Source organism: Salmo trutta, chromosome 18 (genome assembly GCF_901001165.1).
Source record: "Salmo trutta chromosome 18, fSalTru1.1, whole genome shotgun sequence".
NCBI lineage: Eukaryota > Metazoa > Chordata > Actinopteri > Salmoniformes > Salmonidae > Salmo > Salmo trutta.
In genome coordinates this window covers 4,059,466-4,130,467 of record NC_042974.1, presented here as the reverse complement: position 1 = coordinate 4,130,467, position 71,002 = coordinate 4,059,466, and the positions used below count along the sequence as shown (strand labels likewise).

General features: G+C 46.5%; 3 protein-coding genes and 1 long non-coding RNA gene across 7 annotated transcripts in view; all 4 read left to right on the top strand.

Moving 5' to 3' along the window:
* LOC115153624 (ABC transporter G family member 23-like) overlaps nt 1–6,172 on the top strand; it is a 45,210-nt gene extending 39,038 nt beyond the window's left edge. The window contains exons 17-19 of the mRNA XM_029699262.1: nt 3,124–3,283; nt 4,951–5,055; nt 5,796–6,172. Of these exons, the coding sequence (XP_029555122.1) occupies nt 3,124–3,283; nt 4,951–5,055; nt 5,796–5,902 (372 nt within the window). The 3' untranslated portion in view covers nt 5,903–6,172. The remainder of the gene's footprint in view (nt 1–3,123; nt 3,284–4,950; nt 5,056–5,795) is intronic.
* Nucleotides 6,173–19,739: 13,567 nt separating this feature from the next.
* Nucleotides 19,740–61,630, top strand: LOC115152774 (E3 ubiquitin-protein ligase pellino homolog 1). Of its 4 annotated transcripts, none has more exons than XM_029697562.1 (8): nt 19,740–19,817; nt 42,799–43,008; nt 45,539–45,668; nt 46,655–46,756; nt 48,211–48,408; nt 49,915–50,103; nt 58,012–58,446; nt 59,864–61,630. In XM_029697562.1, exons 2-8 carry the CDS (start codon nt 42,920–42,922, stop codon nt 60,260–60,262), a joined length of 1,542 nt encoding a protein of 513 aa, XP_029553422.1. In that variant the 5' UTR covers nt 19,740–19,817; nt 42,799–42,919; the 3' UTR covers nt 60,263–61,630. The 4 variants fall into 4 exon arrangements, with proteins under 4 accessions (XP_029553422.1, XP_029553421.1, XP_029553420.1 ...); XM_029697561.1 differs by lacking the exon at nt 19,740–19,817 and adding an exon at nt 20,032–20,169; XM_029697560.1 differs by lacking the exon at nt 19,740–19,817 and adding an exon at nt 21,173–21,805.
* Nucleotides 43,889–45,073, top strand: LOC115152778 (uncharacterized). Its single transcript, XR_003867573.1, has 2 exons — nt 43,889–44,247; nt 44,336–45,073. It is a non-coding gene; the product is annotated as an uncharacterized LOC115152778 (long non-coding RNA).
* Nucleotides 61,631–68,825: 7,195 nt separating the features above from the next.
* LOC115152777 (E3 ubiquitin/ISG15 ligase TRIM25-like) lies at nt 68,826–70,195 on the top strand. The gene has a single exon (XM_029697565.1). The coding sequence runs from the start codon at nt 68,877–68,879 to the stop codon at nt 70,125–70,127; it is 1,251 nt and encodes a 416-aa protein (XP_029553425.1). The 5' UTR covers nt 68,826–68,876; the 3' UTR covers nt 70,128–70,195.
* The last annotated feature ends 807 nt before the right edge of the window (nt 70,196–71,002 follow it).

Sequence of the window (71,002 nt, the reverse complement as noted above, 5' to 3'; positions counted from 1 at the left end):
CTCTCTTGTTACCATCCCTCCTCTTTCACCTTCCTCTCTCTTGTTACCATCCCTCCTCTTTCACCTTCCTCTCTCTTGTTACCATCCCTCCTCTTTCACCTTCCTCTCTCTTGTTACCATCCCTCCTCTTTCACCTTCCTCTCTCTTGTTACCATCCCTCCTCTTTCACCTTCCTCTCTCTTGTTACCATCCATCCCTCCTCTTTCACCTTCCTCTCTCTTGTTACCATCCCTCCTCTTTCACCTTCCTCTCTCTTGTTACCATCCATCCCTCCTCTTTCACCTTCCTCTCTCTTGTTACCATCCCTCCTCTTTCACCTTCCTCTCTCTTGTTACCATCCCTCCTCTTTCACCTTCCTCTCTCTTGTTACCATCCCTCCTCTTTCACCTTCCTCTCTCTTGTTACCATCCCTCCTCTTTCACCTTCCTCTCTCTTGTTACCATCCATCCTCTTTCACCTTCCTCTCTCTTATTACCATCCTCCTCTTTCACCTTCCTCTCTCTTATTACCATCCCTCCTCTTTCACCTTCCTCTCTCTTGTTACCATCCCTCCTCTTTCACCTTCCTCTCTCTTATTACCATCCCTCCTCTTTCACCTTCCTCTCTCTTGTTACCATCCCTCCTCTTTCACCTTCCTCTCTCTTGTTACCATCCCTCCTCTTTCACCTTCCTCTCTCTTGTTACCATCCATCCCTCCTCTTTCACCTTCCTCTCTCTTGTTACCATCCCTCCTCTTTCACCTTCCTCTCTCTTGTTACCATCCCTCCTCTTTCACCTTCCTCTCTCTTGTTACCATCCTCCTCTTTCACCTTCCTCTCTCTTGTTACCATCCCTCCTCTTTCACCTTCCTCTCTCTTGTTACCATCCCTCCTCTTTCACCTTCCTCTCTCTTATTACCATCCCTCCTCTTTCACCTTCCTCTCTCTTGTTACCATCCCTCCTCTTTCACCTTCCTCTCTCTTATTACCATCCCTCCTCTTTCACCTTCCTCTCTCTTGTTACCATCCATCCCTCATCTTTCACCTTCCTCTCTCTTGTTACCATCCCTCCTCTTTCACCTTCCTCTCTCTTGTTACCATCCCTCCTCTTTCACCTTCCTCTCTCTTATTACCATCATCCTCTTTCACCTTCCTCTCTCTTGTTACCATCATCCTCTTTCACCTTCCTCTCTCTTGTTACCATCCCTCCTCTTTCACCTTCCTCTCTCTTGTTACCATCCCTCCTCTTTCACCTTCCTCTCTCTTGTTACCATCCCTCCTCTTTCACCTTCCTCTCTCTTGTTACCATCCCTCCTCTTTCACCTTCCTCTCTCTTGTTACCATCCCTCCTCTTTCACCTTCCTCTCTCTTGTTACCATCCATCCCTCCTCTTTCACCTTCCTCTCTCTTGTTACCATCCCTCCTCTTTCACCTTCCTCTCTCTTGTTACCATCCCTCCTCTTTCACCTTCCTCTCTCTTGTTACCATCCATCCCTCCTCTTTCACCTTCCTCTCTCTTGTTACCATCCATCCCTCCTCTTTCACCTTCCTCTCTCTTGTTACCATCCATCCCTCCTCTTTCACCTTCCTCTCTCTTGTTACCATCCCTCCTCTTTCACCTTCCTCTCTCTTATTACCATCCCTCCTCTTTCACCTTCCTCTCTCTTGTTACCATCCCTCCTCTTTCACCTTCCTCTCTCTTGTTACCATCCCTCCTCTTTCACCTTCCTCTCTCTTGTTACCATCCCTCCTCTTTCACCTTCCTCTCTCTTGTTACCATCCCTCCTCTTTCACCTTCCTCTCTCTTGTTACCATCCCTCCTCTTTCACCTTCCTCTCTCTTATTACCATCCCTCCTCTTTCACCTTCCTCTCTCTTATTACCATCCTCCTCTTTCACCTTCCTCTCTCTTATTACCATCCTCCTCTTTCACCTTCCTCTCTCTTATTACCATCCCTCCTCTTTCACCTTCCTCTCTCTTATTACCATCCCTCCTCTTTCACCTTCCTCTCTCTTGTTACCATCCCTCCTCTTTCACCTTCCTCTCTCTTGTTACCATCCCTCCTCTTTCACCTTCCTCTCTCTTATTACCATCCCTCCTCTTTCACCTTCCTCTCTCTTATTACCATCCTCCTCTTTCACCTTCCTCTCTCTTATTACCATCCCTCCTCTTTCACCTTCCTCTCTCTTGTTACCATCCCTCCTCTTTCACCTTCCTCTCTCTTATTACCATCATCCTCTTTCACCTTCCTCTCTCTTGTTACCATCATCCTCTTTCACCTTCCTCTCTCTTGTTACCATCCCTCCTCTTTCACCTTCCTCTCTCTTGTTACCATCCCTCCTCTTTCACCTTCCTCTCTCTTGTTACCATCCCTCCTCTTTCACCTTCCTCTCTCTTGTTACCATCCCTCCTCTTTCACCTTCCTCTCTCTTGTTACCATCCCTCCTCTTTCACCTTCCTCTCTCTTGTTACCATCCATCCCTCCTCTTTCACCTTCCTCTCTCTTGTTACCATCCATCCCTCCTCTTTCACCTTCCTCTCTCTTGTTACCATCCCTCCTCTTTCACCTTCCTCTCTCTTGTTACCATCCATCCCTCCTCTTTCACCTTCCTCTCTCTTGTTACCATCCATCCCTCCTCTTTCACCTTCCTCTCTCTTGTTACCATCCATCCCTCCTCTTTCACCTTCCTCTCTCTTGTTACCATCCCTCCTCTTTCACCTTCCTCTCTCTTGTTACCATCCCTCCTCTTTCACCTTCCTCTCTCTTGTTACCATCCCTCCTCTTTCACCTTCCTCTCTCTTGTTACCATCACTCCTCTTTCACCTTCCTCTCTCTTGTTATCATCCCTCCTCTTTCACCTTCCTCTCTCTTGTTACCATCCCTCCTCTTTTTCGCTTTCTCTCACTTTTTGCTGTCTCCTCCCCTCCAACATATTCTCTCTCACTCTAATTTTCTCTCTCTCTCTCCCCTTCCACCCATCTTTTCCCCTACACCTCCGCCTCTCCCCCTCCCTCCCCCCTCCTCTCCCCCTCCCTCCCTCCCCCCTCCTCTGCCTCTCCCTCCCCTCTCCTCCGCCTCTCCCTCCCCTCCCTCCCTCCCTCCCTCCCTCCCTCCCCCCTCCTCTCCCCCTCCACCTCCCTCCAGATTCCTAATGAGGGGAGCCTGGTATTGGTTATAGCTCTGATCGTGCTGCAGGGTCTGACTGGCATCTCCTTTGGTCTGGTCATCTCATCCGCCATCGATGATGAACAGAACGCCAACCAGGCTGCCCTGGGTATCTTCTACCCCAACCTCATCGTCAGTGGTACGTCACACACCAAACCTGGGTTCAAATACATGTGTATTTGTTATTTAAATACTTATTTTCTGTGTATTTAATAATGTTGCCTGAATCAATTTCTGTTGAAAGTATTTGAAAGTATTTTCAAATGATTTCCTATAAATACTATTTGCAAGTTTTTTCAAATACTATGTTCAAATGCCTCAGTTAAATGCACCAAAGTGTTTGAGTATTTTCAGCTAATTGTCTTATCAAATCAAAAATATCTAAATGCTTCTAAATGTTTTTGAATGTAATTCAAATACCCTATATAGTATTTGAACTCAGGTCTTACACACACACAAGGACGCACGCTAGCATACACACACACACACACACACACACACACACACACACACACACCTCAGTGGTATTTTATGGAGGGGTCACTTTGTAAATCTACAATATTAGCTGACATGTTCTCACAATGAAGTTTAATAAAATGTTATTCAGTTCAATTCCAGTTCAGTTCTTACAACTCTTTCTCTGACAGACTCTCTCTTTCTCTGACAGACTCTCTTTCTCTGACAGACTCTCTCTTTCTCTGACAGACTCTCTCTTTCTCTGACAGACTCTCTCTTTCTCTGACAGACTCTCTATCTCTGACAGACTCTCTCTTTCTCTGACAGACTCTCTCTTTCTCTGACAGACTCTCTCTTTCTCTGACAGACTCTCTCTTTCTCTGACTGACTCTCTTTTTCCCTAACTCTCTTTTTCCCTAACTCTCTCTTTCCCTAACTCTCTCTCTTTCTCTAAGACTCTCTCTTTCTCTGACAGACTCTCTTTCTCTGACAGACTCTCTCTTTCTCTGACAGACTCTCTCTTTCTCTGACAGACTCTCTCTTTCTCTGACAGACTCTCTCTTTCCCTGACAGACTCTCTCTTTCCCTAACTCTCTCTCTTTCCCTAACTCTCTCTCTTTCCCTAACTCTCTCTCTTTCTCTAAGACTCTCTCTTTCTCTGACAGACTCTCTCTTTCTCTGACAGACTCTCTCTTTCTCTGACAGACTCTCTCTTTCCCTGACAGACTCTCTCTTTCCCTAACTCTCTCTCTTTCCCTAACTCTCTCTCTTTCTCTAAGCCTCTCTCTTTCTCTGACAGACTCTCTCTTTCTCTGACAGACTCTCTCTTTCCCTAACTCTCTCTCTTTCTCTGACAGACTCTCTCTTTCTCTGACAGACTCTCTCTTTCCCTAACTCTCTCTCTTTCCCTAACTCTCTCTCTTTCTCTAAGACTCTCTCTTTCTCTGACAGACTCTCTTTCTCTGACAGACTCTCTCTTTCTCTGACAGACTCTCTTTCTCTGACAGACTCTCTCTTTCTCTGACAGACTCTCTCTTTCCCTGACAGACTCTCTCTTTCTCTGACAGACTCTCTCTTTCTCTGACAGACTCTCTCTTTCCCTGACAGACTCTCTCTTTCCCTAACTCTCTCTCTTTCTCTGACAGACTCTCTCTTTCTCTGACAGACTCTCTCTTTCCTTAACTCTCTTTCTCTAAGACTCTCTCTCTCTGACAGACTCTCTTTCTCTGACAGACTCTTTCTCTGACAGACTCTCTCTTTCTCTGACAGACTCTCTCTTTCTCTAAGTCTCTCTCTCTTTCTCTAAGACTCTGTTTCTCTAAGATTCTCTCTTTCCTCCTCTCCCTACAGGTATAATCTGGCCTGTGGAGTGCATCCCCTATCCACTACGTTACATCAGTCTGGCCCTGCCCCAGACCTACGCTTCTGAAGCCCTACGATGCATCATGTACAGAGGTAACACACACACACACACGTTATCCAATAGCAATTAGTTACACAACACAGTACATTGAAGCATATGTCCTGTCTGCACCGAGTTGTGGCATCAGCCCTATGTGTCGCCCTAAACACACACACACACACACACACACACACACACACACACACACACACACACACACACGTGTTACCTGAGACTTTAGACACCTGATTCGTCCGGAATCAGCAGCGAAGTGTTCTAAATGATTCACAATGCCAGTAGTCACACATTGTTCTAAATGATTCACAATGCCAGTAGTCAGACAGTGTTCTAAATGATTCACAATGCCAGTAGTCAGACAGTGTTCTAAATGATTCACAATGCCAGTAGTCAGACAGTGTTCTAAATGATTCACAATGCCAGTAGTCAGACAGTGTTCTAAATGATTCACAATGCCAGTAGTCAGACAGTGTTCTAAATGATTCACAATGCCAGTAGTCAGACAGTGTTCTAAATGATTCACAATGCCAGTAGTCAGACAGACACACGTGACTTAGTCATGGGCTTCTAGTGGAGGAGAGATATCCTGCTCTGTCTGTCTGTCTGTCTGTCTGTCTGTCTGTCTGTCTGTCTGTCTGTCTGTCTGTCTGTCTGTCTGTCTGTCTGTCTGTCTGTCTGTCTGTCTGTCTGTCTGTCTGTCTGTCTGTCTGTCTGAGCTTCCATGTCAAACTGACACAACACACACACACATCATGTGATGACGTCTCTCCCTCAGGCTGGGGTCTCTCCAGGATGATGGTGTGGCGAGGCTTTGCTGTCACCCTGGGCTGGAACACTTTCTTCCTCGTCCTGGCCACCGTCATCCTTAAGCTGAGGACCTGAGATGCCTACCCAGGCCTACCCAGGCTTACCCAGGCCAACCCAGGTCTACCCAGGGAACATGACTCGAACGGGGGGGGGACGACTACCCTTCCTAGTCTCAGGATGTCTGTGTCGGGGGACACTGTGCTTTAAGGGGGAAAGTACTGGTATTCCAGAGTTCCTCTTGCAGACAGACTAGAGGTCGACTGATTAATCGGAATGGCCAATTAATTAGGGCCGATTTCAAGTTTTCATAACAATCGGACATCGGTATTTTTGGACGCCGATTTGGCCGATTCTTATTTTTTTTAGACCTTTATTTAACTAGGCAAGTCAGTTAAGAACACATTCTTATGTTCAATGACGGCCTAGGAACGGTGGGTTAACTGCCTTGTTCAGGGGCAGAATGACAGATTTTTACCTTGTCAGCTTGGGGATTCAATCTTGCAACCTTATGGTTAACTAGTCCAACGCTCTAACCACCTGCTTTACATTGCACTCCACAAGGAGCCTGCCTGTTACGCGAATGCAGTAAGAAGCCAAAGTAAGTTGCTAGCTAGCATTAAACTTATCTTATAAAAAACAATCAATCAATCATAATCACTAGTTAACTACACATGGTTGATGATATTACTAGTTTATCTAGCCTGTCCTGCGTTGCATATAATCGCTTAGGTACACTTTGCTCCAACGTGTACCTAACCATAAACATCAATGCCTTTCTTAAAATCAATACACAAGTATATATTTTTAAACCTGCATATTTAGTTAATATTGCCTGCTAACATGAATTTCTTTTAACTAGGGAAAATGTGTCACTTCTCTTGCAAACAGAGTCAGGGTACATGCAGCAGTTTGGGCCGCCTGCCTCGTTGCGAACTGCGAAGACTATTTCTTCCTAACAAAGACAGCCGACTTCGCCAAACGGGGGATGATTTAACAAAAGTGCATTTGCAAAAAAAGCACAATCATTGCACGACTGTACCTAACCATAAACATTAATGCCTTTCTTAAAATCAATACACAGAAGTATTTATTTTTAAACCTGCATAGTTAGCTAAAAGAAATCCAGGTTAGCAGGCAATATTAACCAGGTGAAATTGTGTCACTTCTCTTGCGTTCATTGCGTCAGGGTATATGAGAGTCAGGGTATATGCAACAGTTTGGGCCGCCTGGCTCGTTGCGAACTAATTTGCCAGAATTGTACGTAATTATGACATAACATTGAAGGTTGTGCAATGTAACAGGAATATTTAGACTTGGGGATGCCACCCGTTAGATTAAATACGAAGGAAAAACATTTTGTTTTCGAGATGATAGTTTCTGGATTCGACCATATTAATGACCTAAGGCTCGTATTTCTGTCTATTTATTATATTATAATTAAGTCTATGATTTGATAGAGCAGTCTGACTGAGCGGTGGTAGGCACCAGCAGGCTCGAAAGCATTCATTCAAACAGCACTTTCGTGCGTTTTGCCAGCAGCTCTTCGCTGTGCTTCAAGCATTGCGCTGTTTATGACTTCAAGCCTGTCAACTCCCGAGATTAGGCTGGTGTAACCGATGTGAAATGGCTAGCTAGTTAGTGGGGTGCGCGCTAATAGCATTTCAAACGTCACTCGCTCAGAGACTTGGAGTAGTTGTTCCCCTTGCTCTGCATGGGTAACGCTGCTTCGAGGGTGGCTGTTGTCGATGTGTTCCTGGTTCGAGCCCAGGTAGGAGCGAGGAGAGGGACGGAAGCTATACTGTTACAATGGCAATACTAAAGTGCCTATAAGAACATCCAATAGTCAAAGGTATATGAAATACAAATCGTATAGAGAGAAATAGTCCTATAATAACTATAATAACTACAACCTAAAACTTATTACCTGGGAATATTGAAGACTCATGTTAAAAGGAACCACCAGCTTTCATATGTTCTGAGCAAAGAGCTTAAACGTTAGCTTTCTTACATGGCACAAATTGCACTTTTACTTTCTTCTCCAACACTTTGTTTTTGCATTATTTAAACCAAATTTAACATGTTTCATTATTTATTTGAGGCTAAATAGATTTTATTGATGTATTATATTAAGTTAAAATAAGTGTTCATTCAGTATTGTTGTAATTGTCATTATTACAAATAAGTAAAACAATCGGCATCGGGTTTTTGGACATCCAATAATCGGTAGCATTATCGGCGTTGAAAAATCATAATCGGTCGACCTCTAAGACAGACCCTCACCCACACCGACACGCACAATCACACACCCTCCTCCCCCCTCCTGCTTGCCAACTCAAAGTAGCTAACCCTGAGAACCAGAGTCTATGGGTGAAGGACTACTAGGTGGGGCGAATCATTCCAAATCTTGCAGGTAGAAATCTACTTCATAGAAAGGATAGCTTTCGCTATTCCATTAGAGAGTTGTGGCTGTTCTTTTATGTTGTCGTCTTTCAAGCTGCAATGCTTTGAATGTTTCAACTGCCTGAATCTGCCCTGCAGCAATGTTTCTCATCCCAGTTGTTTTACATACAGCCCAGCTAGCACATTTGGTTCCTTTGAAGTTGTAGGAACATATGTTTTTGGTTTCACATTGGTTGTGGGAAGGAAGCCATACTTTCCTGACCGGTAAAACTGAAAGTTCTTCAAACATTCTGACAAGAGAAGTTCCAAGAAAAGCAAAATTGTCACGTCTTACTTCTCTGAACTATTTGAGAACATTCCCAATGTCAAACCAGTTGGAGAACATTACCAAAATTGAAATGAAATGTAGCTATATTTGAACTTGAAACACATAACGTAATGAAAAATGTTTTTGTCAAGTTCATTAAATGTGCTGAGAATGTTCCAAAGCCAAGCAACTATCCTGCACCATTCCCAGGAAGTTGTGGGAAGGTTGTATGCTAAATAACCATAGGACAACCACAACCATAGGACAACCAACCAAGTAACATATGGTTCTCAGAACATTATGTGCTTGCTGGGAGTATTGTCTGATTCACACTACAGGGCCGGGCCAAGCTGGACTGGGCTGGCCTGGTTACGCGTCCACCATAGTTCCTGGAACCATGTTGGAAAGGGCAATGTGAAGATAAAATATCAGAGCCAGTACGGTTCAGGACGTTCCTATAGTGTGAATCAGACATCAGTCAAACGGCTGGTGGACCCAGAGAACTGAGGTTGAGAAACACTGTAGAGTAGGAGTGCTGATCCAGGGTCAGGTCCTCCCTGTCCATAATTATGATTTATTATGATGCAAACGGCTAAACTGATCCTAGATCAGCACTCTTACTCTGAGACGCTTGATAAATAGGGTCATTTATTATAGGCTCCAGAACACACTGTACACAGTACAGGTTATTGTAGGCCTTAGGCATATTTTACTTGTACCACCTGTTCTCAACATAACAATGCATTGATTGGAGGTTTATATTTACAATTGCTGTTGACGTTTTCTGAATTACCCCTTCTACAGCATGACTGTATTTACACAAATGATAGAGAGATATATAATACTATATATTTCAGATTTGTTTGATGTTTTTGGTGTTGTGGTGTTACTGGATAGAGCTACTGATGCGTGGGTAAAGAATGACCATGACAAGGAGGACTCCCGTTTCACGGACGTTTTACTGAAGGATGTTCTCTGATGATGGGAATTCACGTTCAGTAGATGCTCTTCTACAACTGGTGGCGACACCGGCTCTGTCCAGGCGCTCAGCCACAGAACGATGTCCACGTCCGTGCGATTAGCATGCGAGCAAACCTCCCAACTAACTGGGAAAACCACACAACTGGCTAACCTCAACATGGCAAGCCCACTAACCAATGAGCGACTATCAGAAGGTGGACAGTAGAACCCACAGGGGAGAACAAGGAGCTATGCCATCTGCACTACACTATGGATAGAAGTGTATGTTGATGAACTGAAATGCTAAACTCAATGTTGGACAAAAAAAAAAACGTATTTTTGTCCTCTGCGATTTCCAGGGGCCTCTGGGTCTGAATTCATAAAGCAGAGTGGAAGTGCTGATCTAGGACCAGTTTTGCCATTTAGATCATAATGAATAAGATTACATGGACAGGAGGGGACCTGATCCTAGACCAGCCCACCAACTCTGAGGTTCTTTGTGGTCTCTGTCTGTATTTTGTTCTGTTTTGCTTCCTGTTGCCTGTTTTGACAGGAAGTGGTGACCCTGTCTCTTGGTTACCAGGTAATCTAACCTCACAGTATTGGCTTGCTGCTGAAGTAGCCTTGGCTTCTGGTTATTGGTGGAATTCTGTATTGCTGGAGTCTGTTTTGTGCCTGTGCTTGCAGCATACCCCTTATAAAAAGGCCAGTTTGATTGTGCTGATGGTGATTGCATGGGGCTTGTCCCGTCGTGGTTAACTGTTCTGTCAGATATTGTGTTTATTTCTTTGTTTATTTGGATCCCCGTTATCTTTTGCAGAAGCAGCAGCTACTCTTCCTGGGGTCCACAAAAAATACAAAACATGACAAGTAATAAAACACTGGTACTCTGATAGACAAGGACAGTCACACACATTTAAAATACAATAATATACAAACAATACAACAACAAACTGTGTGTGTGTGTGTGTGGTGTGTGTGTGTGTGTGTGTGTGTATGTGTGTGTGTGTTACCTGAGAAGGTCATCAGCTTTTAATTACTTTTGTCTTCCCATCACCCCCCTGCTGCTGGACAGGAGTGGTGGCTGCTGGGTAAAACCCTTGGACATGTACCATAGCAAAGAGCATGCAGTCATTTCTGTTTTAATAACATCTCTCCAGCATGTCCATTCATTGTGTTTTATTACTGCTGGTATTATAATGTATTATTCCATATGTGAAATCAAAGTGGCCAACAAGAGATATTGAGGTCTCTTAACTTCCCTGAGCGGGATCAATCAATTGCTCTGATCCAATGGGAGCTCTATATTTCAGAGCTTCTATTGGGTTTTGGGATGATTGACAGCAGCCCATGGTATTCCGGCAGTTCTGAAATATCATGTATTTCTAGTGTCCATCCTTCGTAGTGTCCAAGTCGTGCCATTGACCACTATTACTGAATGAGAGATCTGTTTACACGCGTTGAACCGACAAAGGCTGAAAATAGCTCACGGCAGAAGGAGCTAGTTCATGTCACTCTGTTTGTTGTTTCTAAATATTCTAATAGAGAGGTTACCATGTTAAGTTATGAAGTTAAAGCATCTACACCAGCATGTGTGTTACTGTAGGAATCACAATTGATTGATGTTTTCTGCAGAATTGTGAATTTTAGACCGTAAGGCAACTTTTCAAGGTGACTGCAGAAGTTGCATTTACTGTGCTTCCAAAATGGCACCCTATTCCCTACATAGTGCACTATTTTTGACCAAACCCCTAAGGGCCCTGGTCAAAAGTAGTGCACTGTATAGGGAATAGGGTGTCATTTGTGCATTCTTAAACGTTCTTGTTTAACGTGGCATATTTTTCAAAAAAAGTCAAGTTTGTATTATAGAGAAAGAGTGTTCTACAAATCAAGTTTCAATTGAGGAAAGTGACATAAATATTTATATGTACCGTATTGGGGTCAAGGGGTCAAGGACCATCACGGCTGAACCTTTGAGTTTATTAAGTGTTAATTAATGTGGAACTCCATATTTATAGTGTTTCCTGCATTGCTCACAGTCTGTTGCCTTTTATGTGTTTGCTTGTGCTGCTATTTCCCACATCATAAGGGACACATCCACATTCATCTGGAATGTATGTGTCTTACAAATGACATAACAGGTGTTATAAACACTTATGACTGCAGATGTTATCTTTTGACGACTGACGTAACACTGTCATGACACAAACTGGAATTGAGGTAGGAAATCCCTCAAACCCTTCATTAGATTGTAGCACTGTTATAACAGACATAACAGGTTATATATATATATATATATATATATATATATATATATTATGTCAGCTTATGACAACTGACTTAACACTGTCATGACACCAAACTGGAATTGAGGTAGGAAATCCCTCAAACCCTTCATTAGATTGCAACAGACATAACAGGTTATATATATATATATATATATATTATGTCAGCTTATGACAACTGACTTAACACTGGCATGACAGCAAACTGTTATTTAGGTCAGCTAGTTACCACTAGCCAACTAGCTTATAGATAATGTTAAGACTATTCATGTCATTTGTTATGTCAATGATATGTAGGCCTTATGCCAGGGCATAGGGTTCAGGTAACGTGTTAGCTGCCATAATGTATAGGATGCGTCCCAAATGGCACCCTATTCTCTACATAGTGCACTCATTTTGACCAGAGGCCAATGGGCACTGGTCAAAGGTAGTGCACTATAAAGGCAATAGGGTGGCATTTGGAACACAGCCATTGCGTCAGCTCTGCTGGTGTCCTTGACTCTATACTTCTACCTCCTCTATGTTCCCCCCAAAGGGCCTTTTATATATGTATCCATACCAGACCTGTGTTCAAATACTATTTGGAATCTTTCAAATACTTTGATCCTTTGCTTTTAGCCTGTCTGGAATGCGAGATGGGCGGGGTTTGCAGTTTTGCAACTATTCTATTGGTTCCATTGTGCCAGGCAAACTTGATCAAGCCCAGCTAAATGGTTTTAAGATACTGTATTTCGAATATACTGAACAAAAATAAGCGCAAGAAGTGTTGGTCCTATGTTTTATGAGCTGAAATAAAAGTTCCCAGAAATGTTCCATATGCACAAGAAGCTTATTTCTCTCAAATTTTGTTCACAAATTTCTTTACATCCCAGTTAGTGAGCATTTCTCTTTTGCCAAGATAATCCATCCACCTGACAGGTGTGGCATATCAAGAAGCTGATTAAACAGCATGATCATTACACAGGTACACCTTGTGCTGGGGACAATAAAAGGCCACTCTAAAATGTTCAGTTTTGCCACAGATGTCTCAAGTTTTGAGGGAGCGTGCAATTGGCATGCTGACTGCAGGAATCTCCACCAGAGCTGTTGTCAGAGAATTGAATGTTCATTTCTCTACCGTAAGCCGCCTCCAACATAATTTTAGAGAATTTGGCATTACGTCCAACCGGCCTCACAACCACAGACCATATGTAACCACACTAGCCCAGGACCTCCACATCCGGCTTCTTCACCTGCGGGATCGTCTGAGACCAGCCATCTGGACAGCTGATGAAACTGGGTTTGCACAACCAAAGAATTTGTGCACAAACTGTCGGAAACCGTCTCAGGGTAGATCATCAGTATGCTCGTCGTCCTCACCAGGGTCTTAACCTGACTGTAGTTTGGCGTCGCTCACCTTCGATGGCCACTGGCACAATGGAGAAGTGTGCTCTTCACAGATGTATCCTGGTTTCAGCCATACCGAGCAGATAGCAGACAGCGTGTATGGCGTCGTGTGGGTGAGCGGTTTCTGTCAACCTTGTGAACAGAGTGCCCCATGGTGGTGGTGGTGTTGTAGTATGGGCAGGCCTAAGCTACGGACAACAAACACAATTGCATTTATTGATTTCAATTTGAATGCACAGAGATACCGTGACGAGATCCTAAGGCCCATTGTCATGCCATTCATCTCATGTTTCAGCATGATAATGCACGGCCCCATGTCACAAGGATCTGTACACAATTCCTGGAAGCTGAAAATGTTCCAGTTCTTCCATGGCCTGCATACTCACCAGACATCTCACCACCCATTGAGCATCTTTGGGATGTGTGTTCCAGTTCCTGCTGATATTCATCAACTTCCCCCAGCCATGGAAGAGGAGTGGGACAACATTCCTCTGGCCACAATCAACAGCCTGATCAACTCTATGTGAAGGAGATGTGTCACGCTGCATGAGGCAAATGGTGGTCTTACCAGATACTGACTGGTTCTGATCCACGCCCCTACCTTTTTTTAAAGGTATCTGTGACCAACAGATGCATATCTGTATTCCCAGTCATGTGACATCCATAGATTAGAGCCTAATTCATTTATTTCAATTGACTGATTTCCTCATAACTCAGTAAAATCTTTGAAATTGTGTCATGTTGCATTAATTTTTTTGTTCAGTGTGGTATTTGAACCCAGGTCTGACCCATACTCCTCTGTGACATCATGTATATGCTGTGACAGCAAACATGCTCTGAAGTACTCTTCATGTCTCTGAAACAATAAAACCTTCATGAGTAATGTGTCTTTGGTTGGGTTGTTTTTCCTGCTGATGGTGGTCTACTGACTCATGTTGCATGGTTTATACCTGGTGGTGTTTCTCAGTCAGGTGTAGTCACATGCATGGTTTATACCTGGGGGCGTTTCACAGTCAGGTGTAGTCACCTGCATGGTTTATACCTGGGGGTGTTTCTCAGTCAGGTGTAGTCACATGCATGGTTTATACCTGGGGGTGTTTCTCAGTCAGGTGTAGTCACCTGCATGGTTTATACCTGGGGGCGTTTCCCAGTCAGGGTTTAGTCACCTGCATGGTTTATACCTGGGGGCGTTTTTCAGTCGGGTGTAGTCACCTGCATGGTTTATACCTGGGGGCGTTTTTCAGTCAGGTGTAGTCACATGCATGGTTTATACCTGGGGGTGTTTCTCAGTCGGGTGTAGTCATATGCATGGTTTATACCTGGGGGCGTTTCTCAGTCGGGTGTAGTCACATGCATGGTTTATACCTGGGGGCGTTTCTCAGTCGGGTGTAGTCACCTGCATGGTTTATACCTGGGGGTGTTTCTCAGTCAGGGTTTAGTCACCTGCATGGTTTATACCTGGGGGCGTTTCTCAGTCAGGTGTAGTCATATGCATGGTTTATACCTGGGGGCGTTTCTCAGTCGGGTGTAGTCACCTGCATGGTTTATACCTGGGGGTGTTTCTCAGTCAGGGTTTAGTCACCTGCATGGTTTATACCTGGGGGCGTTTCTCAGTCAGGTGTAGTCACATGCATGGTTTATACCTGGGGGCGTTTCTCAGTCAGGTGTAGTCACCTGCATGGTTTATACCTGGGGGTGTTTCTCAGTCGGGTGTAGTCATATGCATGGTTTATACCTGGGGGCGTTTCTCAGTCGGGTGTAGTCACATGCATGGTTTATACCTGGGGGCGTTTTTCAGTCGGGTGTAGTCACATACATGGTTTATACCTGGGGGTGTTTCTCAGTCAGGTGTAGTCATATGCAAGGGGGGGAGAAATAAAGAGAGGTGGAGAGGAAGAGAGTAACAGAGGGAGTGAGAAAGACAATGTGAGAGAGTAGAGAAGGTATGATCTTATTGCATTGAGAGGGTCATTGTGTTCTCCATACTAATAACCCCAAATGGCACCCTATCATTCCCAGTATAGTGCACTATTCTCCCTCCCGTGTGTACATGTTGCTGGTCGCTATGGTAATGACCCTGCAGTCAATGGCACCCTATAGATACTTGCTGGCTTCAAATATATGCTTGCCTCTATGGGGGTTAGGCCTGCCCTTATTGAGCTCTATGGGGGTTAGGCCTGCCCTTATTGAGCTCTATGGGGGTTAGACCTACCCTTATTGAGCTCTATGGGGGTTAGGCCTGGCCTTATTGAGCTCTATGGGTGTTAGACCTACCTTTATTGAGCTCTATGCGGGTTAGGCCTGCCCTTATTGAGCTCTATGGGTGGTTAGGGCTGCCCTTATTGAGCTCTATGGGGGTTAGGCCTGCCCTTATTGAGCTCTATGGGGGTTAGGCCTGCCCTTATTGAGCTCTATGGGGGTTAGACCTACCCTTATTGAGCTCTATGGGGGTTAGGCCTGCCCTTATTGAGCTCTATGGGGGTTAGGCCTGCCCTTATTGAGCTCTACGGGGGTTAGGCCTGCCCTTATTGAGCTCTATGGTTGTTAGGCCTGCCCTTACTAAGCTCTATGGGGGTTAGGCCTGCCCTTACTAAGCTCTGTGGGGGTTAGGCCTGCCCTTATTGAGCTCTATGGGTGTTAGGCCTGCCCTTATTGAGCTCTATGGGGTTAAAGAACCTCACCTCTCTCAAAACACCAGGGTCATATTCATTAGGGCCCACTGTAGCAAAACGTTTCAAAATGATGTGCAACAAAAAACTAAATTGTGGGGTTTTACGGGCCTCCCGAGTGGCGCAGCGTTCTAAGGCACTGCATCGCAGTGCTGGAGGCGTCACTACAGATCCGGGTTCGTCTCTGGGCTGTGTTGCAGCCGGCTGCGACCGGGAGACCCATGAGGCGGCGCACAATTGACCCAGCGTCATCCGGGTTATGGGAGGGTTTGGCCTAGCCTGGATGTCCTTGTCCCATCGCGCTCTTAACGACTCCTGTGGCGGGCCTGGCGCATGCACCCTGACACGGTCGGCATTTGGACAGTGTTTCCTCTGACACATTGGTGCGGCTGGCTTCTGGGTTAAGCGAGCAGTGTGTCAAGAGGCAGTGTGGCTTGGCAGGGTCGTGTTTCGGAGGACGCATGGCTCTCGACCTTCGCCTCTCCTGAGTCCTTACAGGAGTTGCAACAATGGGACAAGACTGTAGCTACCAATAGGATTTCACGAAAAAGGGGTCAAATGTTTTTATAATAATAATGAGGGTTTGTTATTGGACAATTTCAGGCAGTCCCTGTCTGTTTGTTTACTTTTGTTTGGTGTCTAATAAGCCTTTAAAAGGTTATTTTGTAACTCATTTTGACCTGGTTTGATCTGATTCAAATCTAGATTTTGATCTGTGTTGTTTCTGTTGATGTCTGATGGTATTGGTCCTGGTTCAAAAGTCAAGGACACTTTATTTAAATTGGATGTCTTATTTAGAGCATGGGCTTTTCCTATTGGTGTGAATCCCTTGGTGTCATGTGACCTACAGACGCCAACGTTAGCGTTCTACTAATAGCTTCTCTCACCAAACTGTGTTACACAAATACAGGTAGAGCACGTACGTGACTCAGCCCAGTCACCCGCACGCTCCCTGTAAATTCCCTGCAATATGCTAAACATTCTAAAACGTGTTCATGGTTACTGTCTCCATGGCAGCCTGACAACAGCGCAGGAGCCGGCCCCTAAACACCAGAGCCTGTGATAATCCTGTGACATCACCAGGCTTCCCTCCACACACACACACACACACACACACACACACACACACACACGTGCTTTAGGTGCCCTTTGCACTGCTGAACGCAATCTTGTTGTTGCTATGTTTTGTTGCTTTAGCCCCGACAACAACAACACCCTGAAATGCACTCTTGGTAAGAGCAGAACAGCACACAGTGGTCTCTCTGAATTGAGCCCCTTCAGAATGTAACTCTTGAGTTCCAATTTGATGTTTCACGAGTCCTCATACAGAGGTGTATTCACTTCAGTGGCCTTTTGGAAAAGAGAACTATTTGCTAAACATCCATCAGACCTGAAGCAGCCTGTGTGCTTTTGCATGTGGAGTCAAAGTGCCTGAGTCAGACCTGCTGGGTTCAAATACCATTTGCAACCTTTTAAATACTTGTAGCATTTGCCCTCGCCTGCCTGGCGTGCCACATGGGTGAAGTTTTTATGTTGCAACTATTCTATTGGTCGATTGCGCCAGGCAAGCTCAATCAAGGACCAGCTAAAGTATTTAGAATTATTTCAAATAGTATTTGAACCCAGGTCTTGACTCTAGAGGTGCTCTGTCCCAATGTTGGACATGTTAAAGGGAGGTGTTGTGTTGTAGCTATGGCAACATAAACAGGAGTAGCAGGTAGTTTGCCAACAGAGATTGGAACATGGGCCTATATACTGTATGTTCCCGTGTGGCTCAGTTGGTAGAGCATGGCACTTGCAACGCCTGGGCTGTGGATTTGATTCCCACAGGGGACCAGTATGAAAATGTATGCAGAGCGTCTGATAAATTACAAAAATATTTTTTTGGATGTAAGCGTGTTAAAAAATATATTTAAAAAATTAGGTAAAGGCTTAGAGAGAGAGAGTATGTGTGTAGTCCCTGCTGTAGTCCCATGTCCCATCCTATTCCCTATATAGTACCAAGAGCTCTGGTCAAAAGTAGGGAATAGGGTCCTGTTTGGACCGTAGCTGTGTGTTTTATAGCCCTCTGACAGTGAGAGGGGTGAGGAAGCGTGTGTTTTTGATTACCTTGACCACGGTCTAGTTTAATGAGTATTTCATCTGTCTTTGGCCCCAGTTGAATTTTCCCACTTACTGCATCCAGGGGATCATCTTGAATTCCATGTTTTGTGTAGAATAAGGGTCCCCAGGTTTTCTTCCTTTGTGACCCACGAATTGAGGTGTCTTTTGAGCCACAAACCACCATAAGGGTTGAGAGGTGAAAAAACATACACAGACTAAAGAATAAGTCAAAAATATTATCTTGGCAGCTGAGAGAAAATGTTGCAGTTTCAAACCTATTCTCCTGCGATTCCACACCTCCTGGCATGGCGCTGAAAAAAATGTTGCCATTTTAAACCCAATTTCCTGAAATTCTATACACTTTTCCATTGAGCTGAGAAAAACATTTGCATTTTTTAAGCTAATTTGTTTTTAAATTCTCAAAGAATATAGGCTATTATTGTCAAATGTATAGGTCCATTATCTTTTTACATACTTTATATTTGGTTTTAGTTGTTTAAGTTTACACTGAAAGCGTTTTTCTATCTCGAAAATGTTGGGGGGCAGGCAATGTCATCCCGCGACCCACAAGTGGGTCCCGACCCACAGTTTAGGAACCACTGGTGTAGAAGACACGCACGCACGCACGTACGCAGGGTAAGTTACTTTCTATAGTTATAGTTACTACTTAGCTGTCTAAATTGTAATCAGTAACATATCTTTTGCATTACCCAAACTCAGTAACGTAATCCGATTACTTTCAGTTACTTTTGGATTACTTTCCCCTTAAGAGGCATTAGAAGAAGACAAAAAGGAACCATCTCAACACATTTGATGTCATCATAGTTGTCTCTGACTGGTGTTCAGACTCGCTCAGGTGGAACAAACTTCAACTTGTACCTTTTTTCAACGCTGAATTTGTCATTGACAAAACAGAAAGGTGTCATAATATTATTATTTCTTCCTTTCTGAATTTAAAAGTAATCCAAGAAGTAATCATCTAGTTTTTCAAAAGTAATCTGTAATCTGATTACAATATTTTTTCTGGTAACAAACCTGATTACATTTACAGTTTGTTTTGTAATCAGATGACATGTAACTGATGATATGTAATTAGTTACTCCCCAACTCTGCACAGACAGACAAACGCTGGCATGGACACACACTATCTCACTCTCTCTCTCAAACACGCACACTTGTATGAGCCAGGGGGATGAGTAAGAGATATGACAGGATGAGGTAAACAAGGTAGTGATCAAAGGGATGATGGTGCATTCGTTCCCTTCACACAAACATTTTTCAAACACACACTTTCATTTTCACCTTCATTTTACAGCTTTTGGATGCATGTTGTCTTTGTGTAACGGAACCAAGAATGGCAGCACATGGAAAAATGCACACAAAAAGTCACAGAACAATGCAAGGAAAAAGTGACATACACGGAAAAAAGCAAACACACAGCCAAACACACACAAACAAGCACATACACCCTCCTAGGGAATGAGAAGGAAAGCCCTCTGCCTGTAGGCTTATGTTATGACTCCATTCAATTTCTCCCTTCCATTGACGTCTAGGGTGCTGCCATCTATAGAACAGGTTCACATGAGAGACATATTTATCACACACGATGAGTGTCCACCATCGGCTGTGAGGGCAGTAGACCGTGAGTCCCATGCAACCAGGCTTCGGTGGCTTGTTACAGCCTGTCTCAAACTCCTCTGTGGGAGAGAGAGAGTCCCAAATGAAGTTGGCAGCCTATTATTCCCTATATAGTATACTAGATTTGAGGGAATTTGCCACATATACAATGATTCATCTGTGTGGCATGAAGGTCTGGAGTAGAGGGAGATTATATCTCGGTTGGGATCTATCGAGTCCGAGATCTATACCTCAGCAATAAGGTAGGGAGTTCTGTATCATGAATATGGTCACAGGTAGATGGTGTTGTTCATCCCAGCACAACAGCGAGGGCCAGTCTACCCATAAAGTCCTTATACTCTTGCATAAGGGCCTTATCTTTTATATCAGTGAGAATTTATTTAAAAAAACAAAAGGTTCAGTTGGTACACGCCCTCATAGGGTTAGTGCTTCCACACAGCCATATCTCCATGTTACAGTGCGTGTTTATGGAAAACACCTGGGCTAAAATTGCTAGCTAGTGTGCTCCGAACACCTGTGTGTAAGTGTAGCTCGGGAATAGTTTGGGCAGTTGGAGGCGCCCATAGCTGTGTGGATCTGTGCAAAACTGTTGCAGTAAGTATCATTTTTATTTGAAAGATTATTTCTCGCTGATGAAAGGGCTATATGTTTCAAAAGCAGTATCGCAAGCAATGATTATTGACATTTCTAAACAGCATCGGGATTGTAGTTCACATGAGCCAGTCATGGGCGAAGTTAACCGCTGAAAACTGTAGGGAGAAGGCAGAATCCTGCCTAGAGTTTGAGAGCTAGGATATATCCACAGAAACATGACCTAATATTCAAGCGCCTACGGCTTGCTGTGAACAAGACCTGACAAAGAAACATACCATCTCAGAACACAGGACCACACCCCACAACATAAATGTATATAGCAACCATTCAACACAGACTACACATGACAGAACTCATCTGGACAAGTTCATGGGGTGTGGTTTAATACCATTTTAAATGCTCCCCAGTAAGTAGGGTCCCTTGGGAAACACTGACCAACACTTTGGTTCCTGCCTTGTCACATAAGGTTTGATTGACATAAGACCAGTAAATTACTAGGTTCACCTGAATGAGCTATATTATATTGCCCTTTTCTGCTTTTTTTTAACCTTTATTTAACTAGGCAAGTCAGTTAAGAACAAATTCTTATTTACAATGACGGCCTATCAAAAGGCAAAAGGCCTCCTGCGGGGAAGGGGTTGGTATTAAAAATAAAATAGAAATATAGGACAAAATACACATAACGACAACAACATAGCATGTCAACAACACATGGCAACACAGCATGGTAGCAACATAACATGACAACAACATGGTAGCGGCACAAAACATGTTACAAACATGGTTGGGCACAGACAACAGCACAAAGGGCAAGAAGGTAGAGACGGCAATACATCATGTGAAGCAGTCCAACTGTCACTAAGAGTGTCCATGATTGAGTCTTTGAATGAAGAGATAAAACTGTCCAGTGTTTTTTGCAGCTCAGAGCTGAAAAGAGGAGCGACCCAGGGATGTGTGTGCTTTGGGGACCTTTAACAGAATGTGACTGGCAAAACGGGTGTTGTATGTGGAGGATGAGGGCTGCAGTAGGTATCTCAGATAGGGGGAGTTAGGTCTAAGAGGGTACATGCTTTGTCTTCTTCTTTGACGGACTGCGTGGTTTTACTCAGTTTCATTACATTAGCTATAGGCTACCACATGAATGCGTAATATATAAACAATTTGCACTTCACATTCCCAAAACAAGTACTTGCATGGTGGCTTCAATGACAGGTTTAGATACTCTGCGGTGCCTCGTTAGGTCGAGAGCTCAACTACGATATCCACAATCCCTTTCGTATCATACGCGTTAGGTTTTTCTCGGATCAGAGTACGCTACAATTCAAAACGAGACGTCTCTGTTTATGTTCAACATTACTCCAACATATTACTCTGCCGTCGGCACGGAGAGCGAAGCATTTAAAAAAAAACGTATTTTGGGGAATGTAACTTTGTACAGGAAGAAAGCCAACACGAAAACGTCGTATGATTGTCCATTCTGACTCTTATTTTTGTATGAAACGAGAGATTTGTTGATAAATTGCCTTTGTTAGCTAGTAAACAAGCTAGCTCAGGGAAGTTGGGCTGAAGCGGCTGGTTGTTGTCTCGCTCACTGAGCGGTGTGTCTCGGAGGAGGACAGACTCGACGGGAACCGCTGTAAGTACAACTAGCTAAGGCTAACCTTCCTCTCATTTACACAAGATAGCTAACCGTATTAACTTGCCAATCTCCTGTTTTCCTTTGTGAACCCGCTAGCTAGCTGACCTAAGGACAGTAGGCTAGCTAGCTAATATGATTGCTAGCTGGTGGAGAGATGTGCCAGGTAACGTTAACGTTACAGTAGCTAGTTATTCCTCTCAATAACCTAGCTAACTAATAATGGTCCGAATTTAGGCTATAACCAAGTCTTCTCTTAACGTTAGTCATCACTACTTATTTTGGGGTCATTATAATATATATAATAATATTTTATCCAAAGCTATTTAGTCATAAATCCATACATTTTTACGCACGGTGGTCCCGGGAATCGAACGCACTATTCCGGCTTTGTCTACCAACTGAACTAACGTTACTGGCTAACAAACTAGGTTTTGCATGTCAAGTTGGAATGGGATATCATTGCCTTGTTCAAGCATCTGATCTGCTTGCTACCCCTGCTTCTGCCTTTGTTGGTCCGGTCTGGCGATGACTTGGATCAGCCTTTCGACATCCGTGTCCCGTTGTCGTATCAATCATTCGGTTCCCCTTTCCAATTATTTTATCTCTTATTTCATAGCGGACCAATAGCTCGAATGGGGATTTGACTTGCCACTCAGCTATTGTTTAGCTGCAAACGTTGTCGTCATTGCATTGCCAAAGGTCTTTGGACACTGTGTTAACTAACCTCCAGACGAGCTTCAATGCCATACAACTCTCCTTCCGTGGCCTCCAACTGCTCTTAAACGCAGGTAAAACTAAATACATGCTCTTCAACCATCACTGCCCGCACCTGCTCGCCCGTCCAGCATCACTACTCTGGACGGTTCTGACTTAGATTATGTGGACAACTACAAATACCTAGGTGTCTGGTTAGACTGTAAACTCTCCTTCCAGACTCACATTAAGCATCTCCAATCCAAAATGTAATCTAGAATCGGCTTCCTATTTCACAACAAAGCATCCTTCACTCATGCTGCCAAACACACCCTTGTAAAACTGACTATCCTACTGATCCTCGACTTCGGTGATGTCATCTATAAAATAGCCTCCAACACTCTACTCAACAAATTGGATGCAGTCTATCATAGTGCCATCCGTTTTGTCACCAAAGCCCCATATACTACCCACCACTGCGACCTGTATGCTCTCGTTGGCTGGCCCTCGCTTCATACTCATCGCCAAACCCACTGGCTCCAGGTCATCTACAAGACCCTGCTATGTAAAGCCCCGCCTTATCTCAGCTCACTGGTCACCATAGCAGCACTCACCTGTAGCACGCGCTCCAGCAGGTATATCTCTCTGGTCACCCCCAAAGCCAATTCCTACTTTGGCCGCCTTTCCTTCCAGTTCTCTGCTGCCAATGACTGGAACGAACAACAAAAATCACTGAAGCTGGAGACTCATATCTCCCTCTAACTTTAAGCATCAGCTGTCAGAGCAGCTCACAGATCATTGCACCTGTACATAGCCCATCTGTAAATAGCCCATCCAACTACCTCATCCCCATACTGTATTTATTTATTTATCTTGCTCCTTTGCACCCCAGTATCTCACTCCAGTTTTTAATTGGTATATTGTATTTACTTAATTGGTATATTGTATTTATTGCCTCCCTTATCTTACCTCATTTGCACACACTGTATATAGACTTATTTTTCTACTGTATTATTGACTGTATGTTTTGTTTATTTCACGTTTAACTCTGTGTTGTTGTATGTTGTCGAACTGCTTTGCTTTATCTTGGCCAGGTCGCAGTTGTAAATGAGAACTTGTTCTCAACTAGCCTACCTGGTTAAATAAAGGTGAAAAAAGATCAACATGTTGTTTACAAACTGATTTTTGGTCAGAATATTTTTTTGTTTCTAAACTTGAGATTGTGAGCGCACGCGCACACACACACACCATATGTTTTACTATCCTTGTGGGTACCTAGCCTTAACATGACTCCTGAACTTAGCCCTAATTGTAACCAAAACACTAAACCTAACCCCTAAACGTAAAATAGCATGTGTCCTTCTGGGGATGTGGGAAATGTCCCTATGAGGGATAATGTTCCTTGTTTTACTATCCTATTGGGGACTTTTGGGCGTTTCCAGTACCCTCAAGAATAGTAATATACACACACACACACCCCTTCACACTCCAGAGGGTCTGAGGGGGGGCTCTGTCCCACTCCAGAGGGTCTGAGGGGGGGGGGGGGGGGGGGCTCTGTCCCACTCCTGAGGGGGGGGCTCTGTCCCACTCCAGAGGGTCTGAGGGGGGGCTCTGTCCTCTATTGAATCTGTCTCTAAATCAGGTCTTCAGATAAAACCCAGCTTGTGGTCAGTCAGAGGATGACTGCCTGATGCAGGTATCGGCTTACATGTGCATCAGTTTTAGCTGTGTAACACACACACACAAACACGAAAACGCACACGAAAACACACACACACACAGGCGCTGTGCATCTCAGTTTCAGTCAGGAAACCGGAATTAAATCTTGATGGGATCAGACAGACAGGAACGGAGAGGTCTAATGTCTTAATAGATGAAACAGCACCGTGTATCCATAGTAACCCCTGTGTATCCGTAGTAACCCCTGTGTATCCATAGTAACCCCCCACCTGTCCAGCGTGTCTGTAGGAACCCCCCGCCTGTCCAGTGTGTCTGTAGGAACCCCTCACCTGTCCAGTGTGTCTGTAGGAACCCCCCGCCTGTCCAGCGTGTCTGTAGGAACCCCCCGCCTGTCCAGCGTGTCTGTAGGAACCCCCCGCCTGTCCAGCGTGTCTGTAGGAACCCCCCGCCTGTCCAGCGTGTCTGTAGGAACCCCCCGCCTGTCCAGCGTGTCTGTAGGAACCCCCCGCCTGTCCAGCGTGTCTGTAGGAACCCCCCGCCTGTCCAGCGTGTCTGTAGGAACCCCCCGCCTGTCCAGCGTGTCTGTAGGAACCCTGTCCAGCGTGTCTGTGGGAACCCTGTCCAGCGTGTCTGTGGGAACCCTGTCCAGCGTGTCTGTGGGAACCCTGTCCAGCGTGTCTGTGGGAACCCTGTCCAGCGTGTCTGTGGGAACCCTGTCCAGCGTGTCTGTGGGAACCCTGTCCAGCGTGTCTGTGGGAACCCTGTCCAGCGTGTCTGTGGGAACCCTGTCCAGCGTGTCTGTGGGAACCCTGTCCAGCGTGTCTGTGGGAACCCTGTCCAGCGTGTCTGTGGGAACCCTGTCCAGCGTGTCTGTGGGAACCCTGTCCAGCGTGTCTGTGGGAACCCTGTCCAGCGTGTCTGTTGGAGGCGTGTCTGTGGGAACCCCGTCCAGCGTGTCTGTGGGAACCCCGTCCAGCGTGTCTGTGGGAACCCTGTCCAGTTTGAGCATTCTGTGTGTGTACGTGATGTGTGTAAATGAGCTGTTCTCTGGAGCTGTTGCGTCATGAGGCTTGGTACTGTGTGTGTGCACACTGTATGCCTGTGTGTTTTGGCCTGTGTGTGTGTTTTGGCCTGTGTGTGTGCTCACTGTATGTCTGTGTGTTTTGACCTGTGTGTGTGCACACTGTATGCCTGTGTGTTTTGGCCTGTGTGTGTGTTTTGGCCTGTGTGTGTGTTTTGGCCTTTGTGTGTGCTCACTGTATGCCTGTGTGTGCTCACTGTATGTCTGTGTGTTTTGGCCTGTGTGTGTGTTTTGGCCTGTGTGTGTGCGCACTGTATGCCTGTGTGTGCTCACTGTATGCCTGTGTGTTTTGGCCTGTGTGTGTGCTCACTGTATGTCTGTGTGTTTTGGCCTGTGTGTGTGTGTGCACACCGTATGCCTGTGTGTTTTGGCCTGTGTGTTTTGACCTGTGTGTGTGCTCACTGTATGTGCCTGTACTCTGGATGGAATGCCTGGGTAGTTCCCCAGGTCATAACTGTGGGTGTGTAGGTGTGTTTTTTGCTTACGTTTGTGCATACTGCAAGCTTATGATTCTGTACTCTGAATGACATGCCTGGGTAAGTCCCCCAGGTCGTAACTGTGCGTGTATGAGGCTAGGAACATCTGAGCAGCTTAGGCTAGGCTGTAGGCTACATTCTGCAGTGTATGAGGCTAGGGACATCTGAGCAGCTTAGGCTAGGCTGTAGGCTACATTCTGCAGTGTATGAGGCTAGGAACATCTGAGCAGCTTAGGCTAGGCTGTAGGCTACATTCTGCAGTGTATGAGGCTAGGAACATCTGAGCAGCTTAGGCTAGGCTGTAGGCTACATTCTGCAGTGTATGAGGCTAGGGACATCTGAGCAGCTTAGGCTAGGCTGTAGGCTACATTCTGCAGTGTATGAGGCTAGGAACATCTGAGCAGCTTAGGCTACGCTGTAGGCTACACTCTGCAGTGTATGAGGCTAGGGCCATCTGAGCAGTTTAGGCTAGGCTGTAGGCTACACTCTGCAGTGTATGAGGCTAGGCTGTAGGCTACACTCTGCAGTGTATGAGGCTAGGAACATCTGAGCAGCTTAGGCTAGGCTGTAGGCTACACTCTGCAGTGTATGTGAAGCTTGGCACACTACTCTCCAGCTCAGCTTATTCGCTCCATTCAGTGTGCTGGGTTTGTGCATGTGAGATGGAGGATTACCAGGGTTTGTCATGGAAAGTGGGTCAGATAGTGGGTATGTTTTTACTGTCGTTTCTGTTAGTGGGGTAAGAAAGACAAAGGCCTGGTAAAATACCATCAGACCTTTTTCCAAAGTGCTGGAGCAGATTTGACTGTTGTTCTCTCTTTCTCAGTCTCTACACCTTGCGTCTATCTCGGTCTCTCTCTCTCTACTTCTATTTCTTTAGGTATCTTCCAAACCGTCTCTCTCCCTGACCCTCTGCTTCCCTCTTTCTCTTCTTCTCCATCCCCCTCTCTTATTTACGCACATGAGGTCATTCCTACAGTCATGGAAGGAGAAACCTGCCAACACCTGAGCTTAAAGAAAATGTCAAATCTGGACACTGTGTCAGTTTGCTTCTGCACCTGACTGGAGAAACATTTTAACAGGAAAAACCCAACTATGTCTGTTTGTGGTTTGTGTTGTGAAGCTCTGCCTTTAGTCTAGCAGTTCACAACATTACAAATGCTGCTCTGGTTTTTATGTTTTTTAACCTTTATTTAACCAGGCAAGTCAGTTAAGAACATATTCTTATTTACAGTGACGGCCTACACCGGCCAAACCCGGACGACGCTGGGCAAGTTATGCGCTGCCCTAGGGGACTCCCAATCACGGCTGGTTTTGATACAGCCTGGATTCGAACCAGGCTGTCTCTAGTGATGCCTCTAACACTGAGATGCAGTGTCTTAGACCGCTGCGCCACTCGGGAGCCCAAGGTACAGATCTAGGATCAGCTTTCCCTCCCCCAATGCTAACTAAAACCATTAGGGGGGATGCTAAACTGTCCCCAAATCAGCATTTAGGAGCAACTTCACTCAACTCCAATAAGGTTAGCCTTACTGAGCAACTTCACTCAACTCCAATAAGGTTAGCCTTACTGAGCAACTTCACTCAACTCCAATAAGGTTAGCCTTACTGAGCAACTTCACTCAACTCCAATAAGGTTAGCTTTACTGAGCAACTTCACTCCAATAAGGTTAGCCTTACTGAGCAACTTCACTCCAATAAGGTTAGCCTTACTGAGCAACTTCACTCAACTCCAATAAGGTTAGCCTTACTGAGCAACTTCACTCAACTCCAATAAGGTTAGCCTTACTGAGCAACTTCACTCAACTCCAATAAGGTTAGCCTTACTGAGCAACTTCACTCAACTCCAATAAGGTTAGCCTTACTGAGCAACTTCACTCAACTCCAATAAGGTTAGCTTTACTGAGCAACTTCACTCCAATAAGGTTAGCCTTACTGAGCAACTTCACTCCAATAAGGTTAGCCTTACTGAGCAACTTCACTCAACTCCAATAAGGTTAGCCTTACTGAGCAACTTCACTCAACTCCAATAAGGTTAGCCTTACTGAGCAACTTCACTCAACTCCAATAAGGTTAGCCTTACTGAGCAACTTCACTCAACTCCAATAAGGTTAGCCTTACTGAGCAACTTCACTCAACTCCAATAAGGTTAGCCTTACTGAGCAACTTCACTCAACTCCAATAAGGTTAGCCTTACTGAAATGAAGTCGTTTGTATTGTGAACACAACATTTATGATGTCTTTGACTTTCACCTCTCAGATTTGGAAAGTGAAAAACAAGGAGCTGAGTGCTGGTAGTGGTAGTTGGGGTTAGAGAGGAGGGCTGGTAGTAGTAGTAGTTAGGGTTAGAGAGGAGGGCTGGTAGTGGTAGTAGTAGTAGTTAGGGTTAGAGAGGAGGGCTGGTAGTGGTAGTTGGGGTTAGAGAGGAGGGCTGGTAGTAGTAGTAGTTAGGGTTAGAGAGGAGGGCTGGTAGTGGTAGTAGTTAGGGTTAGAGAGGAGGGCTGGTAGTAGTAGTTAGGGTTAGAGAGGAGGGCTGGTAGTGGTAGTAGTTAGGGTTAGAGAGGAGGGCTGGTAGTAATAGTAGTTAGGGTTAGAGAGGAGGGCTGGTAGTAGTAGTAGTTAGGGTTAGAGAGGAGGGCTGGTAGTAGTAGTAGTTAGGGTTAGAGAGGAGGGCTGGTAGTAGTAGTAGTTAGGGTTAGAGAGGAGGGCTGGTAGTAGTAGTAGTTAGGGTTAGAGAGGAGGGCTGGTAGTGGTAGTAGTTAGGGTTAGAGAGGAGGGCTGGTAGTAGTAGTAGTAGTTAGGGTTAGAGAGGAGGGCTGGTAGTAGTAGTAGTTAGGGTTAGAGAGGAGGGCTGGTAGTAGTAGTAGTAGTTAGGGTTAGAGAGGAGGGCTGGTAGTAGTAGTAGTTAGGGTTAGAGAGGAGGGCTGGTAGTAGTAGTAGTTAGGGTTAGAGAGGAGGGCTGGTAGTAGTAGTAGTTAGGGTTAGAGAGGAGGGCTGGTAGTGGTAGTAGTTAGGGTTAGAGAGGAGGGCTGGTAGTAGTAGTAGTTAGGGTTAGAGAGGAGGGCTGGTAGTGGTAGTAGTAGTAGTTAGGGTTAGAGAGGAGGGCTGGTAGTGGTAGTAGTAGTAGTTAGGGTTAGAGAGGAGGGCTGGTAGTGGAAGTTAGGGTTAGAGAGGAGGGCTGGTAGTTGGGGTTAGAGAGGAGGGCGGGTAGTAGTAGTAGTTAGGGTTAGAGAGGAGGGCTGGTAGTAGTAGTAGTTAGGGTTAGAGAGGAGGGCTGGTAGTTGGGGTTAGAGAGGAGGGCTGGTAGTAGTAGTAGTTAGGGTTAGAGAGGAGGGCTGGTAGTGGTAGTTAGGGTTAGAGAGGAGGGCTGGTAGTAGTAGTAGTTAGGGTTAGAGAGGAGGGCTGGTAGTAGTAGTAGTTAGGGTTAGAGAGGAGGGCTGGTAGTAGTAGTTAGGGTTAGAGAGGAGGGCTGGTAGTAGTAGTAGTTAGGGTTAGAGAGGAGGGCTGGTAGTAGTAGTAGTAGTTAGGGTTAGAGAGGAGGGCTGGTAGTAGTAATAGTAGTTAGGGTTAGAGAGGAGGGCTGGTAGTGGTAGTAGTAGTAGTTAGGGTTAGAGAGGAGGGCTGGTAGTAGTAGTAGTTGGGGTTGGAGAGGAGGGCTGGTAGTGGTAGTAGTTAGGGTTAGAGAGGAGGGCTGGTAGTGGTAGTAGTTAGGGTTAGAGAGGAGGGCTGGTAGTGGTAGTAGTAGTTAGGGTTAGAGAGGAGGGCTGGTAGTGGTAGTAGTAGTAGTTAGGGTTAGAGAGGAGGGCTGGTAGTAGTAGTAGTTAGTGTTAGAGAGGAGGGCTGGTAGTAGTAGTTGGGGTTAGAGAGGAGGGCTGGTAGTAGTAGTTAGGGTTAGAGAGGAGGGCTGGTAGTAGTAGTTGGGGTTAGAGAGGAGGGCTGGTAGTAGTAGTAGTTAGGGTTAGAGAGGAGGGCTGGTAGTGGTAGTAGTTAGGGTTAGAGAGGAGGGCTGGTAGTGGTAGTAGTAGTAGTTAGGGTTAGAGAGGAGGGCTGGTAGTAGTAGTAGTTAGTGTTAGAGAGGAGGGCTGGTAGTAGTAGTTGGGGTTAGAGAGGAGGGCTGGTAGTAGTAGTTAGGGTTAGAGAGGAGGGCTGGTAGTAGTAGTTGGGGTTAGAGAGGAGGGCTGGTAGTAGTAGTAGTTAGGGTTAGAGAGGAGGGCTGGTAGTAGTAGTTAGGGTTAGAGAGGAGGGCTGGTAGTGGTAGTAGTAGTAGTTGGTGTTAGAGAGGAGGGCTGGTAGTAATAGTAGTTAGGGTTAGAGAGGAGGGCTGGTAGTGGTAGTAGTTAGGGTTAGAGAGGAGGGCTGGTAGTAGTAGTAGTTAGGGTTAGAGAGGAGGGCTGGTAGTAGTAGTAGTTAGGGTTAGAGAGGAGGGCTGGTAGTAGTAGTTAGGGTTAGAGAGGAGGGCTGGTAGTAGTAGTAGTTAGGGTTAGAGAGGAGGGCTGGTAGTAGTAGTAGTTAGGGTTAGAGAGGAGGGCTGGTAGTAGTAGTAGTTAGGGTTAGAGAGGAGGGCTGGTAGTGGTAGTAGTAGTAGTTAGGGTTAGAGAGGAGGGCTGGTAGTGGTAGTAGTTAGGGTTAGAGAGGAGGGCTGGTAGTGGTAGTAGTTAGGGTTAGAGAGGAGGGCTGGTAGTGGTAGTAGTAGTAGTTAGGGTTAGAGAGGAGGGCTGGTAGTGGTAGTAGTTAGGGTTAGAGAGGAGGGCTGGTAGTAGTAGTAGTTAGGGTTAGAGAGGAGGGCTGGTAGTGGTAGTAGTTAGGGTTAGAGAGGAGGGCTGGTAGTGGTAGTAGTAGTAGTTAGGGTTAGAGAGGAGGGCTGGTAGTGGTAGTAGTTAGGGTTAGAGAGGAGGGCTGGTAGTAGTTAGGGTTAGAGAGGAGGGCTGGTAGTGGTAGTAGTTAGGGTTAGAGAGGAGGGCTGGTAGTGGTAGTAGTAGTAGTTAGGGTTAGAGAGGAGGGCTGGTAGTAGTAGTAGTTAGGGTTAGAGAGGAGGGCTGGTAGTAGTAGTTAGGGTTAGAGAGGAGGGCTGGTAGTGGTAGTAGTTAGGGTTAGAGAGGAGGGCTGGTAGTAGTAGTAGTTAGTGTTAGAGAGGAGGGCTGGTAGTAGTAGTAGTAGTTAGGGTTAGAGAGGAGGGCTGGTAGTAGTAGTTAGGGTTAGAGAGGAGGGCTGGTAGTAGTAGTTAGGGTTAGAGAGGTGGGCTGGTAGTAGTAGTTAGGGTTAGAGAGGAGGGCTGGTAGTAGTAGTAGTAGTTAGTGTTAGAGAGGAGGGCTGGTAGTAGTAGTAGTAGTTAGGGTTAGAGAGGAGGGCTGGTAGTAGTAGTTAGGGTTAGAGAGGAGGGCTGGTAGTAGTAGTTAGGGTTAGAGAGGTGGGCTGGTAGTAGTAGTTAGGGTTAGAGAGGAGGGCTGGTAGTAGTAGTAGTAGTTAGGGTTAGAGAGGAGGGCTGGTAGTAGTAGTAGTAGTTAGGGTTAGAGAGGAGGGCTGGTAGTAGTAGTAGTAGTTAGGGTTAGAGAGGAGGGCTGGTAGTAGTAGTAGTAGTTAGGGTTAGAGAGGAGGGCTGGTAGTAGTAGTAGTAGTTAGGGTTAGAGAGGAGGGCTGGTAGTAGTAGTAGTAGTTAGGGTTAGAGAGGAGGGCTGGTAGTAGTAGTAGTAGTTAGGGTTAGAGAGGAGGGCTGGTAGTAGTAGTAGTTAGGGTTAGAGAGGAGGGCTGGTAGTAGTAGTAGTAGTTAGGGTTAGAGAGGAGGGCTGGTAGTAGTAGTAGTTAGTGTTAGAGAGGAGGGCTGGTAGTAGTAGTAGTAGTTAGGGTTAGAGAGGAGGGCTGGTAGTAGTAGTTAGGGTTAGAGAGGTGGGCTGGTAGTAGTAGTTAGGGTTAGAGAGGAGGGCTGGTAGTAGTAGTAGTAGTTAGGGTTAGAGAGGAGGGCTGGTAGTAGTAGTAGTTAGGGTTAGAGAGGAGGGCTGGTAGTAGTAGTAGTTAGGGTTAGAGAGGAGGGCTGGTAGTAGTAGTAGTTAGGGTTAGAGAGGAGGGCTGGTAGTAGTAGTAGTAGTTAGGGTTAGAGAGGAGGGCTGGTAGTAGTAGTAGTTAGTGTTAGAGAGGAGGGCTGGTAGTAGTAGTAGTAGTTAGGGTTAGAGAGGAGGGCTGGTAGTAGTAGTTAGGGTTAGAGAGGAGGGCTGGTAGTAGTAGTAGTAGTTAGGGTTAGAGAGGAGGGCTGGTAGTAGTAGTTAGGGTTAGAGTGGAGGGCTGGTAGTAGTAGTTAGGGTTAGAGAGGAGGGCTGGTAGTAGTATTAGTAGTTAGGGTTAGAGTGGAGGGCTGGTAGTAGTAGTTAGGGTTAGAGTGGAGGGCTGGTAGTAGTAGTTAGGGTTAGAGTGGAGGGCTGGTAGTAGTAGTTAGGGTTAGAGAGGAGGGCTGGTAGTAGTATTAGTAGTTAGGGTTAGAGTGGAGGGCTGGTAGTAGTAGTTAGTGTTTGAGTGGAGTGTTGGTAGTATTAGTTAGTGTTAGAGAGGAGTGCTGGTAGTAGTTCTCTCCTCTCCAGATCCCCCAGTCTCTCCCTCCTCTCTCAGGGGCTGCTGCTGCCAGTACAGGCTGTGCTTTAGGCACAGATTTATGATCAGTCTGCCCCTATCAGGTCAGCCCCCCTCCCTGCTGCCCCCCTCCCTGCTGCCCCCCTCCCTGCTGTCTTCCTGTGCAGAGTGAGTCTTGTGAGCCACACTTTCCCCCAGCTGCTGGTCACTGGGACGGGGGTTCACTGGGACGGCTGGTCACTGGGACGGCTGGTCACTGGGACGGCTGGTCACTGGGACGGCTGGTCACTGGGACGGCTGGTCACTGGAGCGGGTGGTCACTGGGACGGGTGGTTGGTTTCTGGGAAGGTCACAGTGTGTTCTCTACTGGCAGGAAGTAGTACCTAGACAGGGTGTGAGTGCCCATGTGGTTTTGAGTGCATGTGATGTGTGTGTGTGTGCTGTTTGTTGTCTGTCCGCTGTCGGTCTGTGTTCACCTCAGTGAATTATTGATGAGCCTGTAACTTGAACGCCTCCCCTCCTCTCCATCTCCCAGTCTCTCCATCTGTTACCAGTATCCTACATCCCAGTACTGCTTACTGGAGCCAGTACACCCCTCTCTCTCTCTCTTTCTCTCTCTCTTTCTCTAGGTCCCTCTCTCCCCTCCCCTGGGTGTGTTTGATGGGGATTACCTACCTAGTGACAATCATTTACTGTTAATGTGGCCACGCCTGCGCGCGCGCACACACACACACACACACACACACACACACACACACACACACACAGGGTGGTGGTAGGCTGGGGCTGTAAAATCGGTACCAGATGGCCTTTGAAGATGGAAGGTGGGGGTCTCTGTACCTAATTACATTGACCTACACTGCGTTTTGTAGATTTCATGCGTTTCAGGTCCATTGCAGCATGTGACTGGGCTGAGAGGATAGAAACATTACTTTGAATATGAGTTCAGGTAGGCTACAGCTCACTTCTCCATTTTATGGAATACAGTGTCTAAGATTAAGTCAACCTCTGCCTTTGTAGCCTAAATTTGAGCAGTCCAAAGAAACATGTCCTCTATTGGAAGTCTTTCTTCTGTTGGTCTTATAGGCTATTGTTTTAAATAGGATTCTGGGAACTTTCAATAAATTCCCTGGTTTTCCATAAATCCCATTTCCGGATTTCCTTCTGATACCTTTCCGATTCCGGGAATCTTCCAACCAGGATTTCTGGGAAAACCAGGGAATTTATTGAAAGTTCCATGAATTTTGCAACCCTAGTTTTAATTATCTGGAGTGTGTTTTATAAATGTCTGAAAGGCATTTGGGAACCAACCACTAGTGGAATTCACCCTCTGTTCAGTGTATTAGACCTTATGATAATGTCTAGTTCATTTGACTTCCTCCTCTGTGGTCAGTCAGTTACTGCTTGGCACTCAGCATTAAGGGGTTAAGGCCCTGTGATAGACTAGTGTCCTGTCCAGGGGTGTACTGAGGTGATGGACTAGTGTCCTGTCCAGGGGGTGTACTGAGGTGATGGACTAGTGTCCTGTCCAGGGGGTGTACTGAGGAGATGGACTAGTGTCCTGTCCAGGGGGTGTACTGAGGTGATGGACTAGTGTCCTGTCCAGGGGTGTACTGAGGAGATGGACTAGTGTCCTGTCCAGGAGGTGTACTGAGGTGATGGACTAGTGTCCTGTCCAGGGGGTGTACTGAGGTGATGGACTAGTGTCCTGTCCAGGGGGTGTACTGAGGTGATGGACTAGTGTCCTGTCCAGGGGGTGTACTGAGGAGATGGACTAGTGTCCTGTCCAGGGGGTGTACTGAGGTGATGGACTAGTGTCCTGTTCTGGGGGTGTACTGAGGTGATGGACTAGTGTCCTGTCCAGGGGGTGTACTGAGGAGATGGACTAGTGTCCTGTCCAGGGGGTGTACTGAGGTGATGGACTAGTGTCCTGTTCTGGGGGTGTACTGAGGTGATAGACTAGTGTCCTGTCCAGGGGGTGTACTTGAACATCAAGCTGCCACACTACAGAAGCAGGAGATGGGCTCCAGCTCGTACAAGCCAAGGCTACTTACTTACTGTGGTCAGTCAGTCCATTCCCTCAATGGGCAAACGTCCAGTCATCCAGGACCTCAGCTGCCACGGATGACCCAGTTGTCGTGGGAGTGGCACCGATTGGTCCCAGATTCTCTTGGCAGGCGGGTCCATGTCCTTTCCAGCTGGAACATGGTTTATTTAACCAAGCTAATTTAATACTGAGGAGAAGGATTTCAACCTGCTCAGAAAGATGACAGATAGATGGGGGTTATCTCAAACACAACAACAACCAGCACTACATTGGTAGATCTTAGATCTGAGAATGAGGAAGATTCTGGCAATCACACAGACAGACACAGAGATTGATTGAAAGCCTGAGAAATGTTTGAAATTGTGAAAAGTGTCATTCAACTTTCATACATTCACCTACATTCTGGAAACCATTTTTTAGGTCAGATGCTTGGCAATGGGTACAATGGAACTATTCTGATAGGTTTCCATTTCCGACAAGGTGGTGGCTGTGTGGGAGAATTTGCTGAGTTGAGTTGGCCACGTCTACTGATGTTTAACCTTTTATTAGGTTAGTCTTGTTGAGATTAACATCTCTGTTTCAAGAGAGACCAGGATAGCAGCACAGCAGTATCAGACGAACTGCCATGACATCAGCCAGAGGAAAATTACATAAATATAATAAACTGCATGTTCCCATGTCTGGAGGCGAACAACGCCATCTAGACTAGCCCACAACAATGCATCTCATCCTTTGTACTCACTGGGTGCCCACTGGTAGATTCCACTGTCTGTGTTGGTTAAAAGGGTCAATTCACCACTTTTTCACCTAATATTTACTATGCTGTCTTCAGCACCATACCAGTGTCTGTCTATTACATAGGCCTATACGTAGGCTAGGCTATGTAACACAAAGATTAGAACATAATATGTATTGAGTGTTGTTCTTGTGAGGTTTGTACTCCGGTCTTCTGACAGTTTGGCTGGTTTGTATTCCGGTCTTCTGACAGTTTGGCTGGTTTGTACTCCGGTCTTCTGACAGTTTGGCTGGTTTGTACTCCGGTCTTCTGACAGTTTGGCTGGTTTGTACTCCGGTCTTCTGACAGTTTGGCTGGTTTGTACTCCGGTCTTCTGACAGTTTGGCTGGTTTGTGTATGCAAGTGTTTGATCTAACTTCCTGTCTCATTAAAGGGCGCCCGGGTTCACTTTCTTCTTGTTTCGGATACTCAGGGGGACATCACACAGACAGACACACACATACTCACCAAACTCAAAAAAATCACTTCAAACAGTAAAATGGCTCTTTGGCTAGCTTTTGCTACAGCCTATATCAATGAGCGTTAGCATTCTAGCTAACAACTGCTGCATCCAAAACAGTTATTTTGCAAAGATCACAGCCGAATATAATCTTAGCGACTGTTCAAGCAAGAATCAAAACATTGTAAGCGTCAGTTATTTTGTTTAGCCTAAGATTGATGTTTTTACTATTTCTATGTTGAATGGGTGCAGAGTGCGATGGTTTTCTTACAGCCGCGTGCATCTGTGTGTGATGTCAGTGTGTCGTGTTCTGGAAAATTGTCTATAGCCTGTTGTCCATCTTCTTTTTAAATAGTCAGCCAACGTGTTTTCAGCACTTATTTCCCTGATTGATCAAAACGTGTTTTCTCATGCTCTCTCTCGTCTCTCTGCAGCAGTCACATAGTGAGCAATATGTTTCAACATCAAATTGCAATAAAATCGTAGTATTGAATTGTATCAACACCTAATTATGATGATAATATGGTATCTTGAGGTCCCTAGTTGGCATGGGTTGGGTGAACCCCAACAACACACTGTTGTTGGCGTATACCGGTCATTAAAAATATTAATGCGAGTAGACTGCTGATTGGCCATCTCATCCTCCTTAGGAGGATGACTGCATTCTATGAGGAAGTAGCAAGCATTTTTTTTTACGGTCTGTTTGAGATACTGAGGTGGGGTTTTTTATGTGTTTGTTTGTTTTCTCCAATTTAAGCTTTGGCCACCTGAGTATAGAATGAGTCAACAACATGATTTGGGTATGAGTTAACAGAATATTAACTTTTACAAGTGAGATTTTGACTGGACAGTTAGTTTTTTGTCAACAGATATCTAATCACCTGACCCCGATGGCATCCTGACATGCAGTACTTTCAGGTTTCTCCGTTTTCACCAGTTTGATTCACTCCCTCAGTTGGCTTCCCCTGGTCAGCTAACCGGCAGAAAGAAAAAGGCTTTGAGCTCCCTTCCTACATTCCCCAGCAACACGCATCCACATACGCACACAGAATACGCACGCTCACCAACACATCAAACGCTCACAGGCAGTCCTCTCCGAAAACAGTACCTCTCCCTATTATCATCCCCCCTCACCAGTCTTTTAATCTTTTACATCCTGAACGTCAGCCTGCGGAGGAGGGTCTAACGTCCTGAACGTCAGCCTGCGGAGGAGGGTCTAACGTCCTGAACGTCAGCCTGCGGAGGAGGGTCTAACGTCCTGAACGGCAGCCTGCGGAGGAGGGTCTAACGTCCTGAACGTCAGCCTGCGGAGGAGGGTCTAACGTCCTGAACGTCAGCCTGCGGAGGAGGGTCTAACGTCCTGAACGTCAGCCTGCGGAGGAGGGTCTAACGTCCTGAACGTCAGCCTGCGGAGGAGGGTCTAACGTCCTGAACGTCAGCCTGCGGAGGAGGGTTTACCGTCAGCCTGCGGAGGAGGGTTTACCGTCAGCCTGCGGAGGAGGGTTTAACGTCAGCCTGCGGAGGAGGGTCTAACGTCCGGAACGTCAGCCTGCGGAGGAGGGTCTAACGTCCCGAACGTCAGCCTGCGGAGGAGGGTCTAACGTCCCGAACGTCAGCCTGCGGAGGAGGGTCTAACGTCCCGAACGTCAGCCTGCGGAGGAGGGTCTAACGTCCTGAACGTCAGCCTGCGGAGGAGGGTCTAACGTCCCGAACGTCAGCCTGCGGAGGAGGGTCTAACGTCCCGAACGTCAGCCTGCGGAGGAGGGTCTAACGTCCGGAACGTCAGCCTGCGGAGGAGGGTCTAACGTCCGGAACGTCAGCCTGCGGAGGAGGGTCTAACGTCCTGAACGTCAGCCTGCGGAGGAGGGTCTAACGTCCGGAACGTCAGCCTGCGGAGGAGGGTCTAACGTCCCGAACGTCAGCCTGCGGAGGAGGGTCTAACGTCTGGAACGTCAGCCTGCGGAGGAGGGTTTTAGAAAGACGGACAAACATCAAGACCTCAAATCAAATTGTATTTGTTACATGCCTAGAATACAGCAGGCCTTAACCAACAATGCAGTTCTAAACCTAAACAACATGACACTTTTTGCAACAGACTTTTAGGAACACAGACACATAAACGCTGATGACACACTCTTCATAGTGGTAGTGATGTTGATTACCTTGATGTAGGCTTTAGGCGACCTTTGCGTCATGACCAATAACTCTCACTGTATTAACGTCCCAGCACTGGTAGGATCATTCGCTAGTGAATTTCCCCATTGTAAAGTTATCAGTGGATTTATAATAGGCTAGGTCTATCTGTGGATGGCGCATGTGTACAGTGCAGTAAGAATGTTGTGTTGAAGTGTTCCACAAACAGTCAGCCAAATCCCAGACCTCCCACACAACCCTCAGCTCTCGACCATTATTTTATTTAACCTTTATTTAACTAGACAAGTCAGTTAAGAACAAATTCTTATTTACAATGACGGTCTTCCGGGGAACAGTGGGTTAACTGCCTTGTTCAGGGGCAGAAGGACAGATATTTACCTTATCAGCTCGGGGATTCGATCTAGCAACCTTTCAGTTACTGGCCCAACGCTCTAACCACTAGGCTACCTGCCTCCCCAATGCAGGGGGTCAGACAGTCTTCCTAACCCACAGGTTAGTTTCATAATACAGACGGCCTTCCTGCTCTCCCAGCCAGGCCCCAGACCAGTGCTCCAGAACCCCATCCCAGTCCAGAGTAAAAACATTGTTTATCATCCGTATGGAACATCACAGGAGACACACGTAGCCTACACACATCCCCTCTCCCTGTCTAGAACATGATTTCCCTCCCAAATCCCAGGTAGCCTACACACATCCCCTCTCCCTGTCTAGAACATGATTTCCCTCCCAAATCCCAGGTAGCCTACACACATCCCCTCTCCCTGTCTAGAACATGATTTCCCTCCCAAATCCCAGGTAGCCTACACACATCCTCTCTCCCTGTCTAGAACATGATTTCCCTCCCAAATCCCAGGTAGCCTACACACATCCCCTCTCCCTGTCTAGATCATGATTTCCCTCCCAAATCCCAGGTAGCCTACACACATCCCCTCTCCCTGTCTAGAACATGATTTCCCTCCCAAATCCCAGGTAGCCTACACACATCCCCTCTCCCTGTCTAGAACATGATTTCCCTCCCAAATCCCAGGTGACTGAGATATGATTCCTTCTCTTTCTTCTCCTTCCCTCTCTTTTGATATTTTACACATCCCTGCTCATCGATTAGATGGGTTACACAGGAAGAACGAGGGTGGGAGGCAAAGACGAGGAGTCTGTGAGAGGGAGGGAAAGAGAGACTGTGAGAGCTATCGTTGGTGTCGATCTCCTTTCCCGAGCGTCCCCTCAGATTGATTACCTGGTCATCAGACTTGTAATCTTCAGCGTGTGCAAACCAATCCTCCTCTGATCCCTCCACGCAACCAACACACTCAGGAGTCCAGACCAGACGCAGGGCGTAAGGAGTCCAGACCAGACGCAGGGCGTAAGCAACAACCAACACACTCAGGAGTCCAGACCGGACGCAGGGCGTAAGCAACAACCAACACACTCAGGAGTCCGGACCGGACGCAGGGCGTAAGCAACAACCAACACACTCAGGAGTCCGGACCGGACGCAGGGCGTAAGCAACAACCAACACACTCAGGAGTCCAGACCGGACGCAGGGCGTAAGCAACAACCAACACACTCAGGAGTCCGGACGCAGGGCGTAAGCAACAACCAATACACTCAGGAGACCGGACGCAGGGCGTAAGCAACAACCAATACACTCAGGAGTCCGGACCGGACGCAGGGCGTAAGCAACAACCAACACACTCAGGAGTCCAGACCGGACGCAGGGCGTAAGCAACAACCAACACACTCAGGAGTCCAGACCGGACGCAGGGCGTAAGCAACAACCAACACACTCAGGAGTCCGGACCGGACGCAGGGCGTAAGCAACAACCAATACACTAAGGAGTCCAGACCGGACGCAGGGCGTAAGCAACAACCAATACACTAAGGAGTCCAGACCAGACGCAGGGCGTAAGCAACAACCAATACACTCAGGAGACCGGACGCAGGGCGTAAGCAACAACCAATACACTCAGGAGTCCGGACCGGACGCAGGGCGTAAGCAACAACCAATACACTAAGGAGTCCAGACCAGACGCAGGGCGTAAGCAACAACCAATACACTCAGGAGACCGGACGCAGGGCGTAAGCAACAACCAATACACTCAGGAGTCCGGACCGGACGCAGGGCGTAAGCAACAACCAATACCCTCAGGAGTCAGGCCCGAACGCAGGGCGTAAGCAACAACCAACACACTCAGGAGTCCGGACCGGACGCAGGGCGTAAGCAACAACCAACACACTCAGGAGTCCGGACCGGACGCAGGGCGTAAGGAGTCCGGACCGGACGCAGGGCGTAAGCAACAACCAATACCCTCAGGAGTCAGGCCCGAACGCAGGGCGTAAGCAACAGCCACGCGCACACCTATTTATTTGCATTGCATTAGTGAACTCTCATTTCACTTGCGACGCATAGTCTCTTTTTTGGGGGGTTCAACCCAGTGTTCCCTGGTAGGCTGTCATTGTAAATAAGAATTTGTTCTTAACTAACTTGCCTAGTTAAATAAAAAAAATCCCAAAATTTTGGGGGGGAAATATTTAATATTTATTTGGTGTATTTCACAAGAGTTCTGAACCTTTCTATTCTCATAGATTCTACATATTGTAAATTAAAGAAACATTTTTGCTAAGAGTATTATTATTATATTGATCAATGACTGACTTTTTAAATCACCCAGCAGTGCTATTTGCAGAGTTGGCTCTAGTTAAATGTTGCAATTATTCAGCCATTCCTGAACCTGTGACCAAAAACAAGCTACATATGGGCCGCACCAAAACAATGATTCTGTCTCTTCGCAGCAAAATATGCAGAGCTGGGATGGTTTTTTATATATATATATATATATATATTGGTTGCAATGATTGAAATGGAAAAACGTATGTTTTGAATCCAGTGTCATTTTGTGTATCAGTTCATAAACCGTGTGCCATGGAATCGGTACATTGAAAATCTCTTCCCAACTATTTTGCAATCAACTGGTATACTTTTTTATTTATCACAATTTCCTTTAGCCATTTTTGGTTTTTAATGCGGGGCCAACAGATAAGTTCCTTACTTACTCCCCCTTCCGCTTGCCTCTTCCATTTGTGCGGTAATGCTGCAATTAGTTGGTTGAGTAGAGCCTCCACCAGTCCTATTTATGATATCATTTACAAAGATTAGACAACAACAAAAAAATATTATTTTTTTATTTTTTTTACATTTTTCAAAAATATAGTTTTTTTTTTTATCAATTAGTATATTTGAGTTTAACCATAATATTTGTTCTGTCTTTTCTGGTGGATTAAACTGAAATTGCGACCAGCTGTCAATGGTTTGTTTTAAAAATAGCGATATTTATTTGAGATCGTTTAATTTTTTAATAACCGAAAGTGAGAGGTTATTCTGAATCTGAATAAAGGGAAAAAGGCCATTAAAAAAAATATATATATATTTCACCTTTATTTAATTCTTGGACATGGGGTGAGACATTCTTACTAATCTGCTGGAGAACCAGTTCGGATTTAAGTATAACTTTTGTATGACTGAAGCCTTTAGTGAGAGGTCTAATGCTTTAATATTTAATCATTTCTGCCCTCCAAATTCATATTCAGTATATAAATAGGCCCGTTTTAATTTTGTTTGGCTTGCCGTTCCAAATAAAATTGAATATTTCTGCAAATAGGTAAACTGGGATATGACTAAAGAGTTAATCAGGGTGATTTTTTTCACGAATAGACAGGTATTTTCCTTTCCACGGCAGAAAGAGCTTCTATTTTTGCTGACTTTCTATTAAAATGTATTGTAGTGAGCCTCTGACTGTAGGCCTAGAGCCGCTTTGATTGGCTAACAAAAACAAGCTACATGTATGAAGGCGCCTGTCTTTTTATGGGGTGCATGTCATAAAAACCACTTTTAAAAGTAGTTTTATTAAATTAAGAATTTGAAATGTCATGGTATATCCTTGTATGCAGCAATGTAACACCTCAACTCCCAGTTTAAGTGACGTCATCATCGCAGTTCTCACAAGCTTCTCTATCAACAGCCAGTCCAGTGTGCATTCTGAACACTGAAGTGTGGTTGAAGAATAGCACACCTTTCCCTCTCATTGAACTGTTGAAGGACGGGACTCAACCTGCGTGCCAAACAGGACACAGGCTAATTGTTGGTGTTGTTTTTAGGGGGGGGGAACTGCCTGGCTGCACAAAGGCACCGTTGTCTGAGGAAGTGAGGTCACTGTGAAAGCCCTGGGTTGTATTCATTAGGGGAAACGGTAGCAAAACCTTTTGCAACTTGAAACTTTAAGCACCCCTGCTGAGCGCAGGGGAGTTTGGTGACCGCTTGTGGGAGTATAAACCTATCCTTAGGGGATACACAGAGACACAGCAGCAACCGTTTCAACCCCAGACCACATAGCGAACACACACACACACACACACACACACCACACGTGTGGGTGTAGTTATCCTTTAATGCAGGGGGCACTAGCCAGAGACCGTTGTTTGGTTAGCGGTGTTTCTGTAGCCCTCATGAGATTGCAGAGTTTTCTAAGCAAATGGCCACTGGATTGATGCAAATAATCATGGTATCATTCTGCCAGGTAGGCATAAGCTGCTTTGTAGTTAGCTTTAAATTGAGAGAGTTTTGGGGAAAGCCTTTCCATCTACCAGCAGATGGTTATCATTAGCATCATCGCTAACGGCTACACTAAGTGTAGACTAAGAGCACCACAACACAGATGGGCATTCCTGAGCCCTTTCAGAAAGATGCAGGAAAATACTAATCACTGGTGCATTTTCTTCATGTCTTGTGAGTCACATGGGCAATTTTTAAGGAATGTTCTAGTAAGTTCAATACATTTTTGGAGTATTGTTTAATTCAGGTTTAATGTCTGGATTCCATGCTTGGTGCAACGCAGATCGTTTTTCTAGGGCCCTATATGTGTGTGTGTCTTAAAGGGTGTGTGGTGGTGTAACTGTCAGTGACTTCCTGTTCAGTGTAAGGTGAGACCTGAGAGATCAGGTGACTTCCTGATGTTGTGAGCTGTGTTGTCCACGTGTGACTGACCTCGCGCTATCTATCTATCTATCTATAGGGTTGCGGCGGCGGCAACCAACAGGCACATGCAGGATGAGGAGGCGGAGCTGAGGCTCAGCTGACCCCGCCCCTTTAGTGTGACCTCCCTCCTACCCTCACCCATCCAGCCAGCCGGGCCCATGTTCTCTCCAGAGCAGGAAAATATCTCCCCCTCCTCCACCTCTTCCTCCAAAGTGCCAGTGAAATATGGAGAGCTCATGGTGCTGGGGTAAGGAGCCAACCACATTACACTTCACCACTTAGTTACTAACTCAGATCCTTATGGCTGTTCCTCTATGTTGATGATACTAACTCAGATCCTTATGGCTGTTCCTCTATGTTGATGTTACTAACTCAGATCCTTATGGCTGTTCCTCTATGGTGATGTTACTAACTCAGATCCTTATGGCTGTTCCTCTATGGTGATGTTACTAACTCAGATCCTTATGGCTGTTCCTCTATGGTGATGTTACTAACTCAGATCCTTATGGCTGTTCCTCTATGTTGATGATACTAACTCAGATACTTATGGCTGTTCCTCTACATTGGTCTCCAGGCTGTCAGGTAGATGATTATAACAGTAGTGTTGGTCCTGGTCTCCAGACTGTCAGGTAGATGATTATAACAGTAGTGTTGGTCCTGGTCTCCAGACTGTCAGGTAGATGATTATAACAGTAGTGTTGGTCCTGGTCTCCAGGCTGTCAGGTAGGTGATTATAACAGTAGTGTTGGTCTCCAGACTGTCAGGTAGGTGATTATAACAGTAGTGTTGGTCCTGGTCTCCAGGCTGTCAGGTAGATGATTATAACAGTAGTGTTGGTCTCCAGGCTGTCAGGTAGATGATTATAACAGTAGTGTTGGTCCTGGTCTCCAGGCTGTCAGGTAGATGATTATAACAGTAGTGTTGGTCCTGGTCTCCAGGCTGTCAGGTAGATGATTATAACAGTAGTGTTGGTCCTGGTCTCCAGGCTGTCAGGTAGATGATTATAACAGTAGAGTTGGTCCTGGTCTCCAGGCTGTCAGGTAGATGATTATAACAGTAGTGTTGGTCCTGGTCTCCAGGCTGTTAGGTAGATGATTATAACAGTAGTGTTGGTCTCCAGACTGTCAGGTAGATGATTATAACAGTAGTGTTGGTCCTGGTCTCCAGGCTGTCAGGTAGGTGATTATAACAGTAGTGTTGGTCCTGGTCTCCAGGCTGTCAGGTAGATGATTATAACAGTAGTGTTGGTCTCCAGACTGTCAGGTAGATGATTATAACAGTAGTGTTGGTCCTGGTCTCCAGGCTGTCAGGTAGGTGATTATAACAGTAGTGTTGGTCCTGGTCTCCAGGCTGTCAGGTAGATGATTATAACAGTAGTGTTGGTCTCCAGACTGTCAGGTAGATGATTATAACAGTAGTGTTGGTCTCCAGGCTGTCAGGTAGATGATTATAACAGTAGTGTTGGTCCTGGTCTCCAGACTGTCAGGTAGGTGATTATAACAGTAGTGTTGGTCCTGGTCTCCAGGCTGTCAGGTAGATGATTATAACAGTAGTGTTGGTCTCCAGGCTGTCAGGTAGATGATTATAACAGTAGTGTTGGTCTCCAGACTGTCAGGTAGATGATTATAACAGTAGTGTTGGTCCTGGTCTCCAGACTGTCAGGTAGATGATTATAACAGTAGTGTTGGTCCTGGTCTCCAGGCTGTCAGGTAGGTGATTATAACAGTAGTGTTGGTCTCCAGACTGTCAGGTAGATGATTATAACAGTAGTGTTGGTCTCCAGACTGTCAGGTAGATGATTATAACAGTAGTGTTGGTCCTGGTCTCCAGACTGTCAGGTAGATGATTATAACAGTAGTGTTGGTCCTGGTCTCCAGGCTGTCAGGTAGATGATTATAACAGTAGTGTTGGTCTCCAGACTGTCAGGTAGATGATTATAACAGTAGTGTTGGTCCTGGTCTCCAGGCTGTCAGGTAGATGATTATAACAGTAGTGTTGGTCTCCAGACTGTCAGGTAGATGATTATAACAGTAGTGTTGGTCTCCAGGCTGTCAGGTAGATGATTATAACAGTAGTGTTGGTCCTGGTCTCCAGACTGTCAGGTAGATGATTATAACAGTAGTGTTGGTCTCCAGGCTGTCAGGTAGATGATTATAACAGTAGTGTTGGTCCTGGTCTCCAGACTGTCAGGTAGATGATTATAACAGTAGTGTTGGTCCTGGTCTCCAGGCTGTCAGGTAGATGATTATAACAGTAGTGTTGGTCCTGGTCTCCAGACTGTCAGGTAGATGATTATAACAGTAGTGTTGGTCTCCAGACTGTCAGGTAGATGATTATAACAGTAGTGTTGGTCCTGGTCTCCAGGCTGTCAGGTAGGTGATTATAACAGTAGTGTTGGTCTCCAGACTGTCAGGTAGATGATTATAACAGTAGTGTTGGTCTATCAGTGATGAGTGAGCTATCAGCAGAGCTGGAACACACAGAGACACACAGCATAAACCTAACTTTAAACCTAGCCTTTGTCCTCATGTGGACATGGGAAATACTTTAGGGGTTTTCCAGTACCCACAAGGACAGTAATACAAGCCCACACACACACACACACACACACACAATGACAGGCATGTCTGTGAACTCACAGCAACTCTCCCTGCCTGCTCTTGGAACACTTCTTGCTTCCCAAATGGCATCCTATCCCTTTGTTTATCTCTCTCCCTCTCTCTCTCCCTCTCTCTCTCTCTCTCCCTCTCTCTCTCCCTCCCTCTCTCTCTCTTTAGGTACAATGGCTCTCTACCCAACGGTGATCGAGGCAGGAGGAAAAGCCGTTTCAGTCTGTCTAGGAGGCCCAAGGCTAATGGTGTCAGACCCAGCACAGTGCACGCTGCCTGCACCGCACAGGCAGCCAAGGTAACACACACACACACACACCCCTACCAGTCTCTCTTGTAGTGATTTGTGTTTTGTGTTATATTTGTATTTTTAATTCCAGCACCTGTCCCTGCAGGAGGCATTTTGCCCTTTGGTAGGCCGTTGTTGTATATAAGATTTTTTTCTTAACTGACTTGTCTAGTTTAATAAAGGTAAAAAAAACAACAATTGGAATTCAATTAAAAACCTACACACACACACACACACACACACACACACACACACACACACACACAACCCCATAACACTCCTGCCTTGGTTAACAGTGTGAGTATGTGAACCATGCCTTTATGAACACACGGAACACACTGGCTGTTTATGGGAGAGTTAAGTGTGAACTGTCCAATGAAGGGCAGCAAACAGATGTCCTACAAAGTGTGTCCTTGGAAACACATGTCTGTTTCCATCCTGTTTATTAACTCTTTAAACAGGCCTGTTAAACCACAAGGCTGGCATTATTGGGGAGGATTTGGATTAGTGATTGAGGGAGGGAGGGAGGGAGGGAGGGAGGGGGGGGGGGGGGGAAACGTCTAGAACGCTACTTAGCAGATAGAAATATAACAAAAAGAGCTGAGGACAGAACCTTGTCTGTTCAACATTTCTATACTGAACGTTCCTCTTTTCTCCATTCCTCCCCTGTCTCCGTCCTCCCTCCCTCCCCTGTCTCCGTCCTCCCTCCCTCCCCTGTCTCCGTCCTCCCCTCCCTCCCCTGTCTCCGTCCTCCCCTCCCTCCCCTGTCTCCGTCCTCCCCTCCCTCCCCTGTCTCCGTCCTCCCTCCCTCCCCTGTCTCCGTCCTCCCTCCCTCCCCTGTCTCCGTCCTCCCTCCCTCCCCTGTCTCCGTCCTCCCTCCCTCCCCTGTCTCCGTCCTCCCTCCCTCCCCTGTCTCCGTCCTCCCTCCCTCCCCTGTCTCCGTCCTCCCTCCCCTCTGTCCCTCCCTCCCCTCCCTCCCTCCCTCTCCTCTCCAGGCTATCAGCAACAAGGACCAACACAGCATCTCCTACACGTTATCCAGAGGTCAGACGGTGGTGGTGGAGTATACTCATGATAACAACACAGACATGTTCCAGGTAACTACAAGCTCATAGTGCCGTGCGCTCACCTTCCCTGTTCCCTCCCTTGGTAGTGCTTCTCTTGTCCGTGCCGTGTGCTCGCCGTGCCGTGTGCTCGCCGTGCCGTGTGCTCGCCGTGCCGTGTGCTCGCCGTGCCGTGTGCTCGCCGTGCCGTGTGCTCGCCGTGCCGTGTGCTCGTGCCGTGTGCTCGCCGTGCCGTGTGCTCGCCGTGCCGTGTGCTCGCCGTGCCGTGTGCTCGCCGTGCCGTGTGCTCGCCGTGCCGTGCGCTCGCCCTGCTGTGCGCTCGCCGTGCCGTGTGCTCGCCGTGCTGTCAGACTCTGGCGCTGCAGTCAAGTTTTAAATATGCTAAACCATAGTTTGTGACATCACCATGTCGCCACCATCAACGATGGCTGTCACACATCGATAGACCATACAATCTTAGTCACCCAACACTAATGTAGTGCACTTCTTTTGACAAGGGCCCAAAGGGCTCTGTAGTGCACCCTATTCCTTAAGTAGTGCACTTCTTTTGACCAGGGCCCAAAGGGCTCTGTAGTGCACCCTATTCCTTAAGTAGTGCACTTCTTTTGACCAGGGCCCAAAGGGCTCTGTAGTGCACCCTATTCCTTAAGTAGTGCACTTCTTTTGACCAGGGCCCAAAGGGCTCTGTAGTGCACCCTATTCCTTAAGTAGTGCACTTCTTTTGACCAGGGCCCAAAGGGCTCTGTAGTGCACCCTATTCCTTAAGTAGTGCACTTCTTTTGACCAGGGCCCAAAGGGCTCTGTAGTGCACCCTATTCCTTAAGTAGTGCACTTCTTTTGACCAGGGCCCAAAGGGCTCTGTAGTGCACCCTATTCCTTAAGTAGTGCACTTCTTTTGACCAGGGCCCAAAGGGCTCTGTAGTGCACCCTATTCCTTAAGTAGTGCACTTCTTTTGACCAGGGCCCAAAGGGCTCTGTAGTGCACCCTATTCCTTAAGTAGTTCACGTCTTTTAACCGGGGGCCATAGGGCTCTGTAGTGCACCCTATTCCCTAAGTAGTGCACTTCTTTTAACCAGGGCCCATAGGACTATTAGGGTGCCATTTGGGACCTATCCATATTGTTATATTTTTATGTGAATGTATTGGCTTGTTTGTACTTTGAATAGTGTTGTGTGTTTACTAGTTCCAGTATGAAGATAGTATTGTCTGAGTCAGAATGGCCCATAGGGCAGGAGCCTGTTTCTGTGCAGTCTGAAGTACCAGTAAACCCCCTTGATAAGACCTTATAATGTGGATAAATAACATATTACCTGTTTTGAATGGAATTAGCTTTAAATCTACCTGTGCAGTCAATGTCTCTAAACACATTTACCCCTCTGTCTTTCTCTCTCCCCATTTCTCTCCCTCTCTGTCTCCCACATAAAGTCAAGCTACTTGTAACATATTGTCTCTTCTCTCCCACCGTTCCCCTCCCTCCTCCTGTCAGATTGGTCGTTCCACAGAGAGCCCTATAGACTTTGTGGTAACCGACACGGTGGCAGGCAGCCAGAGTAACTCAGACACCCAGTCAGTCCAGAGCACCATCTCTCGCTTCGCCTGCCGTGTCATGTGTCAGAGGACGCCCCCCTACACCGCACGCATCTACGCTGCCGGCTTCGACAGCTCCAAGAACATCTTCCTAGGGGTGAGTGGGGGGAGGTGTGGGACGGGACAGGGGGAGGGGAGGTGTGGGACGGGACAGGGGGAGGGGAGGTGTGGGACGGCACAGGGGGAGGGGAGGTGTGGGACGGCACAGGGGGAGGGGAGGTGTGGGACGGGACGGGACAGGGGAGGTGTGGGACGGGACAGGGGAGGGGAGGTGTGGGACGGGACAGGGGGAGGGGAGGTGTGGGACGGCACAGGGGGAGGGGAGGTGTGGGACGGCACAGGGGGAGGGGAGGTGTGGGACGGCACAGGGGGAGGGGAGGTGTGGGACGGGACAGGGGGAGGGGAGGTGTGGGACGGGGAGGGGAGGGGAGGTGTGGGACGGGGAGGGGAGGTGTGGGACGGGGAGGGGGGAGGGGAGGTGTGGGACGGGGGGAGGGGAGGTGTGGGACGGCACAGGGGGAGGTGAGGTGTGGGACGGGGAGGGGAGGTGTGGGACGGCACATTGGGAGGGGAGGTGTGGGACGGCACAGGGGGAGGGGAGGTGTGGGACGGGACAGGGGGAGGGGAGGTGTGGGACGGCACAGGGGGAGGGGAGGTGTGGGACGGGGAGGGGGGAGGGGAGGTGTGGGACGGGGGAGGGGAGGTGTGGGACGGCACAGGGGGAGGGGAGGTGTGGGACGGGACGGGGAGGGGAGGTGTGGGACGGCACATTGGGAGGGGAGGTGTGGGACGGCACAGGGGGAGGGGAGGTGTGGGACGGCACAGGGGGAGGGGAGGTGTGGGACGGCACAGGGGGAGGGGAGGTGTGGGACGGGGAGGGGGGAGGGGAGGTGTGGGACGGGGGAGGGGAGGTGTGGGACGGCACAGGGGGAGGGGAGGTGTGGGACGGCACATTGGGAGGGGAGGTGTGGGACGGCACAGGGGGAGGGGAGGTGTGGGACGGCACAGGGGGAGGGGAGGTGTGGGACGGGACAGGGGGAGGGGAGGTGTGGGACGGGACAGGGGGAGGGGAGGTGTGGGACGGCACATTGGGAGGGGAGGTGTGGGACGGGACAGGGGGAGGGGAGGTGTGGGACGGCACAGGGGGAGGGGAGGGGTGGGACTGGGGGAGGGGAGGTGTGGGACGGGGGGAGGGGTGGGACTGGGGGAGGGGAGGTGTGGGACGGGGGGGAGGGGTGGGACGGGACAGGGGGAGGGGCGGTGTGGGACGGGACAGGGGGAGGGGAGGTGTGGGACGGGGGGAGGGGTGGGACTGGGGGAGGGGAGGTGTGGGACGGGGGGGAGGGGTGGGACGGGACAGGGGGAGGGGAGGTGTGGGACTGGGGGAGGGGTGGGACAGGGGGAGGGGAGGTGTGGGACGGGGGGAGGAGTGGGACTGGGGGAGGGGAGGTGTGTGTGCCAGTAAAATGAAAATGGGGGGATTTTCACCTCCCTCTCTCTTGATTTGATTTGTTAAACTATTCAGAAAGGTACATACCACACAGCTCAGTAAATCATGTCACCATAAAGACAATGAACAACTTACTTTCTATTCCCCCGCCAGGAGAAGGCAGCTAAATGGAAGACGTGTGACGGTCAGATGGACGGGCTGACCACCAACGGCGTGCTGGTGATGCACCCTCGCCACGGCTTCACAGAGGACTCCAAACCGGGCGTCTGGAGAGAGATCTCCGTCTGCGGAAACGTCTTCACCCTCCGAGAGACCCGCTCTGCTCAGCAGCGGGGCAAGATGGTGAGACACTCTCTCACACACACACACACACACACACACACACACACACACACACACACACACACACACACACACACACACACACACACACAGGGCAAGATGGTGAGAGACACACACAGGGCAAGGTGGTGAGAGAGACAGACACACACACACAGGGCAAGATGGTGAAAGAAGGGGGGGAGAGAGGGAGGAGAGAGGTAATGTGAAAACACATTCTACTATAAAGGGAGAGGGATAGAGAGATATGATTCCACAAGTAGTTTTTATTTCACTACTCGTTAGCAATTCCAAATGGCAGCGCAGGTCTTTATCAAGCATCATCCCACCTCCCCTCTTTCTCCTCGCTTCCTCTCATCCCTCTCCTCCTCCCCTCCTTCTCTCATCCCTCTCCTCATGTCTCCCGGTGCAGCAACAAATGAACGAGTATGTTATGTGGAGCTTTTAATAGTGAAGCGTTAACCATGTGTTGTCCAGCATTAAAGAACCCACTTCCTATTTCACAGCTGATTGGCTGTTTTAGATACTGGGCGGGCACCAATAGAAACGTCCCGTTACATCATGTACAGAGCCTGGTGAAAGTCTACACCTACGCTTTGCACAGTCTTCATATTTATCTGCCTGACAAGGAAATCTAAAAAGACATTAAATTAGATTTATTTCCTTCCGATCTACACAACCTATTTTTCCTAATGAATAAAACCAAAAATGAAGATGTCTTGATTGTGTATGTCTTCACAGCCCAGAGGTCATACTTGGTGGAAGCACCTTTTGGCTGCTGTTACAGCTGTGAATCATTTTGAAAAAGATTCTACCAACTTTCCACGACTCTTAGCCCACATGGGAAACAAATACTGTAGTATATTTAAGCAGTAAGGCCTGAGGGAGTGTGGTATATGACCAATAAACCACGGCTAAGGGCTGTTCTTAGGCAGAACGTGGCAGGAAGAGAGAAATGTAGCTCCGGTCTTTTAGTTTTGAATGGTTTGGGTTAGAGACAAGCAGTTTTCTGCATTGTAAAGGTCCAACCACGGAGACACAGCCATGCTCTGTGTGTTTCTATAGCAGAGGCTCTGGTATAGCTAAGCCCAGAGCCATACAGTACCAGAGGTTCTGGTATAGCTAAGCCCAGAGCCATACAGTACCAGGGGCTCTGGTAAGCCCAGAGCCATACAGTACCAGAGGCTCTGGTATAGCTAAGCCCAGAGCCATACAGTACCAGAGGCTCTGGTATAGCTAAGCCCAGAGCCATACAGTACCAGGGGCTCTGGTATAGCTAAGCCCAGAGCCATACAGTACCAGGGACTCTGGTATAGCTAAGCCCAGAGCCATACAGTACCATGGGCTCTGGTATAGCTAAGCCCAGAGCCATACAGTACCAGGAGTTCTGGTATAGCTAAGCCCAGAGCCATACAGTACCAGGGACTCTGGTATAGCTAAGCCCAGAGCCATACAGTACCATGGGCTCTGGTATAGCTAAGCCCAGAGCCATACAGTACCAGGAGTTCTGGTATAGCTAAGCCCAGAGCCATACAGTACCAGAGCCTCTGGTATAGCTAAGCCCAGAGCCATACAGTACCAGGGGCTCTGGTATAGCTAAGCCCAGAGCCATACAGTACCAGGGGCTCTGGTATAGCTAAGCCCAGAGCCATACAGTACCAGGGGTTCTGGTATAGCTAAGCCCAGAGCCATATATTAAGAAATAAATGACTTTTGCTTTGGATGCTCACCTCTCAAATGTAACATTAGCTTGAGAACACTGGACTTAAAACAACCACACAGATATAACCAAGTAACGTTTAATGTTTTACCTGACCGCCACTAGTGCTCCCAAGTCAAAAGTCCACTGGTCACGTTAATAAGTGAGTATTAAAAAAATCAGGTTTCACAGCTCCTGAGAGTTCCTCAAGGCCTCGGCACACCGGTGGGAACCAGGCATCTACAGAATGCCACAGGAAAATGACCTGTATAAAGTAGTGTAGTCCCTCACCTTCCCTGAGCCCTCCTGTATAAAGTAGTGTAGTCCCTCACCTTCCCTGAGCCCTCCTGTATAAAGTAGTCACCCACCTTCCCTGAGCCCTCCTGTATAAAGTAGTGTACTCCCTCACCTTCCCTGAGCCCTCCTGTATAAAGTAGTCACCCACCTTCCCTGAACCCTCCTGTATAAAGTAGTCACCCACCTTCCCTGAGCCCTCCTGTATAAAGTAGTCACCCACCTTCCCTGAGCCCTCCTGTATAAAGTAATGTACTCCCTCACCTTCCCTGAGCCCTCCTGTATAAAGTAATGTACTCCCTCACCTTCCCTGTCCCCTCCTGTATAAAGTAGTCACCCACCTTCCCTGAGCCCTCCTGTATAAAGTAATGTACTCCCTCACCTTCCCTGAGCCCTTCTGTATAAAGTAGTGCAGACACCCACCTTCCCTGTACCCTCCTGTATAAAGTAATGTACTCCCTCACCTTCCCTGTTCCCTCCTGTAGAAAGTAGTGCAGTCACCCACCTTCCCTGTTCCCTCCTGTATAAAGTAGTGCAGTCACCCACCTTCCCTGTTTCCTCCTGTATAAAGTAGTGCAGTCACCCACCTTCCCTGTTCCCTCCTGTATAAAGTAGTGCAGTCACCCACCTTCCCTGATCCCTCCTGTATAAAGTAGTGTAGTCACTCACCTTCCCTGTTCCCTCCTGTATAAAGTAGTGTAGTCACTCACCTTCCCTGTTCCCTCCTGTATAAAGTAGTGCAGTCACTCACCTTCCCTGTTCCCTCCTGTATAAAGTAGTGCAGTCACCCACCTTCCCTGTTCCCTCCTGTATAAAGTAGTGCAGTCACTCACCTTCCCTGATCCCTCCTGTATAAAGTAGTGCAGTCACCCACCTTCCCTGTTCCCTCCTGTATAAAGTAGTGCAGTCACCCACCTTCCCTGTTCCCTCCTGTATAAAGTAGTGCAGTCACCCACCTTCCCTGATCCCTCCTGTATAAAGTAGTGCAGTCACTCACCTTCCCTGTTCCCTCCTGTATAAAGTAGTGCAGTCACTCACCTTCCCTGTTCCCTCCTGTATAAAGTAGTGCAGTCACTCACCTTCCCTGATCCCTCCTGTATAAAGTAGTGTAGTCACTCACCTTCCCTGTTCCCTCCTGTATAAAGTAGTGCAGTCACCCACCTTCCCTGAATCCCTCCTGTATAAAGTAGTGCAGTCACCCACCTTCCCTGTTCCCTCCTGTATAAAGTAGTGTAGTCACCCACCTTCCCTGTTTCCTCCTGTATAAAGTAGTGCAGTCACATGAATTAAATGAACCTCCACACAGCTGCAGGGTCCAGTAATGTCATGGGGAAGAAGAACGATACCACACTTCATCATTTATCCTGAATTTAAAGGGGCAAAAACCAAGTGTTACCCGTTACTGACTTGGTAAACAGCCGAGGGAGGGGCTGGAGAAATGGAACCCCTCTCATGTTCACAGGCAGAGCAGTGGATACAAGGACTGACCATCCATGATGTCAAACATATAGATTTAACCAAGTTTTACATTTACATTGTTTATAAACGGTGAAGGATAACAAGCTTATATTTGGAAGACAGTCAAACTAAACTAATTAGGCATTTTCTAAGTTATATTCTTCAATCACAGATTGGCCTATTTTTAATCTGAACTTTTCAGCTCCAACTAAAGAAGCCTGGTAAAGCCTTAGCAAGACCCTTTTAGTGGTCAAAACATTTATTTAAGGAAAAAGCTAAATTTAGGACAAGAACATGTTTAGGCCTTTGTCTTCTCCTTGACATGTCTTAGGTTTAGTGTGAATGTCAGGGATTTCAGCCTGTAGCCTATGGCAGTATACCCAGCCTGTAGTTGATTTGAGGCTGTAGCCTATGGCATTATACCCAGCCTGTAGTTGATTTGAGCCTGTAGCCTATGGCAGTATACCCAGCCTGTAGTTGATTTGAGGCTGTAGCCTATGGCAGTATACCCAGCCTGTAGTTGATTTCAGCCTGTAGCCTATGGCATTATACCCAGCCTGTAGTTGATTTGAGCCTGTAGCCTATGGCAGTATACCCAGCCTGTAGTTGATTTGAGCCTGTAGCCTATGGCAGTATACCCAGCCTGTAGTTGATTTGAGCCTGTAGCCTATGGCAGTATACCCAGCCTGTAGTTGATTTCAGCCTGTAGCCTATGGCAGTATACACAGCCTGTAGTTGATTTCAGCCTGTAGCCTATGGCAGTATACCCAGCCTGTAGTTGATTTGAGGCTGTTGCCTATGGCAGTATACCCAGCCTGTAGTTGATTTGAGGCTGTAGCCTATGGCAGTATACCCAGCCTGTAGCCTATGGCAGTATACCCAGCCTGTAGTTGATTTCAGCCTGTAGCCTATGGCAGTATACCCAGCCTGTAGCCTATGGCAGTATACCCAACCTGTAGTTGATTTCAGCCTGTAGCCTATGGCAGTATACCCAGCCTGTAGCCTATGGCAGTATACCCAGCCTGTAGTTGATTTGAGCCTGTAGCCTATGGCAGTATACCCAGCCTGTAGTTGATTTGAGCCTGTAGCCTATGGCAGTATACCCAGCCTGTAGCCTATGGCAGTATACCCAGCCTGTAGTTGATTTGAGCCTGTAGCCTATGGCATTATACCCAGCCTGTAGCCTATGGCAGTATACCCAGCCTGTAGCCTATGGCAGTTTACCCAGCCTGTAGCCTATGGCAGTATACCCAGCCTGTAGTTGATTTCAGCCTGTAGCCTATGGCAGTATACCCAGCCTGTAGCCTATGGCAGTATACCCAGCCTGTAGTTGATTTCAGCCTGTAGCCTATGGCAGTATACCCAGCCTGTAGCCTATGGCAGTATACCCAGCCTGTAGTTGATTTGAGGCTGTAGCCTATGGCAGTATACCCAGCCTGTAGTTGATTTGAGCCTGTAGCCTATGGCAGTATACCCAGCCTGTAGCCTATGGCAGTATACCCAGCCTGTAGTTGATTTGAGCCTGTAGCCTATGGCAGTATACCCAGCCTGTAGCCTATGGCAGTTTACCCAGCCTGTAGCCTATGGCAGTATACCCAGCCTGTAGTTGATTTGAGCCTGTAGCCTATGGCAGTATACCCAGCCTGTAGTTGATTTGAGCCTGTAGCCTATGGCAGTATACCCAGCCTGTAGTTGATTTCAGCCTGTAGCCTATGGCAGTATACCCAGCCTGTAGTCGATTTGAGGCTGTAGCCTATGGCAGTATACCCAGCCTGTAGTTGATTTCAGCCTGTAGCCTATGGCAGTATACCCAGCCTGTAGTTGATTTGAGGCTGTAGCCTATGGCAGTATACCCAGCCTGTAGCCTATGGCAGTATACCCAGCCTGTAGTTGATTTGAGCCTGTAGCCTATGGCAGTATACCCAGCCTGTAGCCTATGGCAGTTTACCCAGCCTGTAGTTGATTTGAGCCTGTAGCCTATGGCAGTATACCCAGCCTGTAGCCTATGGCAGTACACCCAGCCTGTAGTTGATTTGAGCCTGTAGCCTATGGCAGTATACCCAGCCTGTAGTTGATTTCAGCCTGTAGCCTATGGCAGTATACCCAGCCTGTAGTTGATTTGAGGCTGTAGCCTATGGCAGTATACCCAGCCTGTAGCCTATGGCAGTTTACCCAGCCTGTAGCCTATGGCAGTATACCCAGCCTGTAGTTGATTTGAGCCTGTAGCCTATGGCAGTATACCCAGCCTGTAGTTGATTTCAGCCTGTAGCCTATGGCAGTATACCCAGCCTGTATCCTATGGCAGTATACCCAGCCTGTAGTTGATTTGAGCCTGTAGCCTATGGCAGTATACCCAGCCTGCAGCCTATGGCAGTTTACCCAGCCTGTAGTTGATTTGAGCCTGTAGCCTATGGCAGTATACCCAGCCTGTAGTTGATTTCAGCCTGTAGCCTATGGCAGTATACCCAGCCTGTATCCTATGGCAGTATACCCAGCCTGTAGTTGATTTGAGGCTGTAGCCTATGGCAGTATACCCAGCCTGTAGCCTATGGCAGTATACCCAGCCTGTAGTTGATTTGAGCCTGTAGCCTATGGCAGTATACCCAGCCTGTAGTTGATTTGAGCCTGTAGCCTATGGCAGTATACCCAGCCTGTAGCCTATGGCAGTATACCCAGCCTGTAGTTGATTTGAGCCTGTAGCCTATGGCAGTATACCCAGCCTGTAGCTGTACATTTAGATAGTGATATATGACAGTGTGTGTGTCGGTCAGTAGAGGACTCTCCACCAGGCAGGTGACTGGGGGAAACAGAAGCAGTCAACACAGCAGCATAGTGTCCTACAGTATGCCCTTCACACACACCCTACCCCCCACACACACACACCCTACCCTACCCCCATACACACCCTACACTACACCCCCCCCCCACACACACACACACACACACACACACACCCTCCCCCTCACACAGACACATCCTCCCCTACACACACACATGCACAAACCATCCATACAAACACACAGATGTGCGCATGCAGACATGTTCACACACACCCTACCCTACCCCCACACACACCCTACACTACACCCCCCCCCCCCCCCCCCCACACACACACCCTACACTACACCCCCCCCCCCCCCCCCCACACACACCCCACCAGAACCCAGAGCCAGTAGGCCTGTTTGTCCTTCCCCAGTTTCAGTGTTCAGGGTTGAAGTGATTGTAATTAAGGATAGACCCATAGAACACACACTCACACACTCCCCAGGGCCTGGAGTCCTTACAGTATGTGTTGATAAAAACCTTGATTTATAATGAGAGTGTGACATGATTTTGTGTGTGACGTGTGACGTGTGTGTGTGTGTGTGTGTGTGTGTGTGTGTGTGTGTGTGTGTGTGTGTGTGTGTGTGTGTGTGTGTGTGTGTGTGTGTGTGTGTGTGTGTGTGTGTGTGTGAGACAGGATGTGAGTTGTGTGTATGTGTGTGAGACAGGATGTGAGTTGGGTGTCGTGTGTGAGACAGGATGTGAGTTGGGTGTCGTGTGTGAGACAGGATGTGAGTTGGGTGTCGTGTGTGAGACAGGATGTGAGTTGGGTGTCGTATCGTGTTTGAGACAGGATGTGAGTTGGGTGTCGTATCGTGTTTGAGACAGGATGTGAGTTGGGTGTCGTATCGTGTTTGAGACAGGATGTGAGTTGGGTGTCGTGTGTGTGTCGTGTGTGTGTCGTGTGTGTCGTGTGTGTCGTGTGTGTGTGTGTGTGTGTGTGTGTGTGTGTGTGTGTGTGTGTGTGTTTGTCAGTAATGTGTACCAGCTCTCCAACCTCCCTACAGAGACATGGAGAACAGATGGGCTAGCCTGCCACCTACAGGGCTATACTAGACACTACACCCCTTCAACACTGTGCTCCTTAAAAGTAGACTTAGAGATGCACAAAGTAAACAGCAATATTGTCCGGTCCATTTCCTCAACAACTAAGAGCGTTGAAGCGCGCGGCTAAACTTCTCTGTTGTTTTGGTCCAGTAGCTCAGTCCTTGTAGCAGCGTGAAGCGCACCTGTGTACATGCACAGATACTCGGTGTGACTGAGAGAGTGAAGTCATGCACAGATACTCGGTGTGACTGAGAGAGTGAAGTCAGGCACAGATACTCGGTGTGACTGAGAGAGTGAAGTCAGGCACAGATACTCGGTGTGACTGAGAGAGTGAAGTCAGGCACAGATACTCGGTGGGACTGAGAGAGTGAAGTCATGCATCGTGCTCATCTCAATATCTGCTGTGCTGCTCGTGGTGATGTCATATCGCTGAATCTCAGTTTACATTTTATTAAAGTGTAATCATCTGGACGTTTTAAAAGTAGGTTTAATGTGTGATGTTTTAACCAATGTTCTGTTCTGATGATGAAATTATGCATATTGTTGCATATATTGACGCGTATATTGAAGATTGTCCCCTCTCCCCTCAGGTGGAGGCAGAGAGCCAGGAGCTGGTGGATGGCTCTCTGATAGACCTGTGTTTTGAAGATTGTCCCCTCTCCCCTCAGGTGGAGGCAGAGAGCCAGGAGCTGGTGGATGGCTCTCTGATAGACCTGTGTTTTGAAGATTGTCCCCTCTCCCCTCAGGTGGAGGCAGAGAGCCAGGAGCTGGTGGATGGCTCTCTGATAGACCTGTGTTTTGAAGATTGTCCCCTCTCCCCTCAGGTGGAGGCAGAGAGCCAGGAGCTGGTGGATGGCTCTCTGATAGACCTGTGTGGAGCCACGCTCCTGTGGCGCACGGCCGAGGGCCTGAGCCGCACCCCCACCGTCAAACACCTGGAGGCGCTACGTCAGGAAATCAACGCAGCCAGGCCCCAGTGTCCCGTCGGCTTCAACACCCTGGCCTTCCCCTCCATGAGACGCAAGGCAAGTTCCCTCCCTGATACAATGACAATACAAAAGAAAATATATCCCCCCCAAATAAATGTTTTGCACTTACAGCAGTTATTACATACATTTTCCTTCTGGTTGCCCCAGCGGGAATCAAACTCACGACCCTGGTGTTGATGGCTCCATGCTCTATCAACTGAGCCAGCCATTTTAGTCATTTAGCAGACTCTCTTATCCAGAGCCACTACAGTAGTGAGTCATTTAGCAGACTCTCTTATCCAGAGATACTACAGTAGTGAGTCATTTAGCAGACTCTCTTATCCAGAGACACTACAGTAGTGAGTCATTTAGCAGACTCTCTTATCCAGAGCCACTACAGTAGTGAGTCATTTAGCAGACTCTCTTATCCAGAGATACTACAGTAGTGAGTCATTTAGCAGACTCTCTTATCCAGAGACACTACAGTAGTGAGTCATTTAGCAGACTCTGATCCAGAGATACTACAGTAGTGAGTCATTTAGCAGACTCTCTTATCCAGAGATACTACAGTAGTGAGTCATTTAGCAGACTCTGATCCAGAGATACTACAGTAGTGAGTCATTTAGCAGACTCTCTTATCCAGAGATACTACAGTAGTGAGTCATTTAGCAGACTCTGATCCAGAGATACTACAGTAGTGAGTCATTTAGCAGACTCTCTTATCCAGAGATACTACAGTAGTGAGTCATTTAGCAGACTCTCTTATCCAGAGATACTACAGTAGTGAGTCATTTAGCAGACTCTTATCCAGAGATACTACAGTAGTGAGTCATTTAGCAGACTCTCTTATCCAGAGATACTACAGTAGTGAGTCATTTAGCAGACTCTCTTATCCAGAGAGACTACAGTAGTGAGTCATTTAGCAGACTCTCTTATCCAGAGATACTACAGTAGTGAGTCATTTAACAGACTCTCTTATCCAGAGCCACTACAGTAGTGAGTCATTTAACAGACTCTCTTATCCAGAGACACTACAGTAGTGAGTCATTTAGCAGACTCTTATCCAGAGATACTACAGTAGTGAGTCATTTAGCAGACTCTTATCCAGAGATACTACAGTAGTGAGTCATTTAACAGACTCTCTTATCCAGAGCCACTACAGTAGTGAGTCATTTAGCAGACTCTTATCCAGAGCCACTACAGTAGTGAGTCATTTAGCAGACTCTTATCCAGAGATACTACAGTTAGTGGCTAGGTGAGACCACCACATCTCAGTCATAGTCAGTACATTTGTCCTTAATGAGTAAAGTCAGAGCTAGTAGGGAAAGACCAGTTGTAGAGAAGGCAGCAGGGGGTTTCTGTTCTGTTTGTTTTCTGATGTATCCAAGTGTTTCTGTTGTTGCTGTATGTGTTGCTGGTGACTATTCCATTCTCCCCTTATGGGATTACTTACAATGTATCTCATCTACTGTAGGACACCCCAGATGAGAAGCAGCCGTGGGTCTATCTCCAGTGTGGCCACGTCCATGGTTACCACAACTGGGGGAGCCACCGGGACAGAGACAGGCTGGACCGGGACCAGGAGGAGAGGGAGCCGGGCCGGAGCAGGGAGTGTCCTATGTGTCGAGCTAGTGGGCCGTACGTTCCCCTCTGGTTGGGCTGCGAGGCAAGCTTCTATCTGGACACGGCTCCGCCCACCCACGCCTTCTCACCGTGTGGTCACGTGTGTTCTGAGAAGACGGCTGTGTTCTGGAGTCAGATCCCGCTGCCGCACGGAACACACACCTTCCACGCCGCCTGTCCCTTCTGCGCCCAGCAACTGAGCGGCGAGCAGGGATACGTTAGACTCATCTTCCAGGGCCCACTCGACTAGGGGGACTATTTGTCCTTGGTCGGAACTACTTTCTTTTTGGTCGCAAAGGAACGACGTTTATAACAAAAAGCATATAACTTCCAACTCCCTGGGATTTTGGGGTGGGGGGGGATTTTCTGGACTATTCTCTCCGTTTCCGTTTGTCTCTCTGTGTTTTTAAGTGACCTTTTCTATTTTTGATTTTTATTGGGAATGAAAACAAAGATTTCTATATTTTCATGTGAAACAGAAAAAGAAACCAAAACACTACTGGGGGATATAATTGAGTTTTCTGAAAGAACTGTAAACTGTATTTATCTATTGTACTAACATATGACCACATATGGGTTTATTCTCCTTTGTTGCAATATCCATCCGTATCCATGTTTAAGACTTAAAGTCCTTTATTTCTGCCCAGACTTCATAATAACTCAACTCCAAAATGAAGACAAGCTACATTAGTTACTCTCCTTTACTCTTCTTGGTCAATATGCTTCACTTCAATACTCTTTAACATTTTTATTGTGCTATTAGACTATAATAATAGCAGATTTCAAGGTCAAGGGTCGTATTCACTGGAAGCAAACAGGAAGGAACCTACCTCAATTGGTCTAATGAGAAACGTTTGTTTTCCGTTGCGAAACGTTTTGCTACGGTATGCAGTAATGAGTACGACCAAGGTGTGTTTTGGGGGTTCAGTTTTGTGTATAGCGGTGTGTGTGTGTGTGTCCCCCCCCCCCACATCATGTATCTATTGAGTATCCATGACAACGTCCTGTCATATTGAAACCTCTGTGTTGTCTGTCTGATGGGGAGTTCTGGCTGTGTGTAAGGGGGGAAGTTTCCCCTAAGTACAGATCTAGGATCCGCTTCCCCTCTCCCAATCCTAACCTGAACCATTAGTGGGGAAAATGTGAAACTGACTGAAGAAAAGCATCTAGGGGCAACTCCACCCTACACCGTGTTATAACTGTTAATTTTTTCCCACAAGGCATTGCCATGACCTTTCACATTTGAAGCAATAGATTTGGACGCAGACTTCCTACTTTTCGAGCAACTTGGGATTTGTAGTCCCTTGATTGATTAGATAGATTGACAGCTATGTGATTGCTGTCTGTAGTTATGAATGAGTGTTGAACACACACACACACACACTGTTGCCTGTGTAAAGACAGACCGGTCATGTTGAATGTCATTCTCTTCTTAAGTATCTAGTCGTCACGATAATTCTGAATGGAACAGTATTTATAGGGACAAAATACCTCAGTATAAAAAGTAGTCCTGAACTTCAACCTTCAGAATTCAGTGGGGGGGGGGCATTACTTAGTATAAATTGTCTATGGATGGTATTTGATCATGTTTTTACTGTATGAGTGTATATTTTGTGTACAGTATTTTGTGGGTTGGTTCTTATATCCTTTTTGGGACCTAAAATCCCCCACAGTCCCCACAAGGCTAGTAAAACAAGGGAAATTCTCCCTCATGGGGACATTTACCACGTCCTCATGAATACAAAGGCAATTTTAAGCTCAGCTGTTAGGTTAAGGTTAGGGAAAATAGGATTTTGAATGGAAATGAATTGTAGGTCCCCACGTGGGTAGAAGAACATAGTGTGTGTCAGTATATGTTGTATTGTGTACAGATGGTATCTCCACTCTCTCTGAATCTGACTGATACTCACCTCAGGGAGAACACACACACACACACACACACACACACGCCTGTCTGGCCCATAGATATATATATATATATATATATATACACACACACACACACACACACACACCTGTCTGGCCCATAGATATACATACATACATACACACACACACACACACACACACACACACACACACACACACACACACACACACACACCTGTCTGGCCCATAGATACACACACACACACACACACACACACACACACGCCTGTCTGGCCCATAGATACACACACACACACACACACACACACACACACACCCGCCTGTCTGGCCCATACACATCCAAACAGACACTCTCCATGCAACAGACTTCAGAGGATACCTCATCAGTAGTTAAAGGTGTCTGTCTTGTCTTCTACAGCCCACTGTCCACAGCCTCATGTTTATACTCTACGTAAGTACGCAACACAAGCTGAGCCAAATGGCTGTTAGGGTTATTGTGTAGTAAAAATATACAAACGTGTTCAGCCCTGCAATTTGTAAATAAGCAGGATCACCATGTTGTGTAGGGTGTTGCGTTGTTGCGTAGGGTGTTGCGTTGTTGCGTAGGGTGTTGCGTTGTTGCGTAGGGTGTTGCGTTGTTGCGTAGGGTGTTGATACTCTTAACATCTTGTCTGTCAGCTGTTCTATGGACTTGTCAAAGGCACTGTGTTCCTCTTTATTGGGGAACGTGTGCAAGTAAGGGCTTTACTCTCTGGTCGTCCCTAATGATACTCTGTTCCCTTCATAGGGCTCTGGTCGTCCCTAATGGTACTCTGTTCCCTTCATAGGGCTCTGGTCGTCCCTAATGGTACTCTGTTCCCTTCATAGGGCTCTGGTCGTCCCTAATGGTACTCTGTTCCCTTCATAGGGCTCTGGTCGTCCCTAATGGTACTCTGTTCCCTTCATAGGGCTCTGGTCAATAGTAGTGCACTGTATAGTACAGCCAGGACGTTAAACCGATCATTATCGACACCGGCAGTACCGATCACTTACCGTATTAAACCGATCATTATCGACACCGGCAGTACCGATCACTTATCGTATTAAACCGATCATTATCGACACCGGCAGTACCGATCACTTATCGTATTAAACCCATCATTATCCACACCGGCAGTACCGATCACTTATCGTATTAAACCGATCATTATCCACACCGGCAGTACCGATCACTTATCGTATTAAACCGATCATTATCCACACCGGCAGTACCGATCACTTATCGTATTAAACCGATCATTATCCACACCGGCAGTACCGATCACTTATCGTATTAAACCGATCATTATCCACACCGGCAGTACCGATCACTTATCGTATTAAACCGATCATTATCCACACCGGCAGTACCGATCACTTATCGTATTAAACCGATCATTATCCACACCGGCAGTACCGATCAGTAGTAGTAGTTTAAAGGAGAATAATACAAACTGTGGTGCAGATTAATGTTATAAACAGATTGTTCTATTTATCGGTATCGCATCAATTCAGGCAATTTATCACCATATGGATTTTGGTCCATATCACCTAGCTCTACTATATAGGGAATAGGGTGCCATTTTGGACTCAGCCATTGTCTGTCTCTGTATACTGTCTGCATGGTGTCTCTGTTTCTCTACCCCTCTCTCTAGCTCTGGTCCTGGGCGTTAGTGAAGGAAGGCTGAGCAGTAGCACCCTGGACCAGAGCTTGAGTATCTCTTCTGTCTGGAGAATTTCTGATGCTTTAAGGCAAAAGCTGAGAATGTTTTCTGATTTAACAGTTTTTGTACCGACTTTAAACAATAAAGTTTAAAACATGACACATTTTATATTTTCATTGTATTTTCATTTGTATTGTTACTCAAATGTTGCCATTGTATTGTGAATAGCGTTAGCTCAACTCTGTCCTCTTGTGGTTGAAATAGTCTGTGTTATTTCATAGTCACATGATACTAGAGCCTTTCTCTCTCTTTGTCTCTCTCAGCATTAACATATTCATAATCTCTTGTGGACAGACTCAAGTAACGTGTGACACAATTATTCTCAATTGTTGTAGTTCCAGGTTTCTGAGATTAACAAGTTCATTCAACTTCTCTGTGAGAAGAAAACCAGGACATCTTCCCCCCTGGATGAGTTCTGACATCTACATCCTTTACTGCCTTAATTTCTACCTCTTTCTTCCCTCCGTCCTGTCAGAGCTGCTCCAGAGAGTCAATGAAGATAAGCTGCTCCAGAGAGTCAATAAAGATAAGCTGCTCCAGAGAGTCAATAAAGATAAGCTGCTCCAGAGAGTCAATAAAGATAAGCTGCTCCAGAGAGTCAATAAAGATAAGCTGCTCCAGAGAGTTAATAAAGATAAGCTGCTCCCGAGAGTCAATAAAGATAAGCTGCTCCCGAGAGTCAATAAAGATAAGCTGCTCCCGAGAGTCAATAAAGATAAGCTGCTCCCGAGAGTCAATAAAGAGAAGCTGCTCCAGAGAGTCAATAAAGATAAGCTGCTCCAGAGTGTCAATAAAGATAAGCTGCTCCAGAGTCAAAGATAAGCTGCTCCAGAGTCAATAAAGATAAGCTGCTCCAGAGAGTCAATAAAGATAAGCTGCTCCAGAGTCAATAAAGATAAGCTTCTCCAGAGCGTCAATAAAGATAAGCTGCTCCAGAGTGTCAATAAAGATAAGCTGCTCCAGAGTCAAAGATAAGCTGCACCAGAGTCAATAAAGATAAGCTGCTCCAGAGCGTCAATAAAGATAAGCTGCTCCAGAGCGTCAATAAAGATAAGCTGCTCCAGAGTCAATAAAGATAAGCTGCTCCAGAGAGTCAATAAAGATAAGCTGCTCCAGAGAGTCAATAAAGATAAGCTGCTCCAGAGAGTCAATAAAGATAAGCTGCTCCAGAGTCAATAAAGATACTACTAAAGCCTCTGTGATGTCAGAGTTGTGTGGGTGTCAGTGTCTTGTGATGTCAGAGTTGTGTGTGTGTCAGTGTCTTGTGATGTCAGAGTTGTGTGTGTGTCAGTGTGTTGTGATGTCAGAGTTGTGTGTGTGTCAGTGTGTTGTGATGTCAGAGTTGTGTGTGTCAGTGTGTTGTGATGTGTCAGGCTTTGTGGAACTGTTTTGAAGAGGGTTCTCTGTAATGAATGTGTGTCTGTGTGAGAGAGGAGGGTTGTTAGTGGTTTATTCTGATGGAACAGGAGAGATGCTTTTGAATTAGTCCAGATCAGAGCTTCTTCTTCACTTTGATCCGAGTGCAAAAAACGCTTCCTCTCCGTGTTCATGCATGTCTTGATTTTCTCCACGGTGAATCTAACATGCTACTGTATAAGAACAATGGACGTGTTCTATTATTACTATACCAGTCCTAGAATATAACACACCTTTATCCAATCGCTGTAGTGTGCAGTGATGTGTAAAATACAGACGTCAAGTTACACTAATGTGCTGCTGATAAATACAGTTGAAGTCAGAAGTTTACATACACCTTAGCCAAATACATTTAAACTCAGTTTTTCACAATTCCTGATATTTAATTCTAGTAAAAATCCCCTGTCTTAGGTCAGTTAGGATCACCGCTTTATTTTAAGAATGTGAAATGTCAGAATAATAGTAGAGAGAATGATTTATTTCAGCTTTAATTTCTTTCATCACATCCAAAAAGTATGATCTTTGTCCCCATGTGCAGTTGCAAACCGTAGTCTGGCTTTTTTATGGCGGTTTTGGAGCAGTGGCTTCTTCCTTGCTGAGCGGCCTTTCAGGTTATGTCGATATAGGACTCGTTTTACATTGGATATAGATACTTTGTACCTGTTTCCTCCAGCATCTTCACAAGGTCCTTTGCTGTTGTTCTGGGATTGATTTGCACTTTTCGCACCAAAGTACATTCATCTCTAGGAGACAGAACAAGTCTCCTTCCTGAGCGGTATGACGCCTGCGTGGTCCCATGGTGTTTATACTTGCATACCATTGTTTGTACAGATGAACGTGGTACCTTGAGGCGTTTGGAAATTGCTCCCAAGGATGAACCAGACTTGTGGAGGTCTACAATTTGTTTCTGAGGTCTTGGCTGATTTCTTTTGATTTTCCCATGATGTCAAGCAAAGAGGCACTGAGTTTGAAGGTAGGCCAGGTACACCTCCAATTGACTCAAATTATGTGCATTTGCCTATCAAAAGCTTCTAAAGCCATGACATCATTTTCTGGAATTTTCCAAGCTGTTTAAAGGCACAGTCTACTTAGTGTATGTAAACTTCTGACCCACTGGAATTGTGATGCAGTGAATTGTAAGGTAAATAATCTGTTTGTAAACAATTGTTGTCAAATTACTTGTGTCATGCACAAAGTAGATATCGTAACCGACTTGCCAAAACTATAGTTTGTTAAGAAGAAATTTGTGGAGTGGTTGAAAAATGAGTTTTAATGACTCCAACCTAAGTGTATGTGAACTTCCGACATCACCTGTATATCATATCCCTGTTGGTTTAGTGGTTTGTGTTATTGTTAAAACACTCCTATCAGACCTGCAGACCAGAGAGAAGGTGCTGTTGCAGAGTTATTAAAGGTGTCATATTAATTTATTGTTACTGTAATGTTTTTGCACAGCCGTGTAGTTTTACCCCTTGGCAGTCACAACCTCTGGATCTGTCCCAAATGGTACCCTATTCCCAAGGTAGTGCACTACTTTGGACCAAGACCCATAGGATTCTGCTGAAACGTAGTGCACTACTTAGGACCAAGACCCATAGGGTTCTGCTGAAACGTAGTGCACTACTTTGGACCAAGACCCATAGGGTTCTGCTGAAACGTAGTGCACTACTTTGGACCAAGACCCATAGGGTTCTGCTGAAACGTAGTGCACTACTTTGGACCAAGACCCATAGGGTTCTGCTGAAACGTAGTGCACTATATTTGTGTGGGATGTCTAAGTGGGAAATGGGGCTGTGATTTTCTCTCTTTAAAAATGATTGTATGTAGTACACAACAGGACAGTAGTGTCTCTCTGGAATCTGTCAGCGATCAGGAGAACACATGTAGAGTCCCAGCTGTTCAGTCTCTCTGGAGAGGAATGGGACCTCTGATTTGATTCAGTCTCTCTGGAGAGGAATGGGACCTCTGATTTGATTCAGTCTCTCTGGAGAGGAATGGGACCTCTGATTTGATTCAGTCTCTCTGGAGAGGAATGGGACCTCTGCTTTGATTCAGTCTCTCTGGAGAGGAATGGGACCTCTGCTTTGATTCAGTCTCTTTGGAGAGGAATGGGACCTCTGCTTTGATTCAGTCTCTCTGGAGAGGAATGTGACCTGTCTGATAGATGATCAGCAGGGTATCTATTATATCTATCTGATAGATGATCAGCAGGGTATCTGTTATATATGTCTGATAGATGATCAGCAGGGGATCTGCTATATCTGTCTGATAGATGATCAGCAGTGTATCTGTTATACCTGTCTGATAGATGATCAGCAGGGTATCTGTTATATCTGTCTGATAGATGATCAGCAGGGTATCTGTTATATCTGTCTGATAGATGATCAGCAGGGTATCTGTTATATCTGTCTGATAGATGATCAGCAGGGTATCTGTTATATCTGTCTGATAGATGATCAGCAGGGTATCTGTTATATCTGTCTGATAGATGATCAGCAGGGTATCTGTTATATCTGTCTGATAGATGATCAGCAGGGTATCTGTTATATCTGTCTGATAGATGATCAGCAGGGTATCTGTTATATCTGTCTGATAGATGATCAGCAGGGTATCTGTTATATCTGTCTGATAGATGATCAGCAGGGTATCTGTTATATCTGTCTGATAGATGATCAGCAGGGTATCTGTTATATCTGTCTGATAGATGATCAGCAGGGTATCTGTTATATCTGTCTGATAGATGATCAGCAGGGTATCTGTTATATCTGTCTGATAGATGATCAGCAGGGTATCTGTTATATCTGTCTGATAGATGATCAGCAGGGTATCTGTTATATCTGTCTGATAGATGATCAGCAGGGTATCTGTTATATCTGTCTGATAGATGATCAGCAGGGTATCTGTTATATCTGTCTGATAGATGATCAGCAGGGTATCTGTTATATCTGTCTGATAGATGATCAGCAGGGTATCTGTTATATCTGTCTGATAGATGATCAGCAGGGTATCTGTTATATCTGTCTGATAGATGATCAGCAGGGTATCTGTTATATCTGTCTGATAGATGATCAGCAGGGTATCTGTTATATCTGTCTGATAGATGATCAGCAGGGTATCTGTTATATCTGTCTGATAGATGATCAGCAGGGTATCTGTTATATCTGTCTGATAGATGATCAGCAGGGTATTTGTTATATCTGTCTGATAGATGATCAGCAGGGTATCTGTTATATCTGTCTGATAGATGATCAGCAGGGTATCTGTTATATCTGTCTGATAGATGATCAGCAGGGTATCTGTTATATCTGTCTGATAGATGATCAGCAGGGTATCTGTTATATCTGTCTGATAGATGATCAGCAGGGTATCTGTTATACCTGTCTGATAGATGATCAGCAGGGTATCTGTTATATCTGTCTGATAGATGATCAGCAGGGTATCTGTTATATCTGTCTGATAGATGATCAGCAGGGTATCTGTTATATCTGTCTGATAGATGATCAGCAGGGTATCTGTTATATCTGTCTGATAGATGATCAGCAGGGTATCTGTTATATCTGTCTGATAGATGATCAGCAGGGTATCTGTTATATCTGTCTGATAGATGAACGTAAAGACCATGATGAACCAGTCTCAGCCAGAGCAGAAAGGACTGAGAAACAGGGATGTGTCCTCTGCAGGCAAGGATTTGCACACTGCACACAGAACCAGGAAGTTTCTTATTGCCCTTGTGGAGGCCACTCCTCCTCTGCACAAACAAGGAAATCGAAAGTTATCTCTGATACTCCTCTGCGCTGTTTGTTAGTGAGTGTCAAAATGGCAGAGGCATTTTTTGAAGATCGAGATTCATTTAGCTGTTCAATCTGCCTGGATCTACTGAAGGATCCGGTGACTACTTCCTGTGGACACAGCTACTGTATGGGCTGTATTGAGGGCTGCTGGGATCAGGTTGACCTGAAAGGTGTTTACAGCTGCCCAGAGTGCCGACAGACCTTTGTCCAAAGGCCTGTTCTGAACAGAAACACGTTGCTGGCTAAAGTGGTGGAGAACCTGAAACATACTGCTCTTCATGCTGCTCCTCCTGCTCACTGTTATGCTGGACCTGGAGATGTGGAGTGTGATTTCTGCACTGGGAGAAAACACAAAGCCCTCATGTTCTGTCTGGCGTGTCTGGCCTCTTACTGTGAGACTCACCTCCAGCCTCACTATAATTTCCCTGCCTTAAAGAAGCACATGCTGGTCAAAGCCTCCACACAACTACAGGAGAAGATCTGCTCTCAACATGACAAACTGCTGGAGGTTTACTGTCGTACCGATCAGCAGTGTATCTGTTATCTGTGTACCATGGATGAACATAAAGGCCATGATACAGTCTCAGCTGCAGCAGAGAGGACTGAGAAACAGAAGCAGGTGGGGGAGAAGCAACAGAAATCCCAGCAGAGAATCCAGGAGAGAGAGAAGGAGATGCAGGAGCTGAGACAGGCTGTGGACTCTCTGAAGCTCTCTGCACAGGCAGCCGTGGACGACAGCGAGAGGATCTTTGCTGAGCTGATCCGCACCATGGAGACAAGGTGCTCTGAGGTGAAGGAGCTGATCAGAGACCAGGAGAAGGCTGAAGTGAGTCAGGCTGAAGGCCTCCTGGAGCGACTGGAGCAGGAGGTGGCTGAGCTGAGGAGGAGAGATGCTGAGCTGGAGCAGTTCTCACACACAGAGGACAACATCCACTTCCTCCAAAGGTTCAAAGACCACAGTACCCCCCCTGTTTCTGAAGAGATGCCTGCCATCATCCATAACCAAGGTTGTGATTTTAAGACAGTGATGACCTCTGACCTCCAGGAAAAGCTGATGCTCTGCTGTAAGGAGGGAGTAGTGAAGATATCAGCAGCAGTGAAAGCTGTCCACATACTGCAGTCAGCAAAGCCAAGCACCAGAGCAGCAGCATCTGTCCCACAATATCACAGAACGTATTATGAAGGCTTTGTTGGAAAACATAGTGGTTTCTGGGGATTTTGTGTTCATTGTGGCAAGAGAAAAACGCAGCATGGCCACATGGGTAAATGTTCCTAGTTATATTAAGGAGTGAGTTGATAATACTATTGTCATCTTGTAGATAAACTGTGTGTCCGTAAAAGGAGCAGGAGAGAGTGTGTGTTTGTTGTGTTTCACAGTATCTGTATATTCTGAAATGACATGACACACACCTTAACTCCACTCACACACTCACCATCCAAAGTAGACTTAAAGCCAGTGGTGTAAAAATACTTTTAAGTACTTAAGTAGTTGTTTTGAGTATCTATACTTTATTTTATTTGTTATTTTTTTGACATCTTTTACTTTTACTTAACTACATTCATAAGTAAAATGAACTTTTTACTCCATAAATTTTTCCTGACACCCAAAAGTACAAGTTACATTTAGAATGCTTAGCAGGACAGGAAAATGGTCCAATTCACACACTTATCAAGAGAACATCCCTGGTCATCCCTACTGCCTCTGATCTGGTGGACTCAATAAACACAAATGCTTTGTTTGTAAATGATGTCTGAGTGTTGGTGTGTCCCTGGCTATCTGTAAATAAAACATTAAAATAATTAAATGGTTTGCTTTAAATAAGTAATTTGAAATTATTTATACTTTTACTTTTGATACTTAAGTATATTTAAAACCAAATACTTTTAGACTTTTACTCAAGTACTATTTTACTGGATGACTTTTATGAATCATTTTCTATTAAGGTATCTATACTTTTACTCAAGTATGACAATTGGGTACTTTTTCCACCGAAGGTTAAAGCACTAAATACTGTGTGTGTTTTCGCTGACCAACTGCTTGGGCAGGCCTTATTTCCACTGACCAGGGCTTATCTTTATGTGTTCCCAGGACTCTGCACACACACTCCCCTGCTCCTGCCACTGCTCAGGCCATTAACAGTGGAGGTTTAC

Coding starts and splice junctions, on each gene's coding strand:
- LOC115152774 (XM_029697562.1), top strand. CDS start 42,920: ATGTTCTCTCCAGAGCAGGAAAATATCTCCCCCTCCTCCACCTCTTCC. Junction 43,009..45,538: donor GGAGAGCTCATGGTGCTGGG/GTAAGGAGCCAA, acceptor CTCTCTCTTTAG/GTACAATGGCTCTCTACCCA. Junction 48,409..49,914: donor CCAAGAACATCTTCCTAGGG/GTGAGTGGGGGG, acceptor TTCCCCCGCCAG/GAGAAGGCAGCTAAATGGAA.
- LOC115152777 (XM_029697565.1), top strand. CDS start 68,877: ATGGCAGAGGCATTTTTTGAAGATCGAGATTCATTTAGCTGTTCAATC.